The 60333-nt window shown below is 35.4% G+C and overlaps 3 protein-coding genes across 5 annotated transcripts; all 3 read right to left on the bottom strand.

The window, feature by feature from the left end:
- Nucleotides 1–6910: 6910 nt before the first annotated feature.
- On the bottom strand, nucleotides 6911–9571 carry LOC148869350 (zinc finger CCCH domain-containing protein 39-like). 2 transcript variants are annotated; one of them, XM_088973982.1, is made up of 2 exons: nucleotides 8206–9571; nucleotides 6911–7529 (listed from the first exon to the last, which is right to left on the bottom strand). In XM_088973982.1, the coding sequence occupies exons 1-2, from the start codon at nucleotides 8972–8974 to the stop codon at nucleotides 7276–7278; spliced, it is 1023 nt and encodes a 340-aa protein (XP_088830108.1). In that variant the 5' UTR covers nucleotides 8975–9571; the 3' UTR covers nucleotides 6911–7275. The 2 variants fall into 2 exon arrangements, with proteins under 2 accessions (XP_088830108.1, XP_088830109.1); XM_088973983.1 differs by having other exon boundaries at nucleotides 8239–9565.
- Nucleotides 9572–12166: 2595 nt separating this feature from the next.
- LOC148869349 (Single hybrid motif superfamily protein) lies at nucleotides 12167–24795 on the bottom strand. The gene is made up of 9 exons (XM_088970908.1): nucleotides 24246–24795; nucleotides 21178–21387; nucleotides 20241–20317; nucleotides 17784–17843; nucleotides 17428–17661; nucleotides 17298–17360; nucleotides 12769–12837; nucleotides 12543–12588; nucleotides 12167–12455 (listed from the first exon to the last, which is right to left on the bottom strand). The coding sequence occupies exons 1-9, from the start codon at nucleotides 24253–24255 to the stop codon at nucleotides 12385–12387; spliced, it is 840 nt and encodes a 279-aa protein (XP_088827034.1). The 5' UTR covers nucleotides 24256–24795; the 3' UTR covers nucleotides 12167–12384.
- A 12627-nt stretch (nucleotides 24796–37422) lies between these two features.
- Nucleotides 37423–39703, bottom strand: LOC148869348 (RNA-binding protein csdA-like). Of its 2 annotated transcripts, none has more exons than XM_088970906.1 (4): nucleotides 39367–39703; nucleotides 38468–38836; nucleotides 37909–38020; nucleotides 37423–37819 (listed from the first exon to the last, which is right to left on the bottom strand). In XM_088970906.1, the coding sequence occupies exons 2-3, from the start codon at nucleotides 38827–38829 to the stop codon at nucleotides 37930–37932; spliced, it is 453 nt and encodes a 150-aa protein (XP_088827032.1). In that variant the 5' UTR covers nucleotides 38830–38836; nucleotides 39367–39703; the 3' UTR covers nucleotides 37423–37819; nucleotides 37909–37929. The 2 variants fall into 2 exon arrangements, with proteins under 2 accessions (XP_088827032.1, XP_088827033.1); XM_088970907.1 differs by having other exon boundaries at nucleotides 37950–38020; nucleotides 39367–39673.
- Between the last annotated feature and the right edge of the window lie 20630 nt (nucleotides 39704–60333).

Raw genomic sequence — 60333 nt, 5'->3', positions numbered from 1 at the left:
TGCTAATTTGTGATGATTTTTGGGAGGGGTTGGTTGATTTGTTGAAGGGTTCAAGTCAATGTGTTGTAGGGGTGCGAGTCGAGTGGGTTGGGTTGAGTTTATGGTCAACCTGGGCCTGATCCTAAAATTTGGGCTTAAAGCCTAAGCTCGGACTGAGCCCAAGGTCAAGCTCAATCTTCCCAACCTGAGCCTAGCCCGAATTGTAATTTAATGCACTCGGTTTGGGTTTGGGTTTGGGTTCGGGTCTAGGCTGGGCTCAGGTTGGTCAATGAACCCACTCTAAAATTGTACATATATTTATGTATACATGTAAATATGTATGCATATAGGTAAATTAAATATGTATACAAATGTATATATACAAATATGTATGCATATATATATAAATATGTATACAAAATTTACATATATATACATATGTATCTATGTATATGTATAGTTGGATTGGGCTTGGGCCAGGTTCAGGCTACCTAAAGACTAGACCCAGGTCTGGTCTAAAAAATAAAAAAGCCTGATTTCTTGGACCCAAACCCGGCCTAAAGACTGAAAATCCAAACCAAGCCCATGTAAAATTTCTGACTAGGCCGGTTCAGGCTCAGGTTGGGCCCGCACAAATTGCACCCCTAATGTGTTGTCTGCTGCCATTATAACGTAAAACTAAAAGTTTATGATTTATAATTCCAGTGTTTTATATATGTACCTCTCAATCTGCTATGGCTTGTCAATTTATATTTTTCTTATTGTTTCTCTATTTCATGTTATTTTGTGAGATTATTGTGTTTAGAGCAGATATCCAAGTAATCCGTCTTAAATTTAAATGAGTGTTGACAAACTCACCTATTTCTGCTTCCAATTTGCAAATTTTCCATTGGGACCAAATACTAATAACTTGTTAGGTCATGCCAATTGATGGTGAAGTTGTGAACAGAGGGAGGTACAACATACTTCAACCCATGGTTTTTAAAACCAGACTGGACCGGATGGTTAGATCGGAAAAACCGAGAACCGGTCAGGTGATCGGTTCCACTTTTTCTCAAAACCAGATTTTTGCAAAAAACGTTGATTTAGTCAGTAAATCACTGATGCGGGTGGTTGAACCGTTCGAATCATTCAATGATTTTGACTATTTTTTATTTTTTATCAGAACGGGCCGACCATTCGACCCGAGAACCAGACCCCTGACCAATTCAGTCTCGGGGTCGGTTTTAAAAACATTGCTTCAACCCCTTTGATAAAAATAAAATGCTATTTTGACTAATGATTTGTTTGTCCACTCCGGTTACATGTTAAATTGCATTTTCAATGTTGGTACTATATGTTTTATTATTATATTACTGACAAGTGATTTCAAGATCAATGTTGTAAGAATTGAATCGGACATAAAATCGGAATGTTCACTGACTCACAGTTTTGTCAATTAGCCCATTCGAACAGTGAAAACTGTTGCTTAATCTGGACCCTAAAATGGTTACTGGGTTAGCAGTTCATTCAACCATCCAATTTGTCCGAGTCCAATTCTGTATCTTAGCCTAAAATAGAGCCGTCAACGAGACTCTAAGAGTTTGAGACCCGATCTGACATGCGTTTGATTATACTGATTCGGGTGATGTGTTTATATAATTTGATTCAATCCGATTTGAATTTTGTAATCTGAATTTCGTTAATAATTGATTGGATATAGATTCAAAAAATCTGAATTCAATTATATAATATTTATTGATTTGAACATATAAGTTATATAATTATATTTAAAAATATAGAAATATAATTTTCTATATTATACTATATATAGCATTATATATTAATAAATTCAGTTTGTTATATTTATACTAATTTGAAAAAATATTTTTTAATTTTCTATATTTAAAAACTAAAATGGTCGCATTAAATCCAAAGCTGATCTAAGTCTATTAGGATTTGTTGGAGGGAGATTAAAAATTTCAAGACTTCACCTCCCTCTCTTTTGCTTTTGGCTTTTGTCTTTTCCTTTTCTCTCCTCTTGATTGTATGTAAAGGCCTCTTGAGGAAAGGGTTGGTTTGAATATATCTATAGATTTGCTCTTTCTATGGGTAGAGACCCGTAGGAAGAAACAGTATATACAGGGGGGGGGGCGCTTTTTACACATGCACACATTAAGCCGGGTCAGGTGTGGGTGTGCGTGCGCCACATCCTATCATTTTATTGTTTGACCATTTTCTTTAATCGGTTTGAACTCAAGTTTGATTTTAATTTTTAAATGTTTTCTTTCTCTTATGTTTGTGTCTCTTATGTTTGTGTCTCTTAATTTTTAAATATCTCTGTGTTTGTTCAGGTGACTAAAAGCATTTTATAAATAGAGTATTGGTTGACCCAATGACAAAACACACACAACAAAGTCTCTTCTCTGTTCATCTTTTGATCTGAGCATTATCTCTAGTGGTTCACGGAGGTCTTGTAAGCAAGTGCATTCCTACCAAAAGCCTGTGGACTATTTTATTTTGGCGACCAATTTGCATTCACCCAACTGCACTATAAGGGGCAAATGCAATTTTAAGGAGAGTGACCAAGTGGCATGACTTAGCCCTCATACTAATTGCAATTCTCAATTTCTCAACAACAACTCTGCAACACTACTACAATTCGGTTTTGAAAAGTGAAAGAGATAAGTTCCATTTTGCTTTCTAATTATTATTTTTACAACAATCTTAAAACCACATTTATGGAACCTATCTCTTCTACCCCTATAATGGTAAGTTAGACACTGTTAACAATGTTCCTAACTTTTCTAAGATTGAGCCATTCAATGGAACCAACTGCAAGCATTGGAGACAATGCCTTCTCTTTGCCTTAGAATAGTTGGGGGTAGCATCTGCTTTGACTGAACTAAACCCAATGAATATGGAGGAGCCAACCCATTCTTTTGTTACAAAACACTAGCTCATGACTGACCACCTCTATAAGAACCATATCCTTAATTGCCTCTCCAATGAACCATTCAACGTTTACTACTCATACAACTTTGTCTATGAAATTTGGAATGCTTTGGACAGCAAACATGCTACAAAAAATGCTAAAAATAAAAAATATGTTATTGTCAATTTTCTGTATTTTACCATGAAGGAAGACACAAACATATTTGCCCAAATAACTAAGTTTTAGGTACTTGTGGGGGAACTAGCAAAAGAAGGCATGATACTACAAGATAATTTTGTTGTTGGTTCTCTCATACATGGAATGATTTTAAAATGTGTATGAAGCATAGAAGAAAGGACACAACATTGAATCAAGTAGTGGTCTAAATCAAAATAAAAGAAAAGAATAGAAATAGTATAGAAGATCTCATCAAAAAAAAAAAAAAAAAAAAACCTTTCCATTGCTAACCAAAAAGTTGACATTTTGGGTTTGTGCTTTTGTCTTTGATATCTCCATTAATAATCTCCTGTGAAGCATACTCGCTACTATCATAGATTGAGCAATTTTTTGTTTTATAGATATGTCAAGCTCTTTCCTTACTATAATCATCTTAAGCTTTTGAATCATTTGAGAGAGTTTATAGCAAATAACTTTTCCATATGATATTGTTCTTGTTTCCTGTAGGCATTAAGTATATAGATTCTTATGAGTTCATGAGACAATGCAATTAGGATATAATTATGACATTGTTATGGTTTCCTGTAGGCACTAAGTATATAAATTCCTATAAGCTAATGAGATAATCCAATTAGGATAATAATTATGACATTGTTATGATTTCATGCAGGCATTGAATATGTAGATTCCTATGAGCTAATGAGTTAATCCAATAAGAATAATAGAAAAAGAAAATTTAATTACAATTTAAATACTATATTTATTAAAAAACTTATCTATATATATATATATATATTTGTTATATTTATTATATACAAAATATAGTTAATTAATTTAGAAATACTGTAATTCATAAAATACTGTTAATTAAGTATATAGATTCCTATGAGCTAATGAGCTAATCCAATAAGAATAATAGAAAAGGAAAATTTAACTTAAATTGTAATTAAATTAAAAAACTTATCTATATCTATATATATATATATTTTATATATTTGTTATATATAAAATACTATTAATTATATATATAAGGGTAAAATACAAAAACCCCCCTAAAGTTTCTAACAATCATAAAACCTCCCCTCTGTCACTTAAATGCCCATTTTACCCTTTTTGTATACGATGTCACATAAAATGAAATAAACTTTAAATTGAGTAACCCATTTGCTGCCGTTTTTTCTTCCTGAAACTCCATCGAGTTCAAACTCATGCCTCCCTTTTTTCTCCCTGCAGCTGCATTGGCGACAGATGGTTCATGATACGATGCCGATGGGGATGGAGAAGACACAGACACAGATACTCCATCTTTGAATCACAAAAAATATATTAAAAACACAATATGCAACGCCCGCCTGCTCCTCCTTTTCTGCCTTTCTGTTTTCTGAACTTAGAATAAATTATGGTTTAGAACAAAGATAAAGCTGAACATAGGCTATATTTTATATTATGTGCCTTACCTAAAACTTCAACAACTTCAAACATATGCCATGGAGACGGTATACAAACCTGTTACGGTAAAAGCAAGTAGTTCTTATTGTTGATAAATCAATTTGGTAGAGAGTACTCCATTTTTTTACCTCAACAATGTCCACTAGTTCATTGGAAATCTAACAATTAATACACCCTTATAATGCTTATACAGAGAAATATGGACAACAGATCTCATATCTCGTGTTCACTTTCAATCCACGCACTAGAATAGTCATGAGGAAAGAAGTTCACACTCATGCATACACAAAACGCTTTAGATCTGCCACAATTTCCTCAAATACCAAAAGAATTTTGAGGGTATCTTTAGATGAGGAGGAGAACATGGTGTACTTTGATTTCTCATATTCTACAGTTGGCAACCCATGTAGTAAACAAACTGTAAAAATATACAAAGTGCTATAAAATCATTCACCCGGAATCTTCCATTCTTCTTCTAATATAAGCTCTTAGAGACTGTATAAAAAGCAAGAGAGTCTAAGAAAAACCCAACCTTTATCAAAGCCTCATAAACGTCATTAGGAAAAAGAAACCCATGACCACTTTCTAGGTTTGAAAAAGCTTGTTGAACCTTAAGAAGAAATTTGTTAAAAGGAGCAAATTCTTCAATGCTCATTGCTCCATTTTGATCAAAATCATACATTCTGATCATCTTTGGACAATGTAGAGACGGAATTCTAGGTTTCCAAATGCTAGAACTCTCGAGCTGAGGGGCAATGATTCTCCATGTCTTGTCTGAACCAACCAGTTTGAACCACAACTCCTTCAAAATCGTCATGTAATCCATTTTGCGTGGAAAGAGGAGTGCATTGTGCACCCTTCTCCTTGGTTGTTTGACAGTTTAATTATATGTAATAACCACTCCAATTTCATTTGCATTTGCTTGAATTCAAAACATTGTTTATCTAGTAAAATTAAGTGCTTGGATGCATCTCTTATTCAAAGATGGAAAGTTAATATAACACCCATGCAGTACTTTTGGAGGCTACTAAAACCGACAGCAAAGGAATATTTACCTTTTTTTTCTTGCTCAGAGAGAGAGAGAGAGAGAGAGATTTGTCAAGCTAGGGGATATCCACCAAGAAGCTTTGTCAAGCTAGGGGAATTTGAATTTAAATCATATATAAAAGGCCAAAAAGAACTCTCAAAACATTCACTAACAATTGGATCTTGTTTGTTCAATGCTTCAATAGTGTTTTGAAAGCTTAGTTCACTTTAGGTTGGACGGGCTTAGCATTGTTGTTGTCACCAGTAGTTGGAAGATTAGAATTTGATTTCGTGGAGAGCTTGAGAACTTCCTCTATTTCACTGCATCTTTTCAAGCTTGTTAGTGATGAAGAAACACCAAGTTTGCATTTTACTCTATTATCCCAAGCTTCTAGTTCAAATGCGAGTTCTAAAGGTTCTTCACTTGGTTGTTAGTTTGACCTAGCACTCAACCAGCTATTAGAGACCATTTATAAAAGAAAGTACTGAATGCCATGATTTTACCTATTTTACACCAAAACAAGCATCTAAGTCCATGAATTTGAAATGGATGGTGTTTTAGGGAGAAAAAAGGGCAACAAATGGGTTAATTTAAAAGTTTATTTCATTTTATGTGACATCCTATATAAAAAGGGTAAAATGGGCATTTAAGAAAACTAATGCATCAAACAAACGTTTTCTGTCTGGGATATTGATGGAGGGGAGGTTTATGTTGAGTTTTTCACAAATTCAAGGGAGGTTTTTGTTAAAGTGAAACTCGAGGGGTGGTTTTTATGATTGTCAGAAACATCAGAGGAGGTTTTTGTATTTCACCCTATATAAAATACAAATTATTTATGTATAAATAATAAAAATTAGGCTCGCAAAACTTTATCGGACTTGAACTCAAAACTCAATTTAGACCAAAGCTAAATCAAACTTTTCATAAACCAGCCTCAAATAACATGTGAAAAACTGGAATCGTTTTCATCCCTAATTTTAACACTTGAGAGGTTGAACAACTAGCCAAGTATTTTTTTATTGGCATTTGGTGCCATGCACCATTAATAATGCTGTAATAAACCAGTTAACACACCAACGAGCCAGCCCTTAGTTTGAGTGGAAGCATTTCATAAGTAGTTATCAGATTATGAATTATGTTATATTATGGTTAATTAGATGGGAAGAAATGAATTACTTTTGCTGCACTTTTCAGTTCATGCACAATAGAGTTTTTTTCATGCTTCCATCACATGCATTAATTGGACAACATTTGATAAAAAAACACTTTTCATTAACCATCTATCTTCTATCTATTATATATATATATATATATATATATAATATTTCCAATTGCATACATTGGATTTTAAACTCAACTGCAAATGTATAAAACCTTCGCCTTAACATTGAGAGAAAGAATACAAATGTAGGCAACCAGAATTTACATTTGATGGCTAATTTTTATCTATATTTATGAACATTTAAACTTCACCTTTAATCAAGAAATGAAAAACAAAAATGAAGATAGATAGATGAGGTTTGGAACCCCATCCAATGACCAAAATTGGAAAAGAATTACATCTCACCTAATTATCCATCTCTCTCAAGCAAAGCAAAACCCAAATCACTATACGGTCAAAAACCCACTGGACTGCAAAGTGAAAACCTATCAAAATTTCCTAATCCTGATGAAAACTGGTCATACAGAAGTCTGAATTTAACTGGGAAGCACGACTTGAATGTGAGGATCAGCTCTCAACTTTGTTTGGTGAATTGTAAGCAAGGGGCAAATCATCAATCCAATCTGCATAAATGCGACTAATCTTTTCTGGTCCTTTCCACTTCAGCAAGCACTTTTTACCTTGCACCTGCTGCTTACTGGTAGCCCCTATCACTGTACTAGTAGGTGATACATCTTGGGCAAGATTAGGAAGAGGTTTGGGCAGAAAGGTGCCTGCATTTCCTGATTCTACTTCAGTATGGCCTCCATATTTCTGCAGTTCTGCATTTAACACACCAATCAAAATGATTAGAAATCCGGTTAACAGATACATATAACAAAGTTCATACTTTGGTTTAATATTCATAAATTAAACAAGTATTTGGTGCAGTCACATAAAAGGAGAACTTTCCCATTAATTCGACCTTTGGAGCTAAATTGGACCATAAAAGGTTACTCCCAAGTGAAATAACAATTAAATGCATTTGGGTGTTTATGTTTATCAGCATGGTAGTACAGCTATTCATGCCTGTATAACCTAGATTATTCATATCGACAGCAACAAGTGTAAAATTTTCCACACTGAATTCAATTCAACAACAGTATAACTACGCCATAAAAGAAGACATGCTGATATACAATGTTGACAGATCTTTTAATTTGATAGAAAATAAATCTAGCACGGTCTTTTTATGGAAGAAAAATAACATGAATCACTTCCACCTGGTCAAAAGCTTTGCTACAAGCAGTTCACAGAAGAGGGGTTGAGAATTCCATGCTTCCTAAACATGTATCAAAATGCTAGTTATTGGCTAAATTGGGATTGAAAATTGAAAACAGAGGGGAAGCCAGAGCTTTGGTTTGAGGAACTACTTCCCCAGATAACTATAGTCTTGAGCATAGTTAATGGATCTCCAGAAAGTAGAAACAAAGAAAAATTAGATGCCGCTAAAATTACCAGCTTGCCCATGAGCGAAGTGACATTTCTCACCGAAGGGGCAGTGACCAGTTGTCTCCCACTTGTTACAGATCCTTGTCTTCCAAAACACAGGCTTCGGATTCATCCGGTTCACATCAAAGCTGGAATTTCCAGACCCATTAACTTCCTGTTGATCAACCCCAGTTCCATTACCCCCTGGAGATCCTGTAGTCCCAATGCTTATTGCCGAGCTCTCCCTAAACCTACCGGAATCTTCCCTGAACTTCGATGGATCTTCGTGAAGGAAATTGCATCTTTCCCCATATGGGCATTCCTCACCACTGCAAAACTTTTTGCATAGCTTCAACTTACTGATGATTCTCTGATCTTCATCCCAATTCCCGGCCGCTCGATCTTCCTCGTGGGCGTGGGCAGCAACTATTTCCTGCCAGTTCGGTGGGGGCTTCCGGATATCATCGATTCCATGGGCGAAGTTGCAGTTGCTCCCATACGGGCAGGTACCCGCCTTGAATCTAGAACAGAGACGGGTTTTGAAGAAGATTTTGCTTATTCCTTTGTTAACTGGAGGGTTCGGCGGGAGCACCCTCGGATTCGAAAGCGGGTTGTTCAAGGAATTTGAGGGGACATCTTCGAAACTTCTGGGCCTCTTCAATGGCGGGAACTCCGCACGAGAAGCAGGTTCTGAGTTTTCATTATCGACGGGGAGTTGAGGCCAGAATCCCATTGCATCGCCGCCGGCAGCAAAAGGTGGCATGAAGAATGACGGGGGAGGAGCAGGAACACTCATATTGGTAGATATAGGATCCGTTTTCTGGGTTTTTGGTTATGTAAAAGATGAAGCAGAGGAATAATGGCAGAGAAAACACAGACACCAATCAAATTTCGGAAACTCAGAAGAGGAAATGACCAGAATATATACTAATATAAATGAGAGTTCAGCCAAAACTAGCGTGGAGGATTTTTCAAGTGAAGAAAAATAACAGATAAGTAATTGATCAGAAGTTCAACCATTGTGAGAGATGTAAAGAAACCACGATCAAATTCAACACCCCAATCAGAGAGATAATGCAGAATCCCAACAAGAAGATGAGGATAAAAAAATAACTGAAAACCTTAAATGCAACCAGCTGTACTGGTTCAAATAGGAGAGGATGTATCCGTAAAGCCCCCGGAAGCCCAAAACCCTAGCTGTGCTAAAATCACCAACAACCTTTGTTAAAATAAGGTCCCAAAAACCCTAGCGGCCGAGCCTAAAATATAAAAACCCTACTTCTCAACGAGAATCAAGACCCACAAAACCCTAATTCCAGTTGAACAAAGAAACGGAAAGTCTAAAACCCCGAACCGTCCAAAACTCAAGTTCCAAGTGAATAGTGATTATTCCACCGAATTAGGACGGTTAATTTCTTTAAATAACTAAATTGCCCCTAAGATGCAGCTGAAGCCAGAATTTTGCGCCGCGCAAATCCTCAGATCCAGTCAATCGTGCGGTTCCAAAACAGCGAAGAAGAGGATCGACCGTATACATTAAATTATCGCTTTCTGAGAAAAGAAAACCGCAAAGCTGCGAGGGTTTTCACCTTTTTCCCGCCTTCCTCTCTGGTGGCCAACAAACTTTGGCCGGGTCTCACGAATTCACATCAGCGCCCCACATCACATTATCGGAAAGTGGAAACATTCTCCGATGGAAGATGTTCTCAATGCACGATGAGATGTGCATGTGAGGCGCCGATGTGATCTTGCGTCTCACCTCTCATCTAATAAAAAGGGGCCCACAAAATGATCAATACCGTACATTACTAGATCGCGTCGACCAAACGTTGTCTACATCGTCCGAATGTCTGTACTAGAAACACGAAATCGCTAATGCACATGCAAGTACAACTAGTGTTTTTTAGGGGCATACCTTCGGTAGGAATCTGGATTACTCCCAACAGGCACATTCCAACACACTTCCAACATATCATAGTCAGGATGGGTCCCAGTCTCATGGTGAATTGTGAAGTGTTGGATTTTGATGGACGCATTTTGTTGGGAGTAGATCCCAGCTCCATAAGGTGGAACGGGATCTGCTCCTTTCACATGGGCTCCTCACAGGCACATCCATCATGCATTGGGAACATTTCACGTGAATAATAATTTATAAGTATGGGAGATGTTCTCAATGTATGGTAGGATGTGCATGTGAGGTCGGTGTGAGGTGCCCTGTGTAAGGAACAGGTCTGGTCTCCCATAAAGTAGGCTCAGGTTAGGTTTTTTGTCAAATTTTTAACGGATGTTAGTTTGGGCCAATCCAAATTGCACCTATAAAACTTTTGGCCCATTATGAGAGCCGAAAAACAGGTCCAATTCACTGTAGGAAAAACTAGGGGTGCAACTTAGGCAGATAAGGCAGGAGTAGGACAAGCCCACTCCTTTTTTTTTTTATATGTTTTTTCTGAAGGGCTATACAAGGGGTAGCCCATTCCCAACCAAAGTGCAGGTAGGATTTGATCCCAAGTCTCCGGCTACAACTGGCAGGAAACCTTACCAACCATCTGATTGACATCTCACAGCCCAAGCCCAATCCTAAGACTTAGCCTCCAGCTGGTTGGACAGAGGTAAAGCCCAAATTCATTGAATAAGAGAGCTTTTTAGATTGGAACACAGAAACAACTTAAAGTTAATTCTATTGCCATAAATTGATTAAGGATGGGCTTAGTTCTGTTGTACAATTACCCATTTAGTTCTCTTACCATGTTGTCACTTAGGCTCAGTTTGGAAGGAATACAAATACAAGTATGTACAGTACAAATACATACAAAATAATATAAAATGTAAGTTTTGAATTCTACAAATTTGTATTTGTATTCCTTCCAAACTGAGCCTTAAATTCATCCTCTCATTTGATAAATGCCCGTCTTTCAGAACTAAGCCAAGGTAAAGGATAAATCCAAGGTTTTAAAACTGGACCAGACATAGAAACGTTCTGGGGACCGGTTCCCTGGTTGAATGGTCTGACCATACAGTTCAAACGGATGGCCCATTCTGACTTTAAAAAAAATAAAAAATGGCCAAAAATCATTGTTTGGGTCGATGGGTCAATCATCCAGGTCAGCAAGTCACTGACCAAATCAACAGTTTTTGGCCAAAAAGTGATCTTAGGGTGAAGCAGAACCGGTTACCTGACCGGTTCCCGGGTCACCCAGTCTGACCGTCCGGACCAGTCTAGATTTCAAAACCATGGATAAACCTCACTACAACCGGATTAAGTTATATTAAAAATGGGTCATACCCAGCTTCATTTCAGCCCAATATGCAATAGAACTCGTCCTTCAAATTTGTTCAGGCTCAAGAAAGGCCTGAATCTCATCCGGCCCAAACTTTGTAGTAAGCAAATCGAACTCGCATACAATTTGTTTTAGTTGGGATTTAATGACAACCTTTTGAGTTTGACCAATTTTATGATTACGTAACACATAACTGTGCACGTATTTTTGCAAATATTAGTTTCGGCCTTTGGGACGGCACATTGGCCCTTGAGCTAAGATCTACCCAAGCCCATCCTGAACTGCATCAGACCCAAAATTGAGCCCGATCCCTGCCAAGCACTAACTCCATGGACATTTGACATGGGTAGGCCCACGGCCCACCTATTTAGGGGTTGGGCCTGGGGATGCGCCGAGTAGGCTTTAGGACCAGTCAGACCCTAGTTGCAGCAGCCTCCCATACCAAACTATGGGCTTGCACACCTGATTGAATCAATCCATCCAATCGAAGGCATCAAATGCTAGAGATGACGATACCCACCTCTGAGGTCAGAATCTGTAGATAAATAGGCAAGGGAATTCGCATCGGCACCCCACACCACATCCCAACCGTGTATTGGGAACACTATCTCCCCACGACAGGTATGGGAGATGTTCCCAATGCACGTTGAGATGTGCATGTGACGTGGGGCGCCAATCTGAAATCTAGGAGAATGGATGAATCAAGGTGCTGCAGTAATGAGAGCTCGTGCCATTAACAATTCTTATTTGTTCATCAATCCTAGTTGTCATGACATTTGTCACATGACAAGTAATGTAGGTTCCAACTCCAAGCAAAACATGATAAATAAAACAAATAAATCGAATAAATAGTCTATAAATGATGCATATAGAAGTCTCAATAACATAACAATGTGTTAATAGAAGCTGTTTTCTCGATCCAAATTGCCTACTGAAGTTTCTTGATTCCAGGAAAAGAGGGGAGAATGGCAATAAGAGCATCACCATATCCAACAGGCTCTGTAAGCAGAGAAACCAAGTAAAAACATGACACAATAAAGTACTCGAACATAGAGTGGAATGATAGAGAAACAAGACCAGACATACCACCATCCTCTCTCAGTATCTTGATAACTTCCCCAGAAACATCAGACTGGAAAATCATAGTCGAGAATCAGCATTTGTTATTTTTAGCATAAGAACATGAAACTTTGCTCTTTTTTAAGTAAAAGAAAGAAAACAACTAGTCCAAGGGACGTGCAAACTACTTGTTTCTGGCCAAGTGGCCATAAACAAAAAGAACCATAAAAGTAATAGAACTTAGGATCCAAACCTCAATCGGGATCTGGCCACCAAGCTGTTCAATAAAGCAAAGTACTTGGCCCTCCTTCACTACTTGTTTCTGGAAATGACAGAAAGGCTATATCAATAGATATTTTATATATTTATATTTATTTTTCTTTTCATCATCTACTCTTTTATTTTATTTAAAAAATGCTAATTTAAGATTGTATCGGATGCAAAGAAGAAGAGGTATGCATGAGAAGATATAAAATGATGTGCAAAACAGAATAAGTTAGCTCCCAACAACCCTCCCCTGGAAATAAAAATAAGTTAAATAGCTGTTCAGTGTCGTATACAAAGATGATTGTCCTGTAATCAGCAATTGTATTCATCTCACTTATGATCCACCCGGTTTGGATGTTCAAAGATGAAAAGATTTCTCTGTTTCCATTATGGAAATGGGCCAAAGAGGACAGTCACATTCTCTTAGAAATTCTAGAGTCAGAGAAGCTTAATTAGATACAATTCACTGGAGGTCTGGATCTGTAATGGGGCCATTGAAGACCTAATGTGCTACTATTGAGATTGGTAAAGATTTATTTAATACCAGCTAGCCTGTGATTTCCCAAGGAATGGCCATGGCATCACCATTCCAAAGGAACCCAGGGAGTACAAAGGGTGTGTTTGAATTCCAGAAAAATAAGGTCTTCTCTCCTTTGGTTATGACAAAAAGGAAAAAGGCCAATTATGGTTACTTCATAAATCTGAAGGTCCTGTCCGTACAGACAGGTAGAAGTTAATTATAGAATAAATTATAAGGAGATACAGATTTTTTTCTTATCTTCTATTAAGTCCTTTTTAGGACCAAGTTAGAAGTGCATGTGTGCAATTTTTAACTTAAATGAAATTCAGAAAACACCCATAATAATTCTCAGAATACCAAACACAGTATAAAGCAACTTCTTTATTTTTATTTATTTATTTATTTATCAGCAACTCTGACTCATAAGAGGATTGGAAACTTGAGATTAAAAAACCAAGCATTATTGAGTAAATGGCTATGGAGATTTCCAAAAGAGGATCTAAGACTTTGGCATAAAGTGGTGGCAAGTGTGCATGGGCTGTCAAACAACAGCTGGGATGCTGATGGTCTTCATAGAGCTACCATGGCTACTCCTTGGAAATCCATCCATGACTCTCTTCCTAACTTCTTCAGCCATATCAGGTATGACTTGGTCATGGGTCAGAAAATTAGGTTTTGAGAAGATATTTGGCTCAGGGAATCCCCTTTGAAGGAGACTTTTCCCTCTCTTTACACTCTTTCCAATCTCAAAGGTAGACCAGTGTTAGAATTTATTAGTCCCCCACTCTCCCCCTCTCGAGTTGACCTGGAACTTGGGCTTCACTAGAAGCCTTAGAGAATCTAAAATTCCCAGTGTGTCTGCTTTGCTTACATTGATGAATTCCGTGGTTATTGGGGATGGGGGTGTGGATAGTAGGGTGTGGACTCTAAATCATGTTGGGCTCTTCAGTTGCAAATCTTTGTTTAATTTGGGATTGGTTTGCTAAAGCAACTTCTTTATGACTATTAACTCCTAGTAAATTATTTTAGGACACCTGGACTACCCTTTTCCATTTTAAAATGAACCCTTTTACCTTCAAAAAACTGATTTTTCTCACAATTATTACCTATCTAATCCATCTCACCAAAGGGTTTTCTTCAATAAAGTTGTAGATTCCAATGTTTTAAAACATGGAGGCTAAATTGGGCTGCATCAAAAAGGGGGAGGGGTCTGAGGGCGAAGCCCCCCAGCCGAAGGGGCAGGGGCAAAGTGGAAAACCACTTTCTTTCCCCTTATCTTTTCTTCCCTTCCCTTTTCTTTTCTTTCCTTTTCTCCTTTTGTCTTCTCTTTCTTTTTCTTTCCCTTCCCTTTCTTTTCCTTTCCTTTCCTTTCCTTTTTTTTCTTTTTTTTTTTCTTTTTTCTGTCTTTTTATATAAGATGTGCATGAGGCGTACGCCTCTAGCATGCCTCATGAAAAAAGCACAAGAGGTGTATGCTTCTTACACTTGAAGCGTACGCCTCAGAGGTGTCAGCGCCTCTGTCATACACCTCAAGGCGTTTTGGGAGCGCCTCCAGGCGTACGCCTTTTAAAACACTGGTAGATTCACTAGAATAAAGAGAATAATCTTTCAACACAAAGCTCCTTTTTGCAAATTAGGACTTTGAAGTGGTGTCATTCTCAGATTCCACAAAAAAAAGAAAATGGGACTCTTCACTGTACCCCAATACTCTTGAAATAAGACAATTGAAAATACCATTGAGGAAAAAAAGCACTCTGCACTAGGCATAGTTTTCAAGGTGCCAAGGCGAGGCTAGGCGACAGGGGGGGTGCCTTGTCGCCTAGTCATCTAGGCAATGGATTTTTTTATGTAGAAAACATAGATCCTAGGGTAGTTCCCTATGTACCATAACCATATTTCTTTAAGAATTATTCATAATTTTCATAAGAAAAGTATAGAGTTCATGTTAAAGTATAGAAAATCAACATATTCATGAGAAGGAAAAGAAGAAGGAAAAGAAAATTCAAAAAATATAGGGGCTGAACCCTTATATTTGTTATAGGAAAAGAAGAAAGGAAAATGTGTTGACTAGACAAAATTTTAAGTTCTTCCTTACTTACTGGTTCAGGTTTTAAAGTCTTTGGGGGTTCAATACAGCATATAGCAATATTTATATTGATTAAACCCTAACAAATAAGAAAATAATAAAAAGAAATTAGTATATAAACACACAAAATGAATATTTTAGTTTAATAGTGCCTATTTTATTAGTATAATGTCAAAAAATAAACAATAAAAAAGTATTTTATAATACATAGTACAAAACTGTATGGCGATTAAGCGAGGTAAGCCTCAAAGTGCGCCTCATTGCCTAGGTGTCGCCTTCAACTATGGCAATGGGGTGAGCAAGAAAAACCGATAAACCGAACCGATCGGTTTGGTTACGATTCGGTATTTAAAAAAAAAAAACCCAAAGGTACCAGTTTGGTTTCAAACTTTCAATTAACCAAAATAGAAAACCGGCAGTTAACCGAACCAACTATATAATATATATATATATATATATATTACATTTTATATTTTCTATACATTATAAATTAACAAATATGAATTATATATAAATATATTTTTATGATAAATAATATATTATTTATTATTTAAAATATAATATTTTATATATATTTCTAGTGTTTTATTATATATTTATATATTTTTTTATAATATATATTGAAAATAATAAAAAAAAATGACAAACTGAACTGATGGTTAACCAAACCAGTCAACCGGTTAACCGATCGGCTTTGGTTCGGTTTTGGTTACCAATTTTCCAAAAACTGGTAGTCCCGGTTCGGTTTCAAAAATAAGCCCATGGTTCAGCTAACCAAATCATGAGCACCCCTACTCTGCACCTCTTCATCCATGAATCTCCTTTCTACCTTAATCTTCTGAAATTTTAGGACAATTTCACTCCCTTGGTTAAGGCCTCCATAAGCTCTCTATAGGCATACTAGTCTTGGAAATTTTGATAATTTTCAATATCTCACTATCTTGATTGTCCACATTCCACCATTATCAACAAATGACATCTCAATAGGCCATGGCTGTTATTAGGTTTCCTGGAGATACAAGAAACCTACCTTCATTAGATGTGAGAGGAAGTGCCATAACACTTCTCAAGGATGATCCACAAGCATGTCAACCAATACATATCCTAATCCAGCATACTCATCCCTCAATGTGAAGCCTCCTCTCACTACCACATCCCTTAGTATGCCATCTACTAGGGAGCAAGCTGATCCCAAAACCCAACTGAAAGAACAGTTAATCCTAGCTGCTAATGATCTAGCTTCCATAATGAAGGAAGAAACCTTGGATGAAACATGTGCCTTCCATATCCATTTCCAAGTTAAATACAATAAAATAAGAAGCCTATAAATGATTATTCTCCATTCAAATTTGATAAGGACAATGGTACAGTTGATGGGGAAGTAGCCCTATTGAAGTGTGTTTGAGAATATCAAAATAACTCAAAGATCACAACCACCCAAAAACAGTAAAATTAAAATCAACCTATATTTTTCATTTTCATAAACTGTGATGGAGTTAATAAACTAGGGGTCATTACTTGGTGTAATGGTAAAATCCCGTGCAATCAAGCATTGAGAATGAGGGTTTGTCAAGAGAGCAGCTACTCTGTGTAAAAAATATGCCAAAGGTTAGGACCATATCCAGTCCACCCCTTCCAAGACCCCAATTAAACCAATAGTTTAAGAACAATTGTTCCCTTTGATGGCCTTTGATGGAGTTTAAGAGCAAACCAATTAAACCAATAGTTTCCTTTCCATCCTCCACCCCAACAAACATCCTAAAATTTGGTAATTTAATTCAAGTATCAAACCTTTTGATTTTTCCAAATTGTGTCAGAAAATGGACCTTACAGACATTCAGAGTCAAATATTCCAGATTACTGAAAAGAACAATCTACAAGTGATGTTTGTTGATGGCGACTGGTATACCTCTTGACAGGATGGAGGTGCACGCTTCCCTTTGATTGTTCTAGATCTCCTAAAATATCCAACCTGCATCACAATAGTTTTAGTACCAAGACCTTAAGAATAAAAAACAGTAATTAATATTCAGACTCACCTTTGGGGACTGTAGTATCACCAGGCTTTCATCTGTATCCTTATTGAGCATTCTCTGAATTTCTCCTGAAGAAGGAACTGCTTTGGCTATGGCTAGCGAGGGTGTAAAAACTGACCCATTTAAAGCAGGAGCATCTGAGGTCGTACTATCATTGGCAGGTAAAGAGCTTGGAGGAGGTGGAGGTGCACTTTTTCCAGCCACGTCCCTTGTCACATATAGCCGAAAACCAGCAAGCTAGGCATACCAAAAGGCATGAAGTGATAAAATAAAGTAGAAAATATATATATATATATATATATATATATAAAAACTAAATCAAGATTGTGGCTTAAGTTCTAAAGTCAAGAACTGTTTACTTTCAACTCAAATTCTGCAATGTAAGTGGTATCACAGATTTCTGTGAGCAAAGCTTGCACCTGAAAAACGTTAAGGAAGAAATTCATTAAAAAAAAGTTATGGATGAAGTAAAATCAGATCAACATCTGCAGTATCTGAAACATGGATGAGAGATATTTTTACACTTGTGACAGAGAAAAATCAAGGTGGTGTAAGATACATCAATGGCTCCTATTTCTGACAAGACACTCTAGCATCAATGGCTCCTATTTCTGAAACATGGATGAGAGATATTTCAACTCTTGTAAAACAAAACTCAGTCATGCTATCAGTTGATTGGAAAATCTGGCCTTCCAGAAGAAGATGGACGTGGTATACATATAAGATGTGAAACATGCAAACCCCTCGCTTCCACCAGGAATATTTCTTATTTATTTGGATTAAAATACTGGAACTGATTACTGGAAAGCCTGAATTAGGAGTATATTTCTATGATTAAGACACTAGGAGAGAGTTAAGACACAGAAAGATAATATTAGGTAAAATGTCCTTGGTGCTAATTTACAAGTCTGAGTTACCAAGTCCATAAAGAGATATAAAGTGATATAAAGAACTAGACAGCAGAACTATAAAATATTACAACACAATGCTATTCTTTACATGAAAAATTAACAAAAAAAAAGAAACTATAGATAGTAATTTATGAAGCTAAATTTGTAAATACAAAATGTAACCTAATCTCTATCAATGCATTTAACAGATATAACCATGAATTTTATAGGTCCTGTGTAACTGTTTCCTGAGTTAGGGAAATGGTTTTGAATAAAAGATGGAAAAAAAATATGCTCAACAGGGAAAATAGTCTCTACTAAAAGAATATAACCTAAGGTCAAGGTTCAAAGTATTGGAAACCCAAGTGTATCAAAAAGGCAATTTTAAGAGACGTATCAGGATATGCGTTGGATATTCATGTGTATCAAAGAAAAATTAAGATACACATTGATATGCCTGGAAACACTATAAATACTTCAATAAATCATAAAAATAACATCAATAACACTAAATATAAAGCCTTAATGAGGTAATGCATACATTAAATTAATATAGTTTAATGGGTTTTATGAAAAAATACATCGTAGTCAATTATAAATTTCATTAAAAAACCCTATGCTTAACCATAATTTATAACTAAAAAACTTACCTATTTTTGCAATATTTTTCAGAACTTGAAGAATCTTCAAAAACCTTGATGATTCACACCTGTTTCTTGTGTTTTTTTTTTTTTCAAACCTAGCACTCTAGGAATGAGGTTTGGAGTTTTAGAGTCCTTTGGGGGTGAAAGAGGGATTATTTCAGGGGAAAGAAGCCTTCTTCCCCCGCCCCCTTTTTTCGTTTTTTGCAGTGAATTGACTGATACACCTGATACGCCACCAAACACCCCCCCAATACATGTCCAATACAGTCTGATACGGGTCCAACACTGTGAAAAAAAAAGACGATACCACCTATTTCCCACCATATCCCGTATCGACTTTTCAAAGATCCAATACGATATGCCCCATATTGAGTGTATCATGTCGAAATTTTAAACCTTGCCTAAGGTTAATACTCAACTTCTTTGACTTTCTAATAGAATTACAATGTGTGTGTGTGGGTGGGTGGGGGGCGGGGGGGGGAGACATCTACTCATTGTTGCCAAAGAGATTTAATTTCAGAGGAAGATTAGGAATACTTAAACTTTAAAGAAGAAAAAAAAATCATGTTGTGACTAAACTAGCCATAAAATGTGTGCCCCACCTTCACAGTTTCAGATTAAGGTTCTAATTGACAACAGAATGAGAAGTAAACAACGTGAAGGTTATTCAATAGATGGAAAACAAATGTCGAATGCATGATTTGAAATGGGACTCATCTATCTTTCAATATCAACAAAAAATCATTCATTTTTTCTTTCTTTAAAACAAGAAAAAAATATTGGTGGAATTCTTTTTATTTTAAATGCCTAACAAGAATCATCCATAGGGCATGTCTATACCTTCAAACTTCAAAGTGGGAATCTACTAAACGATGGGTTCCATTGTCTTGGTGGTGGAACAATATAAATAACCATATTTCCATCTATCTTACTTCGACAGTTCATTTTTAGTGTAAAGTTCCATGTATAATACCCTGTCCATGCTGTGTCTATTAACATAGGTCATCATTAGTATGCTGAGAGTTTAGGTCTAATTAACAAGAACATTGTATTCCCCTAGTGTGCAAGATATATGTTGACTCTCAAATAGTTTGACAACTGTTACTTCACATAGTAACAAGGTAAATGTGCTCATGCAAACAATAGCACACTAAAGTAATGAAGAGAAGAACTAACTATATTATCAAATTGGATGTTTAAGAAACTTTCCAGGAGAAGCAGTAGAGAGGAAATCAACAGTTTATCAATGGTATGGAAGAAATAAATACACATGGCTACTCACCTCAGTTGTATTTGGGATGATTTGGCTTATTATCCCATTGGATTTCTTCTCTTGCAAACTATCTAAATCTGCAGCAGCTGATCAACAAAGGTAGATTAGGTGATAATTCGGTTATATACATGAACATATGAACAAAGAGCCTAAAGCATTCAAAAACTTGGATTCAACTCAGACGGTGGCACTTACATTAGGCTTTATCAAGAATAGTAACTCAATTAATAGATCTTTCTCTTTGGAGACAAAATGATTTTATAAATCAGAGTTTCTATGTTCTTTTGGTAAGGAAATGATTTAGTAATGTTTAAAGCGGGAAAAAAAAAAAAAAAAAACCTCTTTAGTGAATGTGAGTACAGCTGGAGCTAGTGGATATTTATAAACCACATTTGCACAGTGAATGTTCAAAGAACAAGAAAAGAAAATGTCATTCCAGCAATCCTACAATTGACAAGAAAGTAGGACCAACAGGTAGGAGGAAGACACAATTTGAGAATTCAATAACTGGGTTAGGACATGTGAACTTAAATTGGCATATGATTGAAACCATTATCTTCCAGGAAAGGATCAAAAGAAATGGATTCGGACAATAAACCAAACACACATAACGCTCTGACAAGTAACAGTATGAACCTAAATGTTTGAACTTTGATATGAAAGAGAAATGAAGCAATACTCACTACTCCTTTATCACACAAATAACTTTTGACAAGTCATCAAGAGTAAAGAATCATATCAGTCCTCACATGCTGAACCGTGAAGATGGGCCTACCACAGAAATCCATTTGGAAAGAACCTTTCACCCTATAAAGGGCATCAAAGAAAAGATGCCTCCCAATTATTTTACTTGTTCTCTAATCACCAAGGCTGGAAGTGAATGCATTATTGATTATGGCAAGCAGAAGATGTAAACAACTAGATTTATCAGAAAAAAAGAACATACTTTCAACTTCAGAAGATGAGCTGCAGCTTACAGATAATGGCTTCTTTTGCTTTGTTGATATAAAACCTGCATATTGTGGTTGTTTCTGCCTCCCCCAACTTCTAATTGCATAGGATGTTTGCATACTAGCAGATCTGGTTCTACCAAAGTCCATGTAGAAGCTTGACAGTCTAGCATTTGAAACACATCCTAAATTACCTGAAATAAGAACTGAAACATAAATGAAGCAGTGAGAAATGGTTTTAAGGGCTCAAAATTTAGCAATGGATATGGCACTGAACAGAATGGAATCATGAAACAGGATTCATGTAGCCGATCCCATATAGCTGGGACAAGGCTTACATCATAAATTCATGATGATGATGATGATGTTGAACAAGATACATGTACATCTACACAAGATAACCTTTTTATGAGATTATCTATAAACCTAATATAGCTCCAATTGAGATTGCAGAGTTTTAAATAAGAAACTCAAATTGCCTTTCCTAATTTCATATAAGCATAATACCACTACTTTTTATCAATATAATACCAGTGTTTTAAAAGCAAGAATCACAAATAAGGTGCTTCCCTCCTAAAGCATGAGGCAGAAGGTGCAATTTGAGGTGCACACCTAGAGGAAGAAAGTGCCAATTTTGTAAAAATAAAATAAAAGAACTTAGTATACAAGAATGTTTGGACAAGATGTGATTAAAAGATTTAACAGTGAATTTTCCTGAGTTGTCCCCATTCAACCACATACAATCATTCCCAAAAGGATGAATACTGGAGTGATGTAAAGCATCCAGAAGGGCCACCATATTGTGTAAATCCCAGTCATTAACATTCCTTCTGAAACATGGACTCCACACCATCTGATTGTCAGCTACCTCAAAGCAATTACTTATTCTGGCCTCTTTATTTTGGGCTATTGCAAACAGACTGGGATAAAAATATTTCTAATTATTTGATTGTTTGTATTTATAATTAGTTGAAATATTATAAATATGCCTGTATTTTGTTATTATCATATTGTTATGTCAGATATTTGTGATGGAACAAGATTAGCTGATAGTATATAAGATAGAAAAAATATGCATAAAATAAAATAAGTAAATGAAGTTCCTTTAAATTTTCTACTAACCAATGAAGTGCTAATGTGAAGTTACTATAAACAAAGGCCACATCAAATAGCCATGACTTCACCCTTTTTTTGGAAAACAAAGGCTGTAATTCCCTATCCTAGACTATCTAGCCTAACTTTTTCATATTTGCAAAACATGTCCAATGTTATTTTTTTTATTGCATAATTGTAGTTTTTATTAACTTATTTATAAGATTGATCCTATATCTTAAATTCAGAAAATATATTTTTTTATTGAAAGAACCAAAGCATTCACTGATCATTGCATCAACTAGAGAGACCAAAACAACTAGTCATCACCTCACCACATTGATAAAACTGCTTAGAAAGAATGAAGTTGTTGGAAAGAAGAAATTTCCTTTGGTTTTCCTAGGAGAAATGCAATTTCTTCAAGAGCCCACGCAGAGTTTGGGTCTTCTTGATGAAGCCCCTTACAAACTAGATTTCAAACATACTCTGGTGCAGTTCTTCCACCCCCTCCTGAGTCATTTTGTATCTAGGGAAAATAAAATAAAGTAAAGTACATGAAGAAATTTCAGCAACTCAATTTTACATTCTGCAAGTCCAACTTGCTAATCTTTGTAGGATTGCCCATACTTCTCCATTCCTCTACACATTCATTTGGAAACCCACCAAAGAACAAAAAGGTCATTACCCAATGTTGGTCCTATGCTCCCAGCTTTCCAGAGTCATGGGAGGGGTGAATTGGATATAGACTAAACATTTGGCATTTTTAGCACAAAGTAGCTTCTCTCAGATATAAACCTGCATTCTGACACATGTCAGCCTTAGATTTTCCATTAGATGAAGCAATGGCCCCTAGAAGTCCACCCAAGAACGATACATATAATTAAAGAAGCAGAAAACCACACATGGAGTCCATAACTTTCTCTCTTTTTTTTTTTTTTTGGGGGGGGGGGGGGGTGGGGGGAAGGAGTCCATAAGTCAACCACACCCAAAAAAATTGAACATTTTAAGGTAAAATAGAAAAATAGATTCAAAAGCTTTTTCTTTTCTTTTCATTCTTTCTTTACAGAAGCTACAAAGCATTCTACTGAATAGCTTGTTGTAGTATATTGCCTATATGTGTACATGGATGCATGCAGTTTTTTGACATGTAATACAAGAAACTCTCTCCTTTCCCAAAAATAAAAGAGAAAATGCCATGAAACCCAAGTTTGTAGGAATTATGTCAAATAAGAGAACAAAATAAACCGTTTTGGATTTTTTTCCTCTTAAAAGTTCTAGCACATTAGTCCTCCTTGAGAAAACCCTAACAACTTGGTTATATGTTGAAAGTCATGAGAACAAAATGCACCACTTGTAAATAGATTCAGAAGCCCATATTTCTTTCATGTTTTTCCCTGAAATACAGAAACTTATTTATTGAAATGGGTAGCTCAATATGAGATACAGGACTTCATTCCAAAGACATTTGCATTTCAAATTCAGAACAAATGTGGAATCTGCGTAGAAGCGAGCTACTATAGTCTTAAGACCAGTAACTACGGTAATTTCGATTTTTTCTATTAAAAAGGACAATTGTGTTAATTTTGGGAGGAGAAAAATTCACTCCTAAACAGACTATCGTACTCTTCGTAATATGATTATTGATTAAGGATGAAAAATAAAAGAAAATAAACAAGAATTCCCAACAATTTGATGGCAAAGATGAGAATAACCTTCCAACAAAAGAAAAAAAAAATCAAAACAAAAGCAACAATAACAGTAAACAGAAGAATTCTCTCCAAAAATTCTCAAACTGTAGGATTGTAACCTAACAAAAACTTGATTCCTCGGACACCAATTTCAGATTTACAAAACATAATGAAATCCAATAATCTGCATAGAAAATAAACATTTCAGAGAAGAGAGAGAGAGAGAGACAGACAGACAGACAGACAGACAGACAGACAGAGACAGAGACAGAGAGAGAACTTACATGCAGCCATTGAAGTATTAAACCCGTTCGGAACGGAGAGTATGCAAGCAAGGACTGTGGAATAAAAGTATAAAACCCAGATGAAGCTGAAAAGAAAGATTCTGAAGGCGGTATGAACTATGTAGCCAGCCCCGCCGCAAATGCAAGTGGGTGTTATATCACATGGCCATCCAAAGTTTACGGACGCACCAAATTGGTAAATTCGTTACAGAAACCCAAAAGGGAAAACACCCCAGAAGCTAGAAGCCTAAAACCTAATCAATAATTCACGGTACTGGTACTGGTTCGCCAGGCGGGAGCCGTGTAGGAAAACGATGCACACTGCCAGAAGCTCCTCAAGACTGCCAAATCACCTCTTGTCGTGTGGCATATTCATCCATCAGCCACCTGGCAAGTATGACGGAACAAAAACCCTAACTTTATTAAGGGTAAAAATTACAAAGACCCCTGGAGTGAGTGACAAATACCCCCTGAACTTTCATTTAGAGGAGGATTCCCCTCAGCTTTTCACTTTGTGATAAATAGACCCTTTGTCAGGGTTTTTAACTTTAAAAAAAAGGGTATGATAATACTATTATACCAACATAAATGTATCAGATCCCATCATAACTCTAAAGTAAAACATGAGTGGGCAAGAGTAGGTTGGGTGATTTGGGTTCGAATCATGCCAATTGCATTTTTTTACTCTCATTCTCATTTAGTTGTTTAAATTTTTTTTATTATGTTAAACTATCATTTTTATTATTTATTTGAACAATTTATGATTTAATTCATTTTTTACGATTTATGATTTAATTCATTTTTTAAATATAGCATTGAAGTCCTCTTGATTGATTCAATAGATCCTTCTAGATTTTTGGCAGAATTCAATATTTAAATGAAATGGTAGAGGTTTCTTTATGATGGATATAAATTTATGGTTATGTTTGTTTTTTCTTGATTTATTAGAGAAAAATGAATCAAGAATTAATATATATATATATATATATATATATATATATATATATATATATATATATATATATATATATATATATATCTTGTTTCTATATCATTGAAATGATTTTTGTTATTTTAACTAGTTTCATTTTGAAAAAATAGAGGTACTTTTGATTAGGGGTGGTCATGAGCCTAGAGCTTAATGAGCTATTCAAGCCCAAATTTACAGGCTCATTTAATAATCGAGTCGAGCTCAAGCCTAATATAGCTTGGCTCGTGAGACTCGTGAGACTCGTGAGCCAAGCTTGAATAGCTACATGCATACATACATACATACATATTATAATAATATAGAAATAATATATATAATAAAAAATTATTATAATTCTTAATTTTTTAAATATCAAATAAAAATATTTATTATATAAGTCGAGCTCGAGCAGAAGGTTCTATCTTGAATCGAGCTCAGACTTGAGCTTGAACCTTATATTACCTTGGCAAACCGAGCTCGAATCTTGTACTATTTAGGTCAGCTCGACTCAAATCCACCAAAAATTCATATGAAAATTTTGATAATTTAATTCATCTATCATCTAACTTAACGGTTAGGTGGTATTTGCCACAAAATGAAACTTTAAGGAATATTTGTGGTAAATAAAAATTTAGGAGTATTTATCACTGACCCATAATACAAAAGGGGTATTCATAATTTACCCTAAAGATTCTATGGTGGAGAAAAGTCCACGCGAATCCATCACTAGTCATCAACCAAACACACTCGTCTGAAGCCTTATTGGCTATGTTGTTCCTGTCCATGGATGGATTTTGGGTTATGATATCAACGAACACTATTAAAAATTCCAGGTGACAAAACTGCCCTCGATTGAAAAGGTTTCATTTAAGGTTGCAAAGGGATCGCATCTTTTAATTTGAATCTATGTTTTATATCCGTTATCGAATTCGGACCTCTTGAATTGTTGTCGGATCGGTTAGAATATCCATTCAATGGGAATCTGTTGGAAAAATATTAAAGAAGGCATAATGGAATTTATAGGTAATGGCTTTTTAGATTGAGAATTTGTAAGAATGTAATGTTGCAGAACTGTGAAACCGAGAATTTGTAAAGAAAATGAGGGCTGAATTGTGCCATTTGGTCATTCTCCTTCAAATCGCATTTGACCCTACAGTGTAGCCCAATGATTGTAAATTGGTTGCTATGATAAAACAACTCATAGGCCATTGGTAGTCATGCACTGGCTTACCATACCTGTGTGAACCACAAAGAATGATACTTAGATTGACATAAAAGAGAAGACTGTTGAATGTTTTATCGTGAGAAATTGGATAAACCAATACTCCTTTTATAGAGTGTTCTCAATCACCCGAATGAACATAGAAGTGTTATTTCAGATAGAAATCTCTTCAGAATAATGCACCTATTCAAAGAGACACGAACGAACAACTAAAAAACATTTTCAATTATATTTTTGAGAACAATGCAAATACAAATATGTAGAATTGTCAAAGAAATTGGGTTTCTGTTTTGAACCAATGGACCAATGGATTAATGTCGAACTAATAATAATTGAGACAATAACTGAAACCAATCCATTAGTATCAAATCTTGGAACTAGTATCGGTTCAGTCAGTTTAGGTCCATCAAGTCGGCCTTGCAAATATGGCAAGTGAACTATTTATATGGGGGGATTGTACTTTGAGGCGTGGGGGTTGTACTTGGGATGGAGGGGGTCCATACTTTGAGAGGCATAGGTTATTAATATATTAAAAGTTTGTATTCATTTTTCGGATGCATTTTTGAATGCAAACATTTCTTGATTTTCATATATGATTACTACCAAACTTGAAGTGAAAAGAAATAGCACTCTTAATTTCTTATCAAATGCTTATAAAGCTGAATCGAAGTGCATAAATGTATTAAACCGGCATTTGCGCTCTGCCCCAAATGGAGTCGAAATTTTATAAAATCAGCATAAATCTACACAATGAAGTACACAACAAAACATATATTTTAGTGGACAAAGGCTTGCTTATTGCTGAAGATGTTGTGAATCATGATTATTTATTCCAATGCATCGCAAGCTCGTTACTAATGAAGATGTTTTCAATATGAACGTGGATTAGCCCCTAGCACGGATGGCTTTGGCAGTTATTTTTTCATTCATTGTTGGGATATTGTTGGTGAAGACTTTTTTTGCAGAGCCATCAGAGTGATTTTTATTATAAAAGACGCTTCCCAGGTACTTTACATCTACTTTTATTGTTTTAATTGTTAAAACGAAGAACCCGAAGAAATTTACACATTTCAGACCCATTGGCCTCTGTGCTTTTTGTTATAAAATATAAGCTAAAATTCTAATAGAGAGGTTAAAATCAATTCTCCCTCCTATACTCTCTCCGAGATAAGGTGCTTTTGTGAAGGGTCGTTTCATAGGGATAACATTTCTATTGCCCAGGAGATGGCTAGTGAGATTAATCGAAGAACTAGGGGTGGCAATATCATCTTTAACTTGGATATGGCTAAAGACTGACAAATTTAGCTAGGATTTCTTGTTTAAGGTGATCCACTGTTTTGGTTTCAATGGGATTTGGGTTAATTAGTAAAACCCAGTGCCAACAACTGTTGGTTTTCAATCTTAATTTAATGGTTTCCCCTCTGGCTACTTCAATCTAAAAGTGGTCTCAAACAAGGAAACCCCCTTTCTCTAAAGTCCCGTTCACTTTTCGGTTAGTTATTTTTCCGGGTAAGTGCAGTTACCTGGTAAGTTTTTCTTGGGAAACACTTATTCGGGTAAGTGCATTTATTTATATTCTTTTATTTCTCATATAAATAAGGTAATGACCATTTTAGTCATAAAAATCTATTATTAAAAATGGTATTTTTGTCCCATTCAAGTATTGGCACCCAGGAAAATATACTTTCTCTGGTCCTCACATAAATCTGTAAAAAGAAAATGAGATTTTCGGTCAATGGAAACCAAAAACCCATTAACCAACTCCCCCCCCCCCCTACTCTTAGAATCCGAAAAAACAAAGCCCCCCAAGTATCTTTATCATCATCGAGGAAGTGCTTAGTAGAGGTTTATCTGCTATATTTAGCAATAATTATGTTGATTACTACCACATGCCAAGAGGAATTATGCCCTTATCTCATAACTTGTTCATGGATGACACCATTATATTTGCAAGGGCTTTAAAAAGGGGGTTTGAAAATCTCATGGAGCTCTTAAAAGTTTATGAAGAAGCTTCCAGTCAATTAATAAATAAATAAATATAATGTTTCATCATCTCTCCAAAGGCTCCAACTAGTAAAGTAGATATGATTGCTAGTTTAATCGGATTTTTTAGAAAATCTCTATCTTTCATTTATTTCAGTGCTCAGATTGGCAGAAAATATCTTACATATATAGAGATATTGACTTCCTAATCACAAAAATTAGAAGACACCTGAAAGGCTGGAAGACTAATATCTACCTTTCATGCTTTGACTTCCTTCAAAGAATGACTATACATATCCCTACCCCAGCTGCTCCTCCGCATTCATGCCATCCACAAATTATTCGCCCAAAATTTCTGGGGCCAATTTGATTATGGTCCGAATCACCATTAGCGTAGTTGGATCATGTTTGTAAACCTATAGATGAGAGAGCTATGGGAATTCACTCACTATTTGATATTGCTAAAGCTTTTCATATTAAAGCTTGCTTTTATCTTATTTCTAATACTTTCTCTGTGGGCTAAATTCATACATTCAAGATATGGGAATTCTATGTACTTGAATGAATTTACTCTAAAGCCTAGTTCTCCAAGAATTTGCAAGGAATTTTTCTAGGTAAAAGATATTTCTATCATACATAGTAAGTGGCTTATAGTTGATGGAAATATCACCTTTTGATTCCACAATTAGATAGGTAATGGCTCGTGGTGCTTTCCTGAAAATCTCAAAGTTGAGCCTAGCATTCAACTTCTTGCTCATAGATTTGGTGTTGTGAAAACTAATGGTAAGGATTGTTTCATTTGGACCGAAAATAATAGCGGTCAATTCTCAATTGGATCAGCTTGGAATCTTGTTCAAACTCATGGCATGAAAGCTAGTTGTCTAAATTTGTTTAGGCTTCTAGGGTTCCTACTAAAATTTCAGTTTTCATGTGGTGTCTCTTTTCTTTTGCAATTCCAATGAACAATTTAGTCAAACAGAAAGGAATATATATGGTTTCAAAGTGTAGGTTTTGTAGGGTCCCTAGTGAAGAGACTTTTGACCATTTGCTCTCTTCAGGTGTTCTAGCTTACGAGTATTGGAGGTATTTTGCAGGAATTTTGTGAAATCTCAATACACCCTTCTTAGCATGTAAAATATCACATCATGAATTGGTGAATCCTTTGTAACAAAACCTTACAATGTTGCCAGGCGCTCATGATTCTACCATCAATGTTATTGTGAAAAGTGTGGACCGAAAAATGTAGGACTTTTGATGATAAATTCCTCTTAGCAAATAAGATTATTTAACGCATTAGAAATTGGCTATTTGATCTTAATAATGTGGTGCTCCCTCCAAAATTTAGGGATAATAATAGATGAGGGGCAATCACCCTCCCAATTCCCTTTAAGCATCTTTCTCCTAGATCTTACAAATGGGTAAACTGGTTTCCTCCTCCTTGTGGTAAATTCAAATTAAATATTGATGGTGCTTGTAGGCGAAATCTGGGCTTCGGAGGTAGTGGCGAGATTTTTCAAGACAATAATGGTAGGTTTTTGATAGGTTTCTCTAAAGCATATGGTCAGTGCATTTCTACTCAAGTTGAAATTAATGCCCTCTGGAATGGTTTGAAGTTGTGCTATGATCATATTTTTTTCAATGTTGAAATTGAATGAGATCATTGTGTTATTGTAAATCTTTTCAATTCTAGGGACATTTGACCTTGGAGCATATACTATCAAATGATTGAGGTTAAAACTTTAGCTTCTCATCTCTCTTGCTCCATTAACCACATCTATAGATGAGCGAATAGACCTACAAATTTTCTTGCTAAACATAGAGAAAATCCTAACTTGTTCACTTAATTTTCAAAGCTTATAGGTTTGCTTAGAACCCTAGTATTTGAATGCGCTCCTAGTATTTGAGGCAAGGCATGCTACATCCTCCCCGTGATTTTCATAATAGTTTTTATAACAGTTAATACAATTTTAAGTTGGGCATCCCTCACTTGGAGTAAATTTTGGGGTTAAAAAACAGATAAAGTACAAATCTCAATTCCCACTTGAACTTAAAGAACTTTAAATACAAATTATAGCTGCTTATAAAAAAATAAAAAATTCTAATTAGTGAATATGTACATATATATAATCAAATCAAGTCTGACGAGGTCCTATCAGATTGAATCAAGTAATATCCAAATTTGTTAAAATTATGGTTAGTTGAACAAATCAAATTCAAATTCAATTTTAAGTTAGATTAAATCCAATTCATTTGGAACCCTAAAAGGTAAATCAGAAAACGTGGCCCATATGCAATTGGATGTATCTGTGATCATAGATGAAATCAGATTTATTCATCGCGGAGCATATCTCACACCAATCTCACAATGCATTGCAACTGTGCATTAGGAACATCTTCACAAGAATGATAACATCAAGCATAGGAGATATATATTCTCAATGCATGTTTGAAAGCACTGTATGGTTGGTGTGAGTCATGGTGTGTGAGGAGTACAATTGTTCATAGGAGAGTCCGGATCTCCTGCTCACGAGAACTCTGCCCATATTTATCGCATCCACACATAGGGAACATCTCATCCTCTGCATAGTATTATATAGGAGGAGATATTTCCAATTCACGGGAATAGTGTATTACGGGTAGGCATGGGCAGAGTTCTCGTGGACAGGAGATTCTGGTGCATGTTTAGAGATGATCATGATGGCTCCATTTTGTACCTTTTAAAAGGGATGCTAATGGATCGGGTGCAATACGATTTTGGTTCAATCCAACCTGACCACAAAGTCATTCCAACCTGAATCAAAACTGGTTCAATTAGTTCGAACAGAGTTTACCAAATCTGTCCTCTCCCTTTGCATTAACAGTAACGTTATTCTTAGTAAAGGTTATATTTATATGTTTCTTGCTGTTCATAAACACAATGTCAGCAAATCGAGTTTAGTGTGTATGTGTGGAGGGGGAGGGGGGTTCAATGCAAACCCAATTAAGACCAACATGACCCCAACCAGGTAGTAAGTCAGGCCGAGTTTTGTTTGGTTGAGGTCAACCCTGACCCAACCTGAGTTGTTGAACCTCCAATCCCTAGGATTGGGTTAGGATCAGGTAGGGTTCAGATTGGGTTTAGGTTGGTCTGATTTTTTTTGTTTTTTCTAATTCCTTTTGCCAAATGTACTAATTTTCTAGATTAGTTCATGTTAATTTAATAATAGCATTATTATGTGTAAAAGAACATAGTTGTCACGTTTTAGAGAAAAAAATATCTTTAAAGTTAAAATTTTTGACATACAATATACATGCACAAACACATAAATATATACAATTTTAGGCTTAGTTTGGAAGGAGTACAAATACAAATATATAGAGTGCAAAACCTTGTATTTTGAATTATTTTGTGTATTTGTACGGTACATATTTGTATTTGTACTCTTTCAAAACTAAGCCTTATGGATGAAAATATACATATAAACATTCATGAATACACACATACACAAGTACTTATATACATAAATACATATTTATATAATACATATCTATACATAAATACATATTTATATAATACATATCTATGCAAATAGGGATGGCAATTTCTACCCTACCCGATGGGTACCTGCCCCTATCCGCCATGATGGGGTGGGATCTTTTTATTGAAGGACGGGTTTTAGGATTCTACACCCTGTATGAGTACAGATATGGTAAGGTACGGTATTAGGCTAAACCCCATCCCACATATTGTTGAATATAATAATGTTTTGAATTTTATTTGAAGGATAATTGATAGCTTATGTGTTTTTTACATGTCTTAATCATATAATTGATTTTTTTTTGTTTGATTTGTATTATTTTACTTATTTATTGCTTATATATATAACAAGAAATAATAGAAAATTATATGCATGTTTTACACCCAATCCGCCCCTACCTTGAATGTGGGGAGGGTTTGAATTCTCAAAATCCAACTCATTACTAATTTTGGGACGGGAATGAATTGGGAGATTTAGGGAGGTGAATAGGGTCTAGAACTTAGAAAGCCCTCCCCACACTCGTCCCAATGCCATCCCTACAGACAAATATAAAGTTAAATTATATTTGGATTGGGTGGAATTGGTCAAAACCTCAACACTAACCCAACCCAAGGTTGAATTCGATTCATACTTTTAAACCTTAACCCTAACCCAACCCTACGTTTTCTTCGGTCTCGATTTGGACTAACCTGCGTTTGGGCAAACAGTCTTTTTTATATATCTGCCGAGAGAGGCTTGGATTGGTCTTGACTCAGATATCTGTATGAACTCTTTCCCACTAATACAATGATTTTTTATGAATGCATTCCTCATCTTTTAGATTAATATTCACCAGAAAATCTTTCTACGCTTTTAACCTTTCCAACTATTTCAAATGACCTCTCTCTATCTCAGTTTTTTGGAAACGTAAACGTGCATCTCATGTATCATTACTTCCAAACTTTGGGAAGTAGTGTCTAGTGCCAAAAGTCAATCACAGATACAATCAAACTACATATATGTAATCTATTCAAATTAATATTAATAGTTCCAGGTTGTCTAAAGATACTTTTGAGTTTTATATTTCTTTGTTTGCTTTTATATTTTGGAAAATTTCCTTTTCTTATATTTTTATGGACGCAGATCAGGTGGTTGAACTGTTTCACCTATGAACCACCAACCTTAGTTGATAAACATCCAATTCAAGTATCAGTTTTAAACTGAACCGGGTTATCAGGTTGAACAGTTCGACTGTTTGAACTGAATGGATGGCCCATCTTGACAAAAAATAAAATAAAAATTAAAAATAAAAACCGTTCAAACCGCTGAACGGTTCAGATGGTTCAAACAGTTTGATCACCCGGGTCAGTGGTTTTCTCACCAAATCAACAGTTTTTGAGAAAATAATAGTTCTGAGATAAAACAGACCTGACCGATTCCCAGTTTTCCAGTCCAACTGTCCAGTCCGGTCTGGTTTTGAAAACCAATCTTGTTCCAACTATTATTTGGGGTTTGCTACATGGATCTCGTTCTACTTTCAATACTCACTTAGGAGTTAGGACTGTAATTTGGGTGGACCCGGTCCAAATCAAACTGAGCTTTTACATGAATTGGGCTTAGATTTTGGGTTTTGGGTTCGGACTGGGACTAAAAATTCGAGTTTAATTTTTAATGTATATGTCATTCTGACGAACTCAGCGAAGTCCAAACAAGCCGAGCCCAACTCAAGTTGTATTTTCTAAACGTCTGGCTGGGCTTGAGTTAGCGAACTCAGGCTTTCACCTATGTTTTCGCCATAGCCCGAACCCAAGGTTGGGTTTAAGTTGGCCGTAAACCCAACCGAATTCGCCTACTGTAAACCCATTAAGACTTCAGCCCGATGTCAAAATTTTTAAGCCTAAAAATGGAGTTTTTGACATTTTGAATGTTTATAACTTTGCATGAAATTCAAAAATCTGCATTAAACCTGTCCATACTTTTCCGTTTTATCAATTACCACTACACAAGCTTCCATTTAATGATGTTGCCAATCCAAATTTGAATTTTCTTCACTTGCCTATCCATGCCAGCTTTATACCCCATGAGGCCATACTTATCAGAGCTTTCTTTGGGTGACATTGTCCAATAGAAATTTGAGTTCATTAATTCTAGAAATTTCCATTACAAAGGACTTAGTTTGGCTATATGCCAAGGCTTTTGAACTGAAACAGTGAGGGGAATAAGTGGGACCTTTAGGCTCCCTATCATGCTGTCTCAATGAAGATTTTTGGATTATTTAGATTTGTAGATGTACTGAACAACAAATATAAGGCCTGTTAGGTTCGTTGTTTGCATGTCCATAACTGTTTTTTCCACGTGGAGGGATGATGTAGCAAATTGAAATTGTTTACAAGATTAATGGTTTTTTATTTTTTCCCGCTTGGTGGCTCTATGTCCATCAGTAGTGGAGCTTTTCCAAATCATATCAACTTCCCAAAGTTTCACTAGTATCATATCTTTCTTCCATGAAAAAATTTATTGTTTTGGACATTTTGGAAGGTATTTCCATTAAAATTTGCCTCATTAATAGAAGCTGACAGAGTGACAGGGGGAGCACGTTGGGCCTTTTGGGCCCCAAACGTGTTGCCATGTTAAAGATTCCAGGACTTCTAGACTTGTCTAAAGGACATAACTAGCAAACATAACATCGTCAATTGAAGAAGGCTGGAATCTATAATTTGGGCCCAAAAAGCCCAGATGCTCTTGTCAAAGCCTCTCTGTTCATGGGGCAAATTTCAGCACCCTTGCCAAGTGGGCCAAAATGAAATTCTTTTGAATTGGGGGAGGGGGGGTTCGGATTTTCTATTTAAAAAAAGTTGGACCTTTGAAGGATCGCTGCCACTCTAAATGTGGAACACAAACTGATATAGAATGAGAAAAATGAACAAATGATCTAGGTTTTGTTTGGTATCATTGTCATTTTTTCTTAAAACGTTTGAGGTTGATCAATACAAATTGATGAAAAAAATATGCTGTCAAATCATACAAGAGAATCCTTTTTACTGGAAAATGCATGTTGGAGATTAATGTGGCCGTTTGGAGTTGAAGTCCCAAATTTGACGTTTAATAAACCGCAATGGTACATGTATTTTTAAGTTGAATTGAATCTCTTATATGATGTGACAAGACGTATGTCTCTATTGATCAACCCAAACATGGGAACATAAACGGCAATGATACCAAACACAATCCTAATGGATAGTTCAGATTATTACTTCATTTAGTCCTTGTTGCATAAATAGGATAGGTGGTTTAGCAAAAAACCCCCTAGTTGATCTGGTTAGGAAACCTTAATCAATAAGGCACAGTTTGGTAGGAGTACAAATACAAATATGTACAATGTAAATATATAATACAAAATGCAAGGTATTTGTACTCCTTCCAAACTGAGCCTAAAGGGCTAAAACAGAATCTGTCATAAATGGCCTCTTAAAGCGTAACAACATTCAAATCTTGAGCTTTGAGCTTTCTAAACCTATATTAAAGTTTATGGACTAATTAAAATAAAGCAATTTTATTGTCCTAGTGTCTTATAAAAAAAAAACAACTTAAAACAGTTCAAACCTATATAAATAGTTAAGTACTGAAAAGATCCCTTAATCAAGGGGGTAGTAGACACAGGCTTGAGTTATAATGAGTCCTTGGTTGAATGGATTTTCTTAATTACCAAGGGAAGATAAGGCATCTTAAAGGAGGAAAAACTGAAGAAGAGAAAATGTTGAAAGAGCTTTAAAGCATTGGGTTCCCGCCTACCTATTGAACACTGAGCAAAAAAAGTTTTCTTCTTTTTTTTTTACCATTGACCACCACAATGTAGACTTCATCACTTGAAGCTATGCTGTCGTTTGAGAAAGATGACTGGGCTCAAGAATATGAGGAGAGAGGGTGTTACATACACAACATACAAAGACGTGCTTTATTTGGTTTGGTGGGGTTGTATGGTTTTACTCCAAGATCATGATTAAAGGCTTTCAAAATGTTCTTTCAAGGGGAAGACTAGAGGAGTCTGTCTTCACTACTCTTTTCTTTATGACATTGAAACAAACACAAAGAGGGAGATAATGTTTTAAACTAGCAATCTTATGAGATCACAATACATGAAGTCATGAAATGTTATATTTTCTTCGTTTATACGGATTGGTCCAGGAGGTGACATCCCATTGAAAACGGGGTTCAGTTGTTGAATGGGGCATGCACTTGACTAACATCAATAAAAGTTTAGCAAGTAACATAAAGCTAGCTTAAAGGAGAACAAGAATCTTGTTAAAAGCTTGTAATTAATGAAGTGTAGGAGGAGACACTAATGAATTTATAGGTATAGCTGCTTTTTGACCAATAATCTAATGAATGTAACTTAAAGCCATGAGGTCAATGAAGGGAACCAGCAAAAAGATGTTAGCTGAAAAGATACGGAATCCAATGCTAACTATGTCTTAAATATATTCCATTTAAGAAGAAGTTCATGCTTGGAAGTCCTATCGGTTCCCAGAAAACGTCATAAACAAACATTAATCAAAAACATCAATGGTTGCAGAAACAACAGTAATCGGTTAACTTTCCCAAAGGTTGTGCAGTTAATTCTTTCAAACCTTCTTCTGTTTGTTTTGACTTTTGATTAATTAGTGTAACATAATCTAGACGAAATTGTTTCTGGGTTATTCTGATCATAATTTAACTGGAATATAATGAATCCATCCGCTGATTCTAGGGAGGTCTCATCTAATTCATCAATCTGAGGTTGGGCTAACTATCAGTTTACTAAACCATATATATTTGATTGTGAAGGGTTTTTTTGCCAATTTTAATGGTGCTATTAAGGTGATTCTATTGCTTCTGGTTTAAGAGAAACGAATTAGTTTACTTAGGTAAATGTGAGGGTAAATATAAGCAGTTAGTAAAAACTGAATTAAAAGGCATTTGGGTTTGAATACGGTTCTAAGAACAATTATAAATTACTGCACACATGAGTGCTGATTTGTTTTGCCTTTCTTCCAAGTTGATACAGAATTGCTGGGTTTACAAAAATGCAACTAACGCAAATACAATTTATTTTGTATTGATCAGAACAAGGTTAATTAAGTTGAGTCACTTTTAATTTTTTTGCTAGATTTAACTCTCCTTGGGCTTGGGACTTGATGCTCAGAGGACTCATAGTTCAATTTCCCAAGTTCCCTTGAAAGGCAAACTACTCATGGATCCATATTCCCTGAATCTTATATCTAATTAATCCCTTGCATTACTTGAAGCCAAATTAAGTTTGAATATGGTGGTCCACGGGCTTGTTCTTTAGTTGCTTTCTAGACATTTAGGAATGCAGAAAGATTTATATCAACCAGACAACCATTCCGTGGACCACCCCATAAAACTATTTTGAGCCCTTAGATATTATATAAAAACCATGAGAGAAAGAGAGAGAGAGAGAGAGAGAGAGAGAGAGAGAGAGAGAGAGAGATGCAGATTGTGAAGTAATGTAAATGCTAAATATATGTATCTCTATTAATAAAAGCAAAGAAGCAGTGGTCCCATAAGCTTCTTGAAAAGAAACGCCATTCATCACCTTGAACTATTCTGCTAGGAACCCTCCTTCCAACACATACAAATGACACAGAGAAGTAGATTGGAAACACCAGAGAGCTACATGGCTATACTTTTTATGAGAAAGCTAATTATAACAACATGCTGAGCAGAACAGCCTTATGTGGGCATGGATATTCAACCATGCTTCACTTAGACACCCTAGGTAGCACCAAAAAAAAAAAAAAAGGAAAACAAAGGTGGTGGACAAAAAAAAAAAAAGGAGTAACTTGGGATATCATATGATGAAATGCCTTCTCTCCTTAATTCTCTCCTTAGACTGCAGTTCCTGCAATGCCCCAGTTCACTTATGTGGTAAGAAACATATATATATATATATTCAATTAACTGAGATATGATGAGAGAAACTAATCATACCCAAAATTGGAAAATTTATGTTCAATATGAAGGTTTGTTACCGGAGTCCCTTGGAGCGTTGCATCTGTAACATTCCATCCTACTAGCAAAGTTGTGCTCGTTGCAGCCTGACCTGTTACAAATTTAAGGAACAAAACAATATGCATTAATAGGGGAATTTATGCAGAGAGAGAGAGATGCTAAAAAACAGTAACAAAAAGATGAAACCAGATGTGAAAAACAGTCCATGAAACATTTATATTCTTTGTTCTTTCATTGTAAAGAAAAGGACAAAGCATAGAATAATGGTGTCTCCACAAAACCCAGTACTATTTATCTTGAAAATAAAAGCATAAATAATAAGAATAGTTATTATTATTATTATTATTAGCTAATTTATTTAATTTTTTTTTATGAAGAGCTAGCTAGTTTATTTGGGCCAGGCATGTCCCACAGCTTTCTATGCAAAATAGTTGTATAAATCTTATCTCAGTTTTACTTTCTATTTATGTATTGTCTTGTCTCAGGACTCAGTTAGCGCATCTCACAGAAGAAAGATGGAAAGAATAGTGAGCTTTACCTGGTGCAAATCCAGTCACCAGATTTCCATCCAGAGCGGCCACCGCCGCCAAAGCCAAAGCCTCTTGATCGTGGCACGTCGCCCTCAAACCCACCAGCTGACTCATCCTTGAAAGCTCCGCACTTAAAGCAGCTTGACCGGCTTGCAAAGTTATGGGCTCCACAGTTCCCCGCAGAGCAATACCAGTCACCTGGCCGGACGTCCGACCCACTGAAGCCGAACGATGATCCACCCCTTCCCCCAAAGCTTCCATACTCGCCTCTCTCGCCGGACCTGCTGCCACCGCATCGCTGGCAGGAGTCCCTCCGGCTGAAGTTCAGGTGCTGGCACGACCTGCAATTCCAATCTCCTGGCCTACTCATCTTCTCTCTGCAACAACCAGTAAAAAAGCAAATCAGGAAAACATGCACCAGTGACTATATATTTATAATATATATGTAGAGGCTCCAAATTGATGAGGACATAAAAAAGGAAAAAGATTAAAGCAACCCCTCTATTGCTTAATGGATTACAGATATTAAAAAAGAAACTCAGGTGGTCTCTCTAAGCCCTTCTTTATTGAACCATACTTCCACCTCTCTTGAAAGACAAATACATACGCAAGCTACACTAGCAAGTAGCTAGCTACAAACAAGCTCCACTCAGAGTAGAGAGCAGAGAGAGACTGCATAAATGGGTAGCTCAAGTTCTTGCATTTGAGCTTCCTATTACATGGGATTGGGTTGAACCCATGTCAACCACATTTGGCAATATATTATATATGGACCTCAACCTTGAATGGAGTTTCGGGTATTCCTGCGACTAAAAGGGTCATAGGAAATATGAGTTCAAAAACCAGGAAAAGACCAGAAAAGAAAGAAGCATTAAAGAGGAATGGTGTTTCATATATGTGGACTCACCTCAGGAAATGAAGGAATGAAAGGAGGATGTAAGAGAAGTAGTAGAGTAAGTGGGAGTAGTAGATGAGAAAGAAGAGATTGCTGAAGGTATTTGTGATTTGGTTCGTATGGGATGGAGTGGTTTATATACTTGCTTCGACCTCAAAAATCGGGAATAGAGAGGTTGCCTGTGGAGGGTCGTGGATGTTCTTTTTCGTGTTCTTCACCTGGCCTTCTTGATAGTGGAATCACTAAAACCTAAAAGAAGGAAAAGAGATAAAGAAAATTTGAGATGGATTCCAAAGATAGAAAATTTGAAAAATTAGATAAAGTCCTCAGCCCTCTCACTGCTTCTTTTGGACCGCTAGAGGGAGTGCATGCACACATATTCACAAATTTCACATCTAAATTCCATTATTGCCCCTCTTTTCCTGATTCCCCATTCATATATCATTCATCAAAAGCCTTGAAAATTTTATTCTCTACATTCATTTCTAGAAGGGTTTATAAGGGTCCCTCACTCAGTATTCAGTAAGTGGGGTCTCCTCCCCAATGTGGTCCCCACACTCACCACCCACACGTATAAAAGCAGCTGCTCCCTCCCACATGTGCATATGTATCACACGTGTAGGCTTACAGAATATATAGTGGGTCACCTTTAACATTGCAGAATATATACAACTGGGCCAATCGTGATGAGGCACATCAGCCTGACATATGGGACCCATGTGTACAAGGTGTATATCATGGATCAAACTCTACTTCCTTATGCCTCATGAGCCATAAGTTCAATTCCATCTGCCTCTCTGATGGAGTATGTAACAACCCATCCATCACCCCCCCCCCCCCTGAGGAGCCATTGAATGGAATTTCACTATTAGTTGCAGGATTAATGGAGCTAATAAGTGTAGAGATCATTTACAGGCGTTTGTGTGCTTGATTCTTGCTGCCTCCAAGTTCCCCACTTGCTTTATGCCATCAGTAGTTAGCTTGCAACTTGAGCTCATGTAGTAAGTTATGGTTCGTTTGGGGGTTAGGTATTGGAGCCTAGAAGAACACTTGTGCAGATCATCACCCTGGAATCTATTCCAACTTGAGGCAAATCCGGTGCCAAATTCTATTCGCTTCCTTTTGGCAATAATTCAAAAGCCATCCCTAGATTCATATCCAATGCTATGGTTAGTGTTTTGGTATCTCAATAATGTCTCCATGTCACTATCCTCAGACCTCCCTCAGATATACATGATATATATATAAGTAAATATTCTATAGTGAGACAATTTTGTGAGGCTATAACTGATATCCACTCGAAAGTTGGAAGCACACTCAACTGGATCAAAGTAAATTAAACTAAACTGAACCTAGTCAAGCCGAGTCAGGCAGAGAAAAACGATTTATGTTCCCTAGTAAAGGTGAAACAAAGCAGGAGGAACTATAACCTCTAACTACAACAGACCTCAAACAAGATCTACTAAACCAGCTGATACATGAAGCATAAGACCCTTTGACTATGGTGTTGAGGGCCCACTCATTTGCTGACACGAGGAATAGAATCCAAATCCACGTGAGCACAGTGTGGCACAGGTGCTCCATGTTGACCCTTGATTGGATAAGCAGGAACCCAATCACCTCCCCCAAGTTTTTACTAGACAAAATGAATATTCCTCGCATAAAAACATCAGAACAAAGAGACCCACCTCCTTATTCTTATCTCTGACTGTTTTTCAATAGCGTCATGTCTCTTTTATATTAAGATGAGAGCCCACATCCTGGGTCTTAACGGTCGCTTAATAAACGGAAAAGATATATAGTTATTGCTTTTTCAATTTTGAATATTCCCTTTGGTACTTGAACGGTTGAACCCATATGTCCCACATTAGTCAAACAGAGTTTGCAAACAAACCCAATTCTCTTTACATGACAAAACAATCAAATAACTCCCCAAAACTACTAGTTCTCTTCTCTCTCTTTTTTTTTTTTTGGGGGGGGGGGGGTTGTTAATGCTGTAGTTATTCTTTAGAGTTTGATGAACAACTTATTCTCATAATTCTATCTCTGATCTTAATCTCTTTCTTAATTTTTTGGGAGCATATAATTAGCATTGGATTCAAACTCACATTCAAGATCTTAATACGGGCTTCCCTCAAAATTGATCAGTTGTAGGGTTGAATGAATCATAATCACCTTTGCCTTACTTGAATGAATATTAATTGCCAATCCTATGGATATGATGCACATCTATGGGCTGTATATATGTTGTAGCTCATGCAACATGTTACTAAGCATGCAACTTTGTTTTATTTTGTGGTTCAGAAATGCGCCATTACACCCCAAATTTTAAACGTTCTATCTTTTTTAGTAGATCCCTCTATTCAGTACAGGTGGGTCCTACACAAATTAAAGCATTCCAAATATGTGTTCAAGATGTATTTAACTTATCTAATGTACCTAATATGGGGTGGGTAATATGTAGGGAAATGGTCTGATAGAAAGTACGTAGTCAAATATAGATTAGACTGTTACAAGTTCCTAGTTCTGGTGGGCATTTTTGACCAGGGACCCACCAACTTTTGTTGAAGGTGAGACATAGGAATCAAGGCCCAACATTCCTTAAGTCCACCATAGTTTCAGAACATGACATAACCTTAATAGCTTAAAATATTCCATTTTTTGTGGGCTGTGAAAAGATATGATGGAAGAATTGCCCAAAGATATTGTGTAGATCAGGTTGATGATTCATGGCAAATTATGGCCTTGAGTTTCTGGTAGTGGGGCCCATCAGTGGTGGGTTCCAGATTTCCAGTGCCTCTGGGTGACTACTATCTCAAAGTTACAATTTGGTGATAGAAGAGATAAGTTAGAATTGGAGATAAATATACAAGGTTTTGGTTTGTTAGCTTTGGGAGGGGATAACCATGCCCACATGGAAAAAGAAAAATATAAAAAAGGAGGAAACTAGAAGCTTGGGAGCCCAAGCTGACCAGGTCGGAAATTTTGAGTTGCATGGCTTTAGAAACTTGGTAGAAAGGATTTTTATTAATTTTTCTCTCTTTTTCTTTTTTTTTTTTTTAATCTTAATGAATATGAGAAACCAAGAGAAATTTGAAAGCAGTGAAGCATCTCATCGGTGGTGTCTTTTGAGATTATATTTGATGATGGGTAGAGATAATTAAGAGAGAGTAGGGTTCAGTTCAAAAGAAAAGAAATGTGAGTTTCGATAAAGATAGTTGAAGCTGATGATGGAAGAGAAGTCTTCGAGGTTATATTTGACCACCCTTTTTTTTGTTCCTCCTCTTGTGTGGTTTCTCCTCTGTCATTTTGTTTTTTCTCCCTCTTTTCTCTTTTTTCTGACTCTTATATTCATTTGAATTGCTCTCTTTCTTTCTTTTGCTTTTCTTTACTTCTCTGCAAAGAGAAAGAAGCATAGAAGATAGAACTTAGAAGCATCAGTCCACCTCTTTTTACCCTCAAAAATATATAAATAAAAATTAAGAAATAAGAAAATTTCAAAACCATAGGAAGATCTGCCCACCATTTTCTTGGGTACCGTTAAAGGGAACCGTGGCAAACTGTAAAACAAAAGCAAAAAGAGGTGTGGGCTGATTCGATTCCCCTTGGGAAATGTTTCCATGCATGACTATGACTAGAACCCCAGCACCCAATGTTTCATTTGTCACTAACGTATTGATATTGCTTTTTCCTCCTTTTCCCAATTCTCCAAAGTGTCAAGTCTAACAAGTAATCATATATTTTCTAATCCTACACAATAGATATTTAAACTTCTTTGAGAGAGAGAGAGAGGATGAGAGGGAGAAAGAACCCAACATGCTAATGAGTAATGACCCTCTCAAGTCTCAATGGTGGACCAATTCATTAATAATCAAGATTTCTTTGATCATTGGCTTACCTCTTGGGTCTTGGCTGTTAATGACTGGTGAATAAGTTTGAGATCAATCTACTAAGGTGGAAATATTTTAGTTAAGTGATGACTCACCAATTAATGCACTCTTCTTGGACCACAAGTGGTTACCATCCCAAACAGGCCTTTATAGGAGAACCCATGTCAATTCAAGGAGGGTTTTGAATGTTAAAAGCCACCCTTCAATGTGGGCCCCCTCATTCAATGATCATAATCCTTTAGAAGCTGATGCCATTTAATTGATTAGGCAAATACCATTCCCACAACTATTTTTTGATACTTACACAGCAAGAATATTAATTGTAAATGGCATTATGGAAATGGAAAGGAGAAGAACAAAAGCTGTGGCAATAACATTTCCCAATATCTTAATACATATTGAATAAAATAATTCAGTGATATATGGACTGATATGTTCCCTTTTTATCTCTGGGAGTGAGTTGGCAAGAAACTTTCTAAAGCTATTAATATTAGTAATTTAATGATTTTTTTTTATAGAGTGGTCAGGAATTAAATATTGTTGCTTAATTACACGTACGTATATCATCAGGATATTAGTATTTGTTAATAAAAAAAAAAATTCAATAATGTAGGTTCGATTTTGAGTTGAGTTGCATGCACGTGAAGTGGTCGTAGGGATTTCAATGACGTCATCACAATGATAAAATTCCCTCCCTTTATTTCCTTCTTTTCTTTTTTTTTCTTTTCAGCCTCCCAACATCTTTTCATGGTCGAGTCCGAGAGGCCCTAAGTGTCATCTTCGATTCTGCACAGTTTTCCAGCCCAAAGCCTAGAGCCTGAACGTATTTTTAGGGCACATTCTACTTCTTACTCATCACTTCACTTTCGTTTTCTTTTTTGTTTTAGTACAGATTAACCAGCTAGAGAGCGTGGATTATTATGTATCTGAGAGATTGGAACTTGGAACCCTCCCCTCAAAGTTGCGAACAAATTTCTTGAGGCTGCGTTTGTGCTTAAAAAATGAACCGCTGAAAAAAGTGAGCATTTAATTAAATATTGAGTTTTGACATCGATTAAGTGACGTTTTATATTGATTTATGATATAAATCAAACCTCAATCCAAATGCCGATAAAATCGAACCGATAATGATGTTTTACAACGCGAACAAACACAGCCTAAGTGAGTATTGTTTGATGCTATTTTGGATTCTACCAGACTATAAGGGAGTTGGGTTGACAATTTGACATGGATTTTCAGCTCAAAATTGGCATTGAACTACCAAGAACAAGCCTAATTAATTAGGTTAATTAACCCAACTTTTTGGATGAAAATAGGTTCTGGTTCAACTCAAGCCTGATTTTAAGTTGGATGTAGGTTGCTTCTCCAACTTTTTGAGTTGGGTTCACGTTCATCTAGTGGTGCAAGTTGGACTGGATTAGGTCAAGTTGATGTCACCCCTAGCTCAACCAGAGATTTTAAACCCACAATCCTATCCCTATCTCGATCTGATTTTCAACCGGACCTAATCAACCTAACCAAACCCAACCCAATTAACCCGACTTTTTTCCCATCCTCTTAAAATCTCATAATAAAATCATTAAAATTCTCTTAAGTTTTGAATAAAAGACCTAAACCAAACTTTTATGGCCATATATTCGTCATATTTTTTTAGTGTTATTTGCTTGTTTGATATTTTTATATGTTTTTAGTACAAAAAATGAAAAAGGAATTTTTCAAATAAATATAGTAGTTTATGAATATAATACATCTCCCATTGAAAACTAAAAATCATGACACCAGCAATAATAAAGGATCAAATTATGGAATGAAATCACGAATGGCAACTTTGTCATTAGGAATAGGGCTTAAGAGCCTAAGACAAATGGATATAATGGTATGTAGTAGGAGTATAATACATATGTACAATAGCAATAGTAGTAAAGTCAGGTTCAGCTTGGGTTAGGTTACACAAGGGGTAGGGATCAATCCTAATCCAAGATAAAGTAAAGCTGGTTAGAAATAAAAAATCAGCCTTAATCCTAAACCAATCATCAGCCCAAACCAACTTAACTTGGGTTATGTTTGGTTGACACTAACCCAGCCCAAGTTGTAGCTTTAGGTTTATCATCATCTAAGCCTTGTCCCAACTATATGGGGTCATAATCTTATTTTTCCATTCCATTTTGTTAAATGCCACATCCATCATTAAACTATTATGGTCACTTAAATTAATAGGAAAATTCTTGAACAATACCCTAAACTTTGGGGGTTCTGTCAAGTCAGTCCCCGAACTTCAAAATGTGTCTAATAGGTCTCTAATGCTAGTTGACCGTTACCCTTTATGATATTTTCTAACCATTTTACCCATTTCGTTTGAATGATATCATCTGGTTATAGTTGATCGTTAAACGGGGGAGCTTCAATAGTTGATCAATGTCCAGTTTCATAACCCTTCTTCCCCTTTCCTTCTTTTAACACTCAACAAAATGGGTAAATTGGTTAGAAAAATAACATAAAGGGTAATTTTGTCATTTTAAAATTATTTAATGCACACCTGATGTCATGTAACGGTGTTAATTAACGGTCAACTAATGGTAAGGACCAATTAGATACAATTTGAAAGTTCAGAGTACTATAGAGACATGTTTTAAAGTTAGGGGACTAACTTAAAACAACCCCCAAAGTTCAGGATACGGTTGAAAAAATTTCCCTAAATTCATTCTTACCATTTCCACCCAAGTCCTTTTTTCCGTCTCACCAAGCTTTTCTAGCCCTTCAACTTGTAAATACAGTGTGATTTATAGTTAAAGTTTTAATTATTGAAGGGTGAGGCAGGTAATTAATTATTTCAACCAAAACCTCTAACCTCTAGGTGACATGAAATCAAGGCCTGAACGTTGCAAATCCTACATCTGATGAAGAGCCCTAATTGAATAAAAATCTACTCTAACCTGAGCGGCGGTGAGCCCAACCTTCACAGTCGGCCATCTTTTACTTAGATTGGATTGGAACCCCTACCTTATGGCCTATTGAGAATATTATTATATTAAGTTGGCTTCATGGGAAGATTGACCTAGTTATACCTCTCTACTGCAAAAGCCTAATTAATTATATATTACCTCATGAGCAAACCAATTCCAAATTGTTCTCTTTGCTAAAGAGAATTAGCTTGCTTTGGATTTGTTCCAAAAAGCAATACATTCTATCCAATATATTATCCAATCTAGACAATTAGATGAACTTGGTATCGAATACCCTTCTAATTAGATGAACTTGGTATCCAAAAAGCAATACATTCTATGGTTTTGATCCTTAATGATAATATTATTTTAGTTTTCTAGGCTAAAGCAATTACCTACTATTTTACTCTCATCTTCAATGGTTATTAATCAATGGCTTCCTCATCTCCATTTTTGGATGCTTTTTTTTTTTTTCTCTGACATCCTTTTTTCGTTTGATTTTCCTAATTTAATTTCTATAAGTTGCAAAGAGGTTTAACAGCAAATCCCATGTATCTCATCCACTTAAATGCTTTTCTCCTATAAAAGCTTACGATATATTAAATGGTGCATGCTAATTTTATGCGTTAACTAATTAATAATGCTCATCAAACGGTCCATATTATTTGGACAATTGGTTTATATTATTTGGCCTCAAAAATTAAATCCAACGGTTGAAATTGAAATTGAGAGTGGTCTTGTTTTATTGATCTTCGTTATTTTGCAATTAATCAAGAAAAAAACATATACAACTAATCAAACCATGTTTCTTCATAGTAGAAACCTTTCAAATAATCACCTATTGGGCCCAATTGCTGTTGAACTTGGTCAGCTACAAAATTTGTATTTTTGTAAGAAATATTTTCCCGCTACAGTTCCAATTGGATAGTATCTTTTGATTAATACAAATGTTTATGGCATTGCTTGGCGTTTCCTTTTTCTTGGTATTGTTCTTTATTGGGGATGACGTATGCAGTTTCAGATGTAGCAATGATAGGATAATAAGAGATAGATATCCCTTTGTAGTTAAGGATTAACTTAACGATAAAGAGATAGATATCCCTTTGTCGCGTTTGGCAAGTCTTTTCACACGGGCTTCGGGCTGTTTAGAAGTTCAGAAGTTTAAATTCTGGGCTTTTCCTGTTTGTAAATAGAAAAATCTATTCGAGAAAAGTTCTAGTCCATAAAACATGTCAAAAGCTCGAATTTGGGCTTTTTCAAGAAGCTTAAAATGAAGTTTTCACAGTCTTTTAGCGCCCCATATTCTTTGAACGTGTGGTACAATGCACACACTTGGAAGAAAATGGATTTTCCCACAAAAACTATCTGAATGTGTAAGTGAGACCTACCAATTGTATGTGGGGCCCACATTAAGGAATTATATGTGATCCACCTTGTAAAATGTATGAGGGCCCTACATACATATCCGCCAATGACATATGGGGCCCAACTTGTAAAATGTATGTGGGCCACACATACATGTCCACACATGGACCCTACATGCATGTTCACCAATGGTATGTGGGGCCCACCTTGCAAAATGTATGTGAGCCCCACATTCATGTCAATACATGGACCCTACATATATGTCCACCAATGGTATGTGGGGCCCACCTTGCAAAATGTATGTGAGCCCCACATTCATGTCAATACATGGACCCTACGTATATGTCCACCAATAGTATGTGGGGCCCACCTTGCAAAATGTATGCGGGCCCCACATTCATGTCCACATGGGCCCTACATATATGTCCACCAATTGTCATGTGGGGCCCACCTTGAAAAATGTATGTGGGCCCCAAATACATGTCCACACATGGATCCATTTGCATGTCCACCAATGGGATGTGGGGCCCACCTTGTAAAATGTATGTGGGCCCCACATACATGTCGACACATGGACCCCACTTGCATGGCCACCCACCAATGGTATATCGGGCCCACCTTATAAAATGTACATGGGCCCCACATACATGTCGACACATGGACCCCATATGCATGTCCACCAATGGTACGCCGGGCCCACCTTGTAAAATGTACATGGGCCCGATGTACTTGTCCACCAATGGTATGTGGGTCCCATGTGTTAAATGAAATGTTTGTTGGCCCACACACAAGACATTCACATTACCAAATTGTCTTTGATCTTCTAAGATTTATTTGCAAAAGCTCACTCTGTCTTGTAACTATCGGATCTTGTAATAGATCTTCTCAAAAAGACTTGCTAAATAGGCACTTAATCCAATATGTAGATCCTAATCGGTTAATTCAAATTTCTTTGTGAATAAAGCAGATCTATTACATTAAGTCATGATTAATGTCTAACAATAACATTAACATTAGGTTTCAAAATTCGCACTTTCCAAGCCATGGCTCATGTGTTTTTGCAGGAAGGTGAGCACTTGAAATCTTTTATTCTTTAATCTATTCAAGAATTTCTAGTTGCTTATTATGCAATCTTAAGTATTAACCTTTGGAAATAGTTTTGGTTTAAATACTATTAGGGCAATCACACATTCCATAGCATTGGGACCAATTACTAGCTTCCCTGGAGTGAGTTTAATGCTTCAACAGAGATCAAGCATACACCAAACAAATTTCCGGCAAGACTCTAAACATATACGAAACAACACCAACATTTTCATTTGTAAAAGTGAAACACTAACCTCTGGATCGAAGATGAAAGGCAAAGAAGCCGATGTGGATGCCTTGTAAACTCGTGCTAAATTCAATACCAGACAAGAAAACAACAAGACTTAGAAGAATCCCCTACGAAAACAGTAAGGAAAACCACGTAAATAAACATTATTAGAATACCTACCGTCGACAAACTCACAACGGGATATTTTCAGCAATCTGGCCATGCTTTAGAATGAGATCAATAGAACATGGTGATGCAAAACAGAATCACTTTTATGTTATATGTTCTTAGCCTGTGTTGATTATAAAATGCAACTAAAGCCTGAAGCCACAGTAAGGTAATTTCATTTCAAGTTGCATCGAAGATTCCAGAGGTAAGGAAATGCCCATGTTAATTACAAAATGCTATATGCCTGTGTCAATCAGAAAATGCAACTCAAATCTAATTTCATTTAAAGATTTTATCTAAGGGGTCGTTTGATAGCACCTGATGCTGAATTGAAAATTTTATTGTTTTATCTTTGTTCATGGGCCGGTTTTTCACTCTGTATTAATAGATTTTTTTAAGGCCTGAGCCTGAGCCTGAGCCTGAGCCCGGTCCGATCATCGGGCCTACAATTTGGACCCGAGCCCGGCCCTCATAAAAATCCCAAAGTTCAGGCCTGGGCCCTAGCCCGAAATTTATCAGAGAGAGAGAGAGAGAGAGAGATTATAAAGAAAAAATAAAAAATGTATATATTAAATTATAAATATATATTTCAATAAATATTATATTATTTATATATTTTATATAATATATAAAATACATATTATGTATTTTATAAAATATATAATGTTGAGTCGGGCCAAGCTTTTTTGATAAATTCTGAGCCCAACCTGAAACACAGTCGAGCTTACTGTTTTAGGCCGGAGGTCAGGCCCATGGGCCTTATTACATGACCAAGCCCAATCGGAGTGTGGGCCGGGCCATCGGGCTACTTGACCCATGAACAGGTCTAATCACTATACCCTTAATGAACTACAAAGCTTATTACTTTCTTTTTTAAGAGGATAACTTTATAATGAGATTGTGGAAGTGGAATCCTTATGACTGAAACAAAAGTTGAGTAGATTACTATATCCTTAATAGTTTAATCGAAAATTTTATTGTTTTGTCTTTTAGTGGATAACTAGTTGGAACCCATGTGATGCATGGGATTTTTTAACTGAATTGCAAATTAGAGTTAATTGGCTTTTAAATTTTGTGGGATTTTTTACCACAAAATTTCATTACAATATCCCCCATTTAAACCTTCATGACACTAGATGATTTTAATTTGGGCTATCTCATTGGCCAAGATATTCATTTCTTAAATGCCCTTGATTGTAACATTTATCGACCAATCAAACCCGACCAAATTATCCAAGAAACCAATACCTCAACAACCCCCATTATCAGCACTTCATTTTTGCTCAATTCGTCGTCAAATCTCTAAATTACCCTGAACACCCGATCAGACTGTTCCATTCCTTCTGAAGTACCTAAAAATCCTTGAACATCAACATCAGACCTAGGACCTCCTAAAATATCTACTCCTGAAATTTTAACCCATGATTCCCCTCCATCTATTCTTTTATCAAACTAAGATTCCTTTTCGAACCCTTTCATTAGCCTAAAGCACCCACAACCCAAATTTCCTTGAATCAATTAAACCATACAATTGAATGCTGTACAAATCAAAAACATATACCCATAAATTTTCATCCTAAAATTCCCCCATTTGCCCCATCATTGAACAAATATTCCATTTCACATGCTCTTAGACCCAAATTTCCGTAATTTTGGCCTTTCAAAATTAATCAAATGTTTCCATAAGATTGTAGATGCCCTAAAAACCTACCCACAAAAATTCAGCCCAAAATACCTTTGTTTGCCCCTTCGTTACACCTATATTCCGTTTCAAAGCTTCGCATTGACTAATTCCAGTCCTTTCCGAATATGCCCGATCTTGGCATAATTGGGCTAATCTAACCCTACCAATCAACCCATAATGCTCAAAAGCACCACCTTGACAAATTTCAACAAAAAATTCCCTTATTTCCCCTCAATCACACCAAGATTCTATTTCAAAGTTAATAAATTAATTGAATCACTATCCCTTTAGATTTGCCTAATCCGAACCTATTTAGGCCAATTTTACCCCACAAATCAATTCAAAAGTCAAGAAATCTCATCTTGTAAAATTTCAGTAAAAAAATACCCTTGTTTAACCTCTATATAAAAAGATTCCATTTTGGCCAATCTTATTAACCCGTACATGCAAAACCACTATATATACTTAAATCCATCTCCACCCTTCCTTTTTTTAACCCAAAATACCCACCATTAAATTAGGATTTTGTTTTGGCCTCCTTAGACCTGAATCGACTAAAATACCCCACGAGCTTACCAAAATTATCAAAATACCTAAAACAAATAGATAAATACCAAAATGAATTATGGTATTTTTTAATGATATTTATTTAATTGTTTAATTAATAAATAATATTTATGAAAATACTATTAATCAACTAATGATATTTTGATATAATTAGTTAGTAATTCATAAATTTAATAATATTTTTATTAATTATGGTACTTAATTAAATAAATAATGTAATTAATTAATAAATACTATTAAATAATGTATTGCTAATACTATTAATTAATTAAATAAATTAAATAATTCATTATGAGAGAGGAAGAAGGGAGTGATGAGGTGGCTTTATGAGGGAGCAAGAAAGGCTAAAATGAAGAGTTACCAGTTGGGGTAAGGGAGAAAGCTAAGGCCAAGACATGGCATGTTTCTACTTTGGTGTATATATGGAGAGATTGGAATTTTTCTATTAAATAACAAAAAAAAAAATAGATTGATTTATACATAAATATTGAATATATATTTATCACAAAAATATAATAAGTATAAATTTTAGTATATATAAATATACAATAAATATAGATTAAGATTTTAAAATTATTATTAATAAATGTCAGTTTTCTAAAAGTTATTTTCTAGAATTATTAATTGATGTAAGTTAAATAATGTTTTTATTATTAGTACAATAATAATTGCAATTATTATTCTATTTTTAATATCTGTTAAAATTTTTTTTGAAAGTTATTACCTATTTTTGTTAATTGAAAGCTTCAATACCTCTAAATTATTTAATCTATTTTTTTTATTATTTCAATAATATTTAAAAATTTAAAAATATTTATATTTTATATTTTTATTATCAAATATTATTAAATCTATTATAATTATTTTTTGTGTTTTCGATAAAATTTTAAAGGTTATTACATAATTTTTTACTTAATCTATTTTATTTGTTTTTAAATAATATTTAAAATCTGATTTAGTTATTTATTTTTTAATATCTAAAATATTTAAAATTAGTTATTTACAATATTATTCATCTATTTAAATAATATGACTATTTAGTTCACATCCTATGGACACTCCCACCCACATTTTACATGTACCCCCAATACAATTTCGCCACATCTTATAATTCTTAAATTTCAAAATTAATGGGACTTAATGATGCAGCAATTCCTCCATTTCTCCCTCTCTTTTGCTTTTCTTCTCTCTATGAATTCACATTTGCATCCCACTGCACATCTCAACAGTGTATTGAGAACACCTCCCAATGACAAATACAGGAGATGTTCCCATTACAAGGTTCTGTGGGGTGCAGATGTGAACTCTCTCTTTATCACTATTTACCTTAGCAGCAAATAGAAGAGATAGGATCTACTTCTTACAGAGTGTGCCTCACAACACGTTTTAGTTGTGCTTCTAGAACATCTCCCCATGAATAAAAATTTATAATTACAAAGATGTTCTAGATGCACATCTGAGGCGTGCTCCGTGAGAAGCAAACCCAAACTCCAAATAGAGCACTAGAATGATGGCAACCTCTCTCTCTCTCTCTCTCTCCATTCATCCACCATTGCCACTAAATCGTTGAACCAGCAATCATCGTCCTCCATCTCTCTCAATAGCTCCATCATCTCTCAGATGTGTTAACAGAACTCCCCACCACACATTAGTAGTGTCCACTTATTTGAATTTTTTTCTTGAATTTGAATTTGGGCTGATGGGTTTCGTGCTAGTGGGTCAAGGTTCAAAGTATCGAAAACGCAAGGTGTATCGGAAAGCCAATTTTAAGAAATGTATTGGATACGTTTTAGAAACGCATGGATATAGACGAAAAATCAAGATACACATAAATATGGTAGGAAATTCAAATAAATTATAAAAAATATATTTGTAACAATACTTACAAGTTTTATATGATTGTAAATAAGTAATTTAAATGTAAAAAAAACATAATTTAATGTTTATATAAAATGTGACATATCAAAATATAATTAGTAACCACCCAAAAAATGATGGAATAACTCAAATGTGAAAAAAGCAAAAAAAAAAAAAAAAAAAACTAAAATGTGAATGTATATACATCAATTTTCAAATAACCAATATAATTTATGGGTTTTAAAATCTAGTGACCAAGGTTCAAGTCTTGCTATTGTTAACATTTGTAGTTTTTATACTAACAAAACAAAATTAATGAGAGAGAGAGGATCATTAATTAATCAAATTAATGAGAGAATTGGAATTAGGCGCTAAAATTCAAATTTGAATTTAAAATTGTCTTAAGTATAAGACTAATCAACTAACTAATGAAGGAGAAGTTAGACATAAGTATAGGAGTAGCAAATGGCATTAGTGCGAGAGATTTGGTATTAATTATAAATTAACCAAATTAATGGAAGAAGGGAAACCAAAATGATTCGGTTTGTATCAGTATGTTTCGAGCTCATACCGACCGATACATATTCAAAATAGTCCAATATGGGCCCGATACGTTACGAAAAGAAACAAAACAAATGATTTATACACGTTCCGTGTATCAGGTTCTTACCAGAATGGTACATATCGACCGATACGTTACGATATTTTAAACCTTGTGTTAGGTGTCTTTCTCATCTTTCTGAGAAGGGGTTTTTCCACTATTTCTCTATTATTCTACACGAGTTACCCTACTCTTTTCAATCTCGACAATAATTGACATTCAACAAAGTGGTGAAAATGAAAAATGGCGTTACTATTACTTCATGTGGCTGAAAACCTTTGACTTCGAGAGAGATTGCAAATGCCAGCAGCAGAGGAGAGCGAAGAAGAGCCTGATTGTTAATCTTAGGGCCTGTTCGTTTTCTCTTAACTCTTATCTCTTAAGAGAAATCTTTTTAACTTTAAGAAAAAAATGGTTGTTTGTTTCCTCCTTATCTCTTATCTCTTTAGGCTCGGTATAGAAAGAATACAAACACAAATTTGTAGAGAGCAAAACCATGTATTTTATATTGTTTTGTATACTACAAATACAAATATGTAGTGTGCAAATACATACAAAACAATACAAAATACAAGGTTTTGTGCTCTACAAATTTGTATTTAGTACAAATACAAATGTGTAGTGTGCAAATACAAACAAAACAATTAGGCTCAGTTTGGTAGGAGTACAAATATAAATATGTACTATGCAAATACATACAAAACAATACAAAATACAAGGTTTTATGCTCTACAAATCTGTATTTGCAATCTTTCCAAACTGAGCCTAAGGCTACGTTTGGTTGCGATGCAAACGCAAATATGTAGACTATATATTTACCCATTTTTTTGTTCATGAATGCAAACACAGTTCACATTTTAAACCGTTTCTGCATTCATCCTGTTTGTTTGAAATCGGTGCAAAGATGTGGACCTATCATTAAATGCTCCAACTATCTTATGCTTCAATAACTCAACTTTGGTCAAAAAGTTAATTGTCAAATGAACACAAAATTGTATCCAAAAAAATAAGTACATTAATGCTCTCTTTTTAGAGTACAAAAGTGTCAGAAAATGCATTTTTACTCTGATAATCATTACTTTTTTACGTTTCAAACAAATGCTTGCAAACGTGAAGCGGGGTGCATGTATCGCAAGCAAACAGATCCTAAAGTGCAATCATACAACTTTTTATTTTCCAAATAATCCTCCCAAAAAGACAAACAAACACTCTCATATATGTGGTCAAAATGGATATTTGATAATTTTCAAAATGCAGAATAACATAATCTTCTATCAGAATTCAAACCAAGGAAAATTTCACCAATACCAATATACCTTTTAATGTAATTATTGCAATTTTAGATATCAGGCTTCAGAGACCCTTAAACAATGATATGCTACCTTCTTGAAATTCCAGTTATAGGAGATGATCTGCATCGATAAGTTGCATTAGCATTCGGAAAAAAAAAAAAAAAAAGAAAAAAGAAACCTCTATAATTTTTGTCATTCTTATATATGTGGTGTGTCTATATCACCCATTCACCGTCTGAATGGGTGATGAGTCTTGTAAATAGAGAAGCAGCCAGAACGGGATCAGACGACGTTCTGTTTCCCATTTTTTTCCTGTCATTTTCTGTAAATTTCCTTTCTTCTCTCAACTACGGGGTTTTTTCAGGTATTGATGGCAGTACAAAATTGATTACAAGGAAATTAGAAGATAAATGTAGTGCGATTGCTAGGAAAAGGTTCTCTCGCTTGCAGAGTAAAGGATGAAACCTAATACAAAAGAGTTTATGGAAGATTAAATTAGTTTTAAAGTCAAACTTCCGTTAACACTCATGTAATAGGTGGACCGAAGGCGAAGGGTCCATAGGATGCGAGTTCCTCACGGATATCGTATTCTCATCCTCTACCTCTGGACCGGAGTTTGGACCCTGGGTCCCACCAATAGAAAATTGTCACACCACCATTTACTTTTGAAACTCAAATTTAATGGAGTCTTAACTGTAGACTACAACTGAAAAAAAAAAAAAAATCTCCACCCTCCAGGCTCCAATTCTTCTCTCTCCATAAATATGGTAAATTAATCTAACTAAATACTTAAATTTTATTAATTACTCAATTTTATAAACAAATGATTTTACAATTATAATTAATAATTATAAAGTAATTAATAAATCATAAAAATACATTTAAGCGAAATTAAATAACTTAACATATGATATGCACTAAGACATTTTATCAAGTATATACAATTGGAGCCGTTGGGGGGAGGAAAAGAGGGTGGAGAGGGATGAGAGGGAGTGGTTGAATTCTTGGAGAGAGAGAAAGAATGAAAAGAGAGAGAATGCCTTGACATATTAGTTTTATTTTGTAACATGAAATTTGATTGAAACGTTAAAGAGATGTAGATGAAAGGGCCCAGCTTGGCCTAAAAATTATAGGATTGGTCCTAAGTTTTGGGTTTAGACATGATTTGGGCCTGGCCCTGCAAAGTTTTAGCCCAAGCATTGGCCCAATACTTTAGCTTAGCCTAAGCTCACATTAGACTCATAAATTTCTAAGTCAAGATTTAGCCCAACCAAATGGGTATCTCTTCCCCAAATGTTTAAGCTCTGCAATAACATACTCTTACACTAGTAGTAGTAGTGGAAATTTTTGGAAGGGTTTTGATCAATCAAACCCTCTGTGAATTTTAAAATGCCGCCTAATTTATTACCACTTTCATGATAGTGGTTCATTGGTTACAAGTTTTCCTGGTATAATAAAACTCAAATGCTGAGATTGTAAAAATAAATTCAAGTAAAAATCATCAAAATATTATATATTATTAATAAAATGAACTAATAAAGATGACTCATATTATATTTTATGAGCAAAATGGATTGAATATACTTCCGGAAAGACATAGTACTTAAAAATCCAAAAGACTTGGATTTATAAGTTTCTTCTGTTGCTCAATCCATATCTTTTTTTGGTAAAGAGAGATTGATCTATATTTGATTCAATTATAAACGGATTAAATTTGGATCACCCTTTAATGGAATTCAATTTAAATTCTAATTTTCACAATTGGACACCATTAGCAGACTTAGCTAGAAACAGTTTTGGCAGGAAATATGCTTCCCTTAAAGTTTTTGCTTTTTAATAGAGTTCTTAATAGTTGATACTTGATACATAGAGGAAAGAAAATATAAAATATAAAAAACACCATTTTTTTATTCGAACATGTTATGAAAGATTAAGAAGGGGTGCAATTATGGTTTAAAATGTCGATATTGATGGAAATGTCGGACATCCAAATATAAGAAACATGTCGGAAATATTGTATTAAAATATTGTAAAAATCATAAACATGGTGGAAACAATGTAAAATATGCAAAACATAAAATCTATTTTATGAAATGATAAAAGAATCTTAGGCACACCTTTTTAAATCACTATCTTATTCTATATCATTAAATAAAGCTATGAAACTCGGGTTATGGACAAAAGAATACATTCTGAAGTTGCTCTATAAACATTAAGATTCAGAGTTTCATAATAGAATGTGTTAAAGCAAAATTTAGACTCATAGAAAATGTAAATGATTGTAATAGATCAACCACATAATCTATTACACAAACAAAAATTAATATTTAACTTCATGTTTGAAATGAATATTGAGCTAGCTAAAGGTGGTTATCATGTAAGTTAGGTGTAAAATAATATTGTTACTTCACATATCTGAAATATTGTCACCACCTTATGTTATAATACTCTTGAACTCTACAAAGTACTGGTAATGTTCATTGGAGAATATGTTGATCCCAATAAAATTCCATGTCTACCCATGGAAGTGAAAATGAAAATATATTGTGGAAACTATTCCACATAGTGCTAATTATGTTCATTGGGGAAATGTGGATTCCAATAAAATTTTATATTGCTAACTATGGAAATGGAAATATATCATGAAAATATTAGAGAAATTAGGGACATTTTAAACCATGAGTGCGGTGCAGTTTGTAAATAAAGATTTAAAAAGCTGATCACATTTTCAAAAACCAAGTTTTGTGAAATTCACTTTTTTTTTTTTTTTTTACATTTTACACATATATTTCATGGTCTAAACTAAAAAAGGTAAGATTTTCTTTTCTCTCTATACTTTAATCCAATTTAATTGAATTGATCAGTGCTTTTAACTGAATGTTTCTCTCATAGAAATTCATTACTCTTAACACCAAGCAGGTGTTCAAAGGCAGAAGCCCTCCTGCATGAGGGCTTTGTTTAAGCATATATGTTAGTCTGTATGTTGTTATATGTATTAATTAGATTAGATTTTCAAAGAACATCATGGTTTCAGGACTTTATTAAATCTTTCTTCCCATCTAATAGATAAATAAAGCAAAAAAATAATACATACTTTCTGGAAAAAACCTGCTAGCTGTTCTAATCTTTTACCCACAAGAATACTACCCACACCTATTTACGGGATGCTATAGTTGTACATTGGAAATATCTTAAATATTTATCCATTTATGGAGAAGAATCTGGATATGCTCGTCGTAAAGCGTTTCTCACACCTCCATGGATAGGTGTGGGTATATTCTTGTGGGTAACTGTACATTGGAAATATTTCATGTATTTGCATGTTATTATTTATGGAGAGGAGTTGCATCTGCTCCTCATAAAGGTCCTCACACCTCCTGTGGGTGAGTGTGGATAGGATTCCTGTTGGGATGAGATCTGGATGTTGACAGAAAACCCTGAAAATAGTTTTGAAGTTTAACTTGCCAGATATAATTTTTCTATTTTCATGGAGTTCCCAACATAGTGAAATTGTTTGGCACTCTAAATGCTGAAATTTAAACCAACAGAGGGCTGGCTTGTTGGTGTGTTAACCGGTTTATTCCAAACTTTTAGCATTGATGCAGAATCAAATCCCGCAACCAATACTTTAGGAAAAAAGGGTTAGGGGAAGTTATTAAAAATGCTAAAATTCATGAAAATAAAAATCACTCTTTAACCAAAATATTTAGTGCTCTACTTAAAGTTGTGTACGGAAAAACAGTAGAATTGGACCCAAAAGTGGGTCTCAAATCTCTAAGAATAGGAAAATGGGTCAAGATGGCAAGATCCATGAAAATCCATCTGTCAGTAATAGGGGTGTTTATTATAATGTTCAAACCGTAAAATCGAATTGAACTAAACCATAATTTGCAGTTCGGTTTGGTTTGGTCTAGACTTATAAAATGATTTGGTTCGATTTCTTGAATTTTATAAATCAAATAAAACCGTAATAAAATGGGTTGTTTTGATATAAGAAATTTTGAGACCATATTTTACCGATATGGTCTGAGATGCCCGTGTTTGAAAGTGCTTCTTTCAGTGTTCATTGGGATAACTGGATAAATGTTTAAGAGATTACAGAAGTAGGGGTGCAAGACGGGCAAGCTGAGCTGGGTTTAAGGTCAACCAACAGCCAACCCTAAATATTGGGCCTAAGGCCTGATGCCGGATTGGGCCCAAGGTGAAGCCCGATCTTCGCAACCCATGCCAAGCCCAAACTGAAAATTGACATAATTGGGTTTGGGACCAGACTTGGATTTGTTAAATGGGACCAAATGGGCTTTAAATTGTGGACCCAATTTAGTATCATTAATTTAAAGCTTAAGAAATTTGTATATTTTGCATATACGAATGTGTTTGCATGTATACAAATATGTGTATGTATGGTTTCTTCTCTCTCTGTTCAGAGAGAGCCTCTCTCTCAAGGTTTCCTTGACTTTCTTTTCTTTATCCATTTTTCATTGTTTTCATCTTCTGCCATCGGTCCGCTAGGGTGGCTACCCTTGGGGAGTCCCCCCTTTCCCTTTTATTTGTTCCTCCTTTTTCTCTCTCTAGTTTTTTTCTTGTTTTCTTCTCCCCTCTCCTCGTTCATCTCTTTCCCTCCTCATTCTTTCATTCCATTGTTTCTATTCTTCACCCTTCTCCCATCCCCCATCATTTTTCGCTCTCACTCGTTATTCTCCTTTCTTTTGTTTTTTTCTTTGCTTTTATTCTGCAGAGATTTCAGGGATTTTGGTACAAGGGGCTAACTCTTCACGCATTTGGTGTGAAAGGTGGCCACAATCGCTGCTTTGATTTGCTGTCCATGACTGTTTCCCGACTATTTTCCACTACCGGTTGCAGTTCTTGGTAGCGGTTGCGGTTTCTTGGTGGCAGTTGCCTTTGGTAACAGGTGCAGTTACTTGGGGATTTGTTGTTCTTTGCGGTTTTCTCGATCGTGCTACTTTGTTCTTTCCTTTGACTCTTTGAGGGCCCCTCCTGTCTTTTCCCTTAGTTTTGGTTGATGGAGATGCTCTAGAATGATGCTTATTCTGTTGGTTGTTTTCACCGTTTGTCAATTGCAGAAGTCATTTATCTTCTCTTTTATCCACTAGTAATTATCTGTATTTTGTTCTAAGAATTTGTTTCTGGGCTTTCTTGTTTACCAACTCTTTATATTCATGCAAGTTTTTTTTTTTTTTTTTTTTATGGAATGAAATATGCTCTACTTCAAAAAAATGAGCATGTATGTATATGAAATAGTTCAGAAAAGCTCTTTTTCACCAATTTGTTGTGAAT

The sequence above is a fragment of the Nelumbo lutea genome, chromosome 2 (genome assembly GCF_056320005.1).
Source record: "Nelumbo lutea isolate HS-2025 chromosome 2, American lotus-T2T, whole genome shotgun sequence".
Taxonomy (NCBI): domain Eukaryota; kingdom Viridiplantae; phylum Streptophyta; class Magnoliopsida; order Proteales; family Nelumbonaceae; genus Nelumbo; species Nelumbo lutea.
This window is presented reverse-complemented; position numbering and strand designations above follow the sequence as displayed.

Excerpts from the sequence above, each read along its gene's own strand:
- LOC148869350 (XM_088973982.1), bottom strand. The coding sequence starts at position 8,974 with ATGAGTGTTCCTGCTCCTCCCCCGTCATTCTTCATGCCACCTTTTGCT. Across the intron at positions 7,530-8,205 it reads CTTCGCTCATGGGCAAGCTG|AACTGCAGAAATATGGAGGC; the intron begins GTAATTTTAGCG and ends TGTTAAATGCAG.
- LOC148869349 (XM_088970908.1), bottom strand. Across the intron at positions 12,838-17,297 it reads CACCTCCATCCTGTCAAGAG|AAACAAGTAGTGAAGGAGGG; the intron begins GTATACCAGTCG and ends TGTCATTTCCAG. Across the intron at positions 12,456-12,542 it reads GATACTGAGAGAGGATGGTG|AGCCTGTTGGATATGGTGAT; the intron begins GTATGTCTGGTC and ends CTCTGCTTACAG.
- LOC148869348 (XM_088970906.1), bottom strand. The coding sequence starts at position 38,829 with ATGAGTAGGCCAGGAGATTGGAATTGCAGGTCGTGCCAGCACCTGAAC. Across the intron at positions 38,021-38,467 it reads GGTGACTGGATTTGCACCAG|GTCAGGCTGCAACGAGCACA; the intron begins GTAAAGCTCACT and ends AATTTGTAACAG.